This window comes from Crocodylus siamensis, chromosome 2 (assembly GCF_052110815.1).
Source record: "Crocodylus siamensis isolate JL-2025a chromosome 2, ASM5211081v1, whole genome shotgun sequence".
NCBI classification, from domain to species: domain Eukaryota; kingdom Metazoa; phylum Chordata; order Crocodylia; family Crocodylidae; genus Crocodylus; species Crocodylus siamensis.
Window position 1 is genome coordinate 168,750,076 of NC_143396.1, and position 72,089 is coordinate 168,822,164.

The 72,089-nt window shown below is 47.5% G+C and overlaps 1 protein-coding gene and 1 pseudogene across 6 annotated transcripts; one reads left to right on the forward strand and one right to left on the reverse strand.

Moving 5' to 3' along the window:
* Positions 1–8,006: 8,006 nt before the first annotated feature.
* LOC149871212 (mas-related G protein-coupled receptor member H-like) lies at positions 8,007–9,181 on the reverse strand (annotated as a pseudogene).
* A 16,310-nt stretch (positions 9,182–25,491) lies between these two features.
* On the forward strand, positions 25,492–49,513 carry LOC149871213 (mas-related G protein-coupled receptor member H-like). 6 transcript variants are annotated; one of them, XM_090032159.1, is made up of 3 exons: positions 25,492–29,677; positions 34,339–47,109; positions 47,737–49,513. In XM_090032159.1, the coding sequence occupies exon 3, from the start codon at positions 47,794–47,796 to the stop codon at positions 48,736–48,738; it is 945 nt and encodes a 314-aa protein (XP_089888285.1). In that variant the 5' UTR covers positions 25,492–29,677; positions 34,339–47,109; positions 47,737–47,793; the 3' UTR covers positions 48,739–49,513. The 6 variants fall into 6 exon arrangements, with proteins under 6 accessions (XP_089888285.1, XP_089888286.1, XP_089888287.1 ...); XM_090032160.1 differs by having other exon boundaries at positions 34,349–47,109; XM_090032161.1 differs by having other exon boundaries at positions 46,743–47,109.
* Positions 49,514–72,089: the final 22,576 nt, after the last annotated feature.

A 72,089-nucleotide genomic window follows, 5' to 3' on the forward strand; every position in this document is an offset into this window, starting at 1 on the left:
TATTGCCATCTGGGTATGTGCCAAAAATAGATTCTGACCAAGTTACAAGTATTATTCTCATCTGGTCACCAGACTTGTTTTATCAATATTCTCAAGAAGCATCAAGGCCTCTTTTTTGGGGTACTAATGAAGTCTTCTCCTATTCACACCTTTCTATAAATGGCTTTTGGATTGAGAAGGTGTTGATTTCAGATGTCCTGAACAATACAGACCAAAATTTTCTGAACTTGAGAGGATACTCCTCCATTCTGAGTTGTTCAGCAAAGGACAGATAATTGCACTATTTATACAAAAATAAAACAAAATAGTCTTGTTGTTATCTCCCCATGTACACCATTCTCTACTAATTTTACTTAGTTTGCTTACATAGAAAGTCATGAGGCTGCTGGAAGTCTCTGATAGTCACTGATAGCAGAACTTTAGATGGTTGTCAGCAATAGTAAGTGGGCTCAATAAACCAAACAAGTCAGATGATTCTGAAACACTTCCTGCTTCCATTAATTTCAATAGGACTTTCCTCACAGATTCCAGGAAGGAAGTATATGGCTGTGTGTAACTCAGCTGATTCTTTACACCTGTTCAAAACCCTGGGGATACACTAGAAGGAAAGGGGTGGATAAGAGCTTCTCAGAGGAAGGGTAAGAGAAATAAGGGACTGGACTACATCCTTTGCATTTCTGATTTCTCAGATTCTGTGATCATGAAAAGCCACTCCTCCCAGAGCTGCCTCTCCCAGCCTGGGCTTGATAGGATTTAACTGGATGCTTCCATTGCCTTAGCTTTGCAGGTCTGGCCTTCCTCTCTGAGATCTCCTTTCTTTACGAAAACACTCTAGAGGCCAACATTGACAGAGCCCCTGAACCATCACTTCTTAACAGGGATGATGCTGGTGCTTACTGATGGCATCAGGGGTCACATTTGAAATGTTAATTAAAATAACCAATTTGTAACAGGGACCCCCTACCCAAGTTACTAAGAAGACCTGAGAGGATAGGAAATCCCAGGCCGGGAAGGGCAGGAAGGAGTAGCAGCCCAGGTGGACTGAGCTAAGGGCTAAAAAGACCAGGTGGTTAATGAGACAATTAGCTGCTGCACCTGGTCCCTGGAAGGAGGCAGGGCTTGGGATATAAGACCAATCCCTGACTAGGCAAGGTATGGCTCTTGTATGCAGCAAGGAGAGGGGCTCCCAGAACAGACAGATGAGATGTTTCTGAAGGAGGTAGGGTAAACATTGACGGTAGGCCTTAAGTGAGGGAGACTATTTGTTTTGCAGAGAAGCTGGCTTGTGTTTCTGTTCCATTTTGAACTTGAGACTGGGTTGTGGTACAAGGGTGAAGGAGGCCATGAGTGGGGATGCCTATGTAGCTATCCCCTGATGTAGGTGGTGTCAGAAGCTAGCCTCAAGCTAGATGGGCTGAAACTGATGGTGTGAAACTGGAAACCCCAGGAAGAACTGCTGCCAAGGAAGAGCTCAATACCTGGGAACTGAGGTCTTAGACAGTGGATCAAGGCTGAGGATATATCCAAAGAAAAAGAAGGCCATGGATGCAACAGCTGAAGTCCTGCCAGGTATTCAGAAGCTTGCAGGGTTATTTTCGTAAAGGGGAAGACCTTGAAGAAAAGCACAGGCCCCCAGGTGGGGGGCTGGTCTAGCCAGGCAGGCAAGGTGACCTGTGAAGTTACCTGTGCCTCAGGGACTGCCCCTACCCCTCCCACCTCCCACCCCCTCCAACAACACGCAAGATAACATCAAAGTCATGGAAGGTGAGACACTGGAGGTGAGGTGGGGCCAGGAAAGAGACAGTAGATGAGTTGGACCACAGCAGGGGACCAGATGCTGGGGTGACAGACATCCCCAAATGTACAACATGGTCATGCTGAGGATGTTCAGGGAACTAGAGATTACACAGAGAAGTATAATGAATATGGTGAGCAGGCTGACATCGCTACATTGGATCCATGGACGGAATCAGGTTTGAAATAATAATTACAGAAGGCAAAATTGTATTCAAAATGAATACAACTTTAATGTCTCTTTTACAATTTTAAGTCTATGAAATAAACAGGGAAAATGTGTGTGACCGTCAGGCTGGAGAAGGGGGGGGGTGAACCCCCTTTGCAACAGCGGCTTACGGTGGACGGGTGCCGCTATTCACCCTGGGACGCTGTTGGTCCGGAGCAGATGTTGGATCAGCAGGTTCCCGCCCTGGTTCTCGCCCGCCACGACTTGCTGTTAGGTTCAGTAGGACGGCTCCTGGTTCTCCGTGGCCCGGGGTCCCCGGCAGTCACGTTGCGGGGCTCCGCCACCCCCTTTCACCCCAGCCTCACACCCCCTTGGGTCTCCTCATACTCGAGGCCCCGGCTCTCGCCCGGACCTTCCCGGTGATGCTTCTCACCGGATTCCTCGTCCAAGGTGAGAGACCTAGCTGGCTAGCACCAAGCCTTTGACCTGGGCCTTCCCGGGGATACTCCTCACCGGGTTCCTGGCCGCTGGTGTCTGGCACCAGTCTAGGTGCTTACTGTGCCTCGTCGGTGCCCTCCCGGGCCCCCGCCCTGACCCCCGACCTGTAAGTCTCGTGAGCTGGAGGTGCGCAGTCCCAGAACTCCCCGTCGCTGGAATCTTCGTCCTCCGGGCCGATCCACCACTCCCCGCTCGGGGTACGGGGTCCGGCTGCCACCGCTGTCCTTCCCTCCGCCTGGGCAGGCGGCCACTCCTCACCGGGGTCCGCACTCCCACCCGGTGCGGAGTCGTCTGCCGGCTCCCCTCCTGGAGCCCTCACCTCCGCGGCAGCGAGTCCCCTCTCCGGACTCCTGCTGCGTTCTTTCCAGCCGGCCATTTTTATTGCTGGCTCCCGGCCGCCGGCACGGGCGCTGGCTTCCGGTGCAAACAAGCGGCGGATGTCCCGCTCGGGCTCCACCGCCGCCGCGGGCAAGCTCCGCCCCGTTTCTCCTGGACAATGTGTTTATCAAGTAGAATGGAGGGTAAACACATGTTTTGAGTTGTGAAGTCAGTACCAACTAGAGCAGAAGATGGACAGACACCTCTTAGGACACACATGCTCATACTGTACATCAGCAGAGAGGTGGCAAAATAGTTTCAGAAAGCTAAATAATGGTGAATCTAGGTTTATATATTGTAGAATAAACCCCTAATTGTCATGATGAAACCAAATGTCCTTTGAAGATGTCTCCTTGATGGTGATGACACCTTCCTCTCCAAGGCCATCCTACTCTCCAGAGGCCCTCTGGAGAGCAACCTAGCATGACAAGCCATGCATATCCCAACTGTGCAGTAGCACACATGTAGATGCTGAATAGGAGTAATTTGCTTCCAGTCAGCCCAGGCTGCAGGGGGCCCACTACTGCCTGGCTAAGCCCTGATGTCAGGGGGAGCTGTTCCAGCTGTAGGGGCATCTCCATCCCTACTACATGGGGATCAGGACCATCCTGATCCACACATGGCTAGGAGAGCTGCATCCAAGCCACAGGGATCAGAACCTTCTTGATTCCCATTTGGCTGGGAGATGCATCCCTGCTTAGTGGGAATGCTGCCTGGCAGCCAGGTGGGAATCAGGAGGGTCCCAATCGCCACCTGGCTACCAGGCAGCATTCCCACTGACTGGGGATGCCTCTCTCAGCCCCATGGGGATCAGAAGGGTCCCAAATCCCCACCTGGTTGCCTAGCAATGTCTTTGCCAGGCAAGAATGCCTCTCCCAGCCTATGTAGGGATCTGGACCCTCCTAATCCCCACATGGCTGCCAGGCAGTGTTCCCACTGACTGGGGATGCCTCTCTTAGCCATGTGGAAATTGGGAGGGCCCAATCCCCACCTACTTTCCAGGTAGTGTCCCTGCCAAGTGGGGATGCCTCTCCTGGCCACCCAATTTCCACATCAGTCCCGGCTCTCCCTCCCCACTGCATGGAGATTGGACCAGCCCCATGGCCCCTGCTAGCCCTGGGCTGACACCTGGGGGAGCCTGGCACTCCCCCCTAGCTACTACAGCATGACAGATCAAGCCAGGGGAGCAGGAGCAAATTTGTTCCTAAGCAGGTGTGTGTGTAGACCCCTTCCTGGGTGCAGTTTACTGTGTTTTATTTTAATGCACAGTAACCTTCCCACCCACTCATTCCCATCCACCCTTCCCACCCATTAATAGCATATGTAGATGTTCCCAGCAAGCAATAAGGAACAGATAAAGGAGAGAAATTGTGAGACTGTGTTTCTTCATGGTACACTTGAGAGAACACTTCCCTATATGGATGGGAAACCGAAAGAGGAAGATAGCAAAAGATGTAACAGGAGAAAAAGAAAGAGAACAGGCACGTGCCACTAATAACTGCAAAGCACACAAGCACTCTTCAGTTAAATCTTACCCTCTTTTCATGTCACCACCTTGAGCATGGCCCGGTTGTGTAGCAGAACCAAAATGGAGCAGATTTTCTTCACAGTCCAAACATTTCGGTTCTGCTGTCTAGTATTTCCACTGAAACAATAACCTCATTAAAATGTTATGTTATACTCTTTTCTGCAGTCACAAAGCATTTTCCTGACAAATGCACAAAGCAGTTGCCATCCCTCTTCAGTACACAACTGATAATGTCCCTGCCAAGCCCCACAGATTCTCCATTTCTTGACTTTCTGATATTGGGTGTTATATAAGAGATACCAAAGATAATGGTGTTTTTCACTATGAAGTGTTCCTGATTCCTTTAATTAGAAAACCCAGCATGTAAATTATCATGAAAATTGGCACTTTACTTTATTCTTGTCTTATGTTCCCAGTCTGCATATCAGTCTGCTATTTCCTTAACGTCTTGCATATGCCTTTAAAATCTCCAGCACCTTGGAATCTAGGCCCATGACATGTGCTCCATAAACCAGAAAGGTAAACACCAATAAATTACAGGTTTTTTTGGGGGGGGGTTATAATAAATCTTTTTTAAAGAGATGTTTTATATATGCTACACTCCTAATAGAGTTGTTACTGTTTCACCATCCCATGCATCTAAGACTTCTATTGCCACAATTTTATTGGCTACCTGAGCAGGCTTGGGAACAAGGTCTTGGTTCTTCAGTGACAAGGATTTAATATAAATGGACATGTATACACATGACAATTTTCAGCATTTAACATGGTCTAAGCCATCATTTAATACACATAAGCAACTTTAGAGCACTTTTACAATGGCAGAAGTCACCTTCATTAAAGATGGTTGTGTATGTTTTAAATGTAAGGCGAACTGTGGTAACGTGTTGGAATATTTAGTTCACCTTTATTGCATGTACATTTAACTGGGGCTTTTAATCATACCAACCTGCAGAACAGCTAATGATGCTGTCCTACCAGTGCAACCCAGGGCTCTTATGAATCACGTTATTCCTGTGGCTTCCATACCTCCCAGAAGCACTCTAATATCCTTTCTATATCTCTTTTCTTACACATGTATATCAAATAAATGTGATATAAATGTCCATCCAACCAGACTTACTGAATTCAAACACATGATACTTGAATAAGATTCCAGCTAATTATATGCTAATCAAATTGCCTTATCCAGATGAAAACTTGTGTCCATCCTCCATTATATAAAGGTTGGAGTGAACTTTGGGTTACCTTGTAGACAAAGACTTGCAAGGCCAGATTCCATGTTCTTGCTAATGTAAATAAGAAAGCACTGACTTGGGTGTTTAACAATAGTCACACAAACAAAGCAACTGAAACCCACTACCATAAGGAACAGCAGATATTGTTAAGAGTCAAAAGCTAACTGATAATATCTGAGGTCATCCTAGTTGAACAGTTGTTAAGTATTTATCATAAATTCTTCACTTAGCTGTGAAGGATGGGGTTTTTCCCCCTCAGCCCCTTTCATAAACGTATACCCAAGCAGGTTGTGGATATATGCATGTCATAAATAATTGCAGATCTATGATTAAAAACCTGGAGGAAGTGGGGAATCACAGACCTGAACTGCTGAAAAAACCAAACAAGAGCTCAGATTTCCTGAGGTCCAGCCTCCACCCATCTTCCCAGGTATGTCTGTTTTGTTGGGGTTTTTTGGGGGGAAGTGTTTGTTTTGGTTTGATTGGGGTGGGGGTGTTATTATTATTTCCATTGCCTGATCTGAATCCAAATTAAACACCTGTATAACTGTCTAATAAAGTGATTTGCTTGAAGAGATAGAGGTACATCCTTTCTTTATTCCAAGGTCCAGTCCAATGAAGTGAATTCCCTTTGTCACATTTTGGGGATAGAGGGCTTCCCTTCACTAGGGCAACCTCCATTTCCTAAATCTTATTTATGTAGTTATGACCTTAACTAGCAGGTACTCCAATTCTGTGCCTTGCAGTCAGCATTGAACTACTACTTTGTTTAAAGAAAGCTAAATATTAGGTGTCAGGGGACCCTTGTAGTGTATTCACTGCAGGTACTTGGCAGAAGTGATAATGAAGGCCAACTCTGATGAGGCAGACAGAAGCTTAGATAGATGATACTTAATTCTTCCAGTATCTCCTATAAAGTGAACTGGAGCACAGGAAGAACATGCACAATTGCCTAAGGACAGGCATGCATGGCATTCTAATAGAGGAAGCACCTGACTGGAACCTGTCAGAAAACCCTTGACTTCCTAGCCATAAAGAGGCAGCAATAGACTAGCAATCACATCTCCATGGCAGGAAAAGAGTGAAGATGAAGAATGCAGAATCAGCAGTCCCGGGCATGCAATGAGTGGCAAAGCAAATATTCGTTTACATCCTAAGCCTGTTCCCAATGCACTGGACTCACCTGCCTCCACTACAGTACACCGTCCATTGTAAGGGATGCATAGCAGCAGTGACCCACAAGGAAAGATCTGGAGCTTCCTGGAGTTACTGACACACAATATTTGAGAGAAGTCAAGAACACAAGGCAAAAACACAAACTGGACGAAAAACATGGGGAGAAAGTTTGAAAAATCCTGAGCTTACATGTTGGCACAGTTTATCCAGCAAAATTCATCAAACTCTTTTAGACTTATTCTTGATTCCAGGAAGTCACCAGGCTTTTCCCACCTATTATGAACAGATAGATCCAGGCCTTCTGTGACTTGCTAGTTACTTAAAAACTAGAAGTAGCACTTGGAACAAAGAGTGTGCTACCCAAAATAAAATGTTAGCGCTTATCCTATATCTTAGGTTACTTATAGTTATCTATAGGTGTAACAGGGATAACTCACTGGATCCTTTCTGTTGGTGGCTCCGCCTTCCTGTCTTGGGTAACTGCCTGCCTACTTACCTGCCATGCCTTGATCTTAATTGTTTGAGTCATGTAATTAGCGGGAGGCTGCCCACTTTATATGCCCAATGTGAGAGGGCACTATCTGCGGCTCCTTTTCCCTCCCCTACACCGCAGCCCAAGCCTCGCAGATGGTACTTGACTTGGTTTGCCCTGTGCCTTGGCCCTCTTCTTTACTTCTGGGCCCCCCCCCACTGCCCCTCCCACTCTGGGGCGCCTCACTGCCCCCGCCCACTCCGAGGCTCCTCGCTGCCCCCTGGCTCTGGGGCTGGAGCCAATGTGCCCCCAAACAATGCTGTGCCCTCTCTGGCACCAGGAAACCCCATGCTACTGTGGCATCCCTATGAGGCCTCCTCCACCCCTAATAGCCTCACCCGGTCCTCCGGTAAAATAGTAAACACAAAACACAAAGCCCCTGGGCTATAACGTAAATGAAACCGTCCGGTCAAAAACCATGTTCTGTCCCTGCCGGGAAAATGCTCCAACTCAGCCACAACCAGGGGATGCTCCTGCAGTCTAGCTTCCCCTTTCTCTCCACACTGGCTGAGCTCCCCCCTCCTTGGCTCTCCTGGCCTTATGCTTGGGGCTAAGAAGGGGCCAAGCCCTCCCCCTTCCTGTCAACTGATCCCCTTGGTTCCCCTAGCAACCAGCACCTGTGCTGCCCTGGTGACTGGCAGTTGCGCCTCCCCCTTCTCACCACTAGGGGTCTCTCCTGAGCCATTTCTGCTTTTAGGCGCAGAACTCTCCGGTGCCCTGCAACAATAGGGAATAAAGAGGGAGAGAAAAGGTCAGAAATGGTTGGAGAAGGGGAGGGAATGCATTTTAAAAGAAAAGAAAAAAGAAAAACTGGGGGGTTGGTACACTGTGACTTGTTAGTTACTTAAAAACTGAAAACAGCACTTGGGAGAAGGATTGTGCTGAGGATGGTGGTAGTGAGTAATGTAGGAACCAACCTGTTAGATCATTCACATTTCTGATATCTTGGACTCTCTAAATAAAGGGAAAGCTTCATCCCCAGGACTTCCTCTTTCAGGCTACTTGTTTGGGAATTTAAGTGGCTGTCTGCAGTGCTTCAGCTATTCAGATTTCACCTACCTCCCCACAATCTTCTCTCTCATAAAAGGCTCTCTGGAGGGCAAGTTTGACAGAGTGCCTGAACCGCCATTTCCTATAGCTTCCAACAAGGAAATAGATAACAGGGTTGATGCTGCTATTGGCAGAGGCCAACAGGAGACCTGTGTCAATGTCCCACATACCGTGCATTCAAAAACACATAAAAGCGCTCAGGGAACAGCAAATAAGAGGAAGAATAGGACAGTGAGCAGGATAGCAATGTAGAGCCTTCCTGGCTGATGGTGCTGTGAGATGTATTGGATCCTAATGAACAAGATCAGATTGGAAACAACCATGATGGGAGTTATAATTGGGAAATTCAAAATTAAAAGTACATACCGTGTCATATAACGCCTTTCATGTGAACCATAAGAACAAAAAATAAACCTGAGTCCATTCATGAGGAATGAGAAGGTCCACAGCAGGGCACACAAACAACCAGACAAGTGTTTTGGATGGTGGATTTTGTGCCAGATAGGGCAGAGGACAGACAGACACCGCTCAGTGCTGATGGCTGCCAGGAGGTATATGCTAGTGCTATATGTGAACACAGCAAGTCAGATGAAATACTCTGAATCAAATTGTGAATCTTCACAAGTGAAACATTCAGCTGTAAGAATGATGAGAAAACCAGCAAGGCTGAGCAGGAAGCCAAGGTCAGTAACAGCCAAGTTTAGGATATAAACTGTAAAAGGATTCCTCTTAATGCGGCAGCCAAAGAACCATAGAACAATCCCATTCCCCATGAGCCCAAACAGGCAGATAAGCACAGCGACAATGTTCTTTGTCATTCTAGGTGAAAGAGGTTCACAGTGAGTCCCATTATGTGTATTGTTGTGCCCCAGGCTGGATTCTGTAGATGTTGTGTTCAGCTCTGTCATCATGAAAGCTCCAGTTCAGGATGGCAGACTGTCCTGGTTACTCTCTCTCAGAAGAACATATTATACCAAAAGAGACAGAGCATCATCAAGTGCCTTGACAATCCCAGCTAGGTATGGATGAGACAGGTCCCTCTGAGTGTGAATGATAAATGCTATCAGAGGTAATGACCTAGGGGGAATCTAGGGAGGTTCAAACAGACAGAGTCAAGTTAGGTGCATGGACACCAGTCACCAATAGAGAACAAATTACAGATGAAAGAAGACTGGAAGAGGGAGATGGGGAGAAAAATGAATTTTGAGGTGTCTCCAACCCTGTATGAACAAGACATGACACAGTGAAGGGTCTGGGGTTCAAAACTGAAGGAGATCTATAGGGGAAAAAGGCAGAGATCTGTCACATGTCTTCCTCAGTGGTAACAAAGAACACAAAGTCCTTCCAGAACATTTACCCTCCTGTTATCTCACACCTTGGTGTCCAGGGGACCCTGGGCTGAAGTAGATTATCTTCACAACCACAGTGTCTCATCATCACCAATTGTGATTCCCACTAAAGTATCCATGTATGAGAATCTCTTGTGGTATATTTGCTTATCCAGGAGCCAAGTATTTCCCTTCCAATCCCTGCACATTGTTTGACCCCTAGAGTCCTTTCAGATCTGATCAAAGGAAGGTCTTCTTCACCCTGTGCAAGGCTGGATGTAGAGATTATGGTATCAGGACTTCTCATGACTACTGAGCAGTTTTCTGAACTCCAGAAGCATAGTGCTCTGTTCATTGCTTCTTATCTCTTAACTACAAAGGAAATAACAAGCAGATATCTGCAAGAATAGATTTAAAGGGAAGACCTGCTCTTAACTGTGATGGTTTAAACAAATCTATCATTCCTTGTAGGATAAATTGTTTTTTTCCTGGACCAAATTGAAAGTGCACGTGCATCCATGGCTACCATCCTAAGGCAAGCTCCACTGATTTATGTGGAGCAAAATGTGGTGACACCTTATCCCAGGACATTGCAAAATGCATGTGTATGGCCTTGGGGAATCATTCTTGGTGATCTTCTAGGTATCCCACAATGTGCCACTCCCACCCCAGATGCTTTGAACTTGAAGTGGCAGCTCTAACATGGGGGGCAGAGCTGCCCAGAGGTGACAGATCAGAGGTTGCCTTGCCCACCCACTTAAAGCCCACTTTGGTGACTTGCCAGGCATTTTGTGCTCATCAGCCATGCACTTGAGGTCAGCATTGGAACTGGGTTTTGAACATGAGCCACCTCAAAGATGTTCCATGTCCACATGTCCACCAGAAGCCTTGACGCCACCAACCACTTCCATGTGTGAGCATAGCACAAACTGGTATTGGGATGAGGTAGTGGATATTATCACCCTCTGGGGAGAGGTAGAAAAAAAGGAAGTGCTCCAGTCCTCCACTGCAACCAGGTGGACTTTGAATGGATCACCACAGACATGGTAATCAACAGGTACAAGTATTACTGGCAACAATGCTGCTTGAAACACAACATGATGGGGCAGTGTTACATGAGGGACCGGCACCCCAACCTCATCTTCAGTACATGCAGGACTATATCTACCTACTGCAAACAGCTGTCCCACATCCTCAGAAGGCACAGCATGGTGAAGCCCTGCTATTTCATAGACATGACATGCATAACCAGGGACAGCAATGTGGACATTGATGCTATTATGGTAGAGATGAGAGACTGTAACAGGGTGGCCCGTTCCCTTAAGAGGAGGCAGCTAGCCTGCAGCTGTGTGAAAGCTAATGAGGGAGTGACTCCCTGGGAGTCAAAAACCCAGCAAGAAAAACCAGAGGGAGGTATGGAGGAGAAACACCAGAGACAGGAGACTTCCGGGCTATGAGGAGGGCAAGCCTGCTGTGAAAAGTCTGGAGCCACTCTGGACCCCTCCCAGTGTCCAGCACAGTAAAATATCTTTATTGTGTTTACTTGCTTTATTTGTTAAAATACTGCATATTACTGGTGCATGCTGAGAGTCACCCCAGCCCAGTGGCTTTAAAAGACTTGGTATTACTGAGGCTTGTTGAGAAACACTTAAAGGAGCAAAAGCCTGATTGAACAAGGCACAGAGGCAGCAAACCACTACAGTCACACAGCCATTTGAGCCCACCTGATAGAGCTTCCCTCTGGAGACAGGCAGTTCTTAGTGTGTCCATGTGTTTCAAGAGACAGCAAGAGAGATGCAGATGTTCAGCTGCTCGCTGTGTCTTCATCACAGCTGCCACCCCTCCTCCTGGGCAGTCTTTAATTTATATAGACCTTATGTCCTCACTCTGGGGTCCAATGGAGACCAGCTTAAGTTAGCTACAAGCCAATCAATTGGCAATACATCACTGATTGCTGGATAGAGGGACAGTGGCATTTGCCTCCCCTCCCAGTCGTGATATCATTGCTTAGAACAATGGGGAGTTTAGCCCCCACCACCCAGCTGTGTGAGGCCAGTCACACAGGCAAAGAAAGCAGGTTCCCCGTCCCTCAGGAATGCATCCAGCTCAGGTTTCAACTCAGGGTTACCTGAAGCAGATGGGGCCAGGGGTGCCTGCCCTCTACAGTGACCATGGTAAGTAAATTGTCAGATAGGTAATAAGCCTGATAGCAGAGTTTGGGGAGAGACTGAGATGGCATTCTGCCACAGATGCCATCTCTTCCCAGCAGTTGTTCTTCTTGAAAGAACATCCTCTAGTCAAAGAAAACAAAGCCCTGCTGACAACACCACCTATACAACCAGATGTTGATCTGCTTCTGCCTGGGTCCTTTCCCTTGACTGGAAGGATTGATGAGAACACAACCTGAGCCCAAGACCCCCTCACCCTTGCACCCAAAGCCCTGTAGTCACTTTTTATATGCTTGGGGTCTCCCCTGGCTGTATCATGGGTGCCCACACGGATGAGGAGCATGGGGTAGCAGTCAGAGGGCTGGATAAGCCTCTGTAGTTGCTTTGTGATATCCCAGATCCAGGCTCCAGGCAAGCAGTAAACCTCCAGAGACAACAGGTTGGGTCAGGTCAGCAGATGGCTCCATCCATCCCCCACAGAAGGGAGTCTCCAAACACTACCACCCATCACTTCTGCTTGGTAGCAGTCATCTCGATCCTTCCTACTTTCATGAGGCCTGGCCTGTCTTCCTCCACCAGTGGAGCATTCTCCTCCCTCTCTGCTGCTAGGACTTCATATCTGTTCTCCAGATGAACAACTGCAGGTGGAGGTGAAGATCTCTACTTGCTGCCAGAAGTCACAAGCCTCTGGCTTCCACCCTCTTGGGTATCCATGTCCTCTCTCTTCCCTTGCACTATGTCTGGCATTTCTTCCTCCACAGTCATGGAGGTCTCCTCCAGCATTGAACTGATAAACACTTCATGGCAGAGAATGCTTTGGAACCTAGCCACCTCCTCCTGTAGTTCTCTTTCCTGTTCCCTGAGAGACACCCCCAGGAGGCACCACTCACACCACAGGCATTCCCCAGTGTTGCTGGCACAAGGTGCCCAAGGGAGGCAACAATTGGGTTCATTGCCCGGTGTGCGTCGCACCAAATAAACACACTGGGGGGAGAAGTAGACAGAGTTTATTTGAGCTCAAGTAAAAGGTGCAAGGAGACTGTATTGTCTCAAATCCTGTGCACTTAGCTCTGCAACAGTGTAATTTTTATACTCTGGTTAGTTTTCTATCAGTGGTTTTCCACTAGCTGGCCCTCCTCTTCCTTTTCCTCCCCTTTCCCTTCTCTCTTCTCTCTCCGAGCGGTGTCCTTGCATTCCACAGATAACAGTTTTAGCTCGCCTGTTTTCCAGAAGGACAGGAGATTACAGGCGCCAGAGAAAGGGTTACAAAGGTTGGGCAAGGGGGGGTCCTGGCTCATTGAGCCCAGAGCAGAGGGGCTTCATCGACACTCGTGGTCTTCCATCCCTCTGAGTTACCTAGGGTTATGCCCAGTGACACCAACACCAGCATGGCCATTACTGGAAGAAACCTGCAAACCACAGTCTCCACAGCACCAAGTCTGCACCTGGGTGGAAGCATTGATGGTGAGTGGTCCTGCCTAGACAGAAGCCTCACAGGTGTAAGCAGAGGCAGCAGCAGTAGCACTGGCATTGTGACGTCCTCCAGCCATTTCCTGGGTCACTTAATCTGCCTTCTCACTCTTACTGCTCTTATGCCAAGCAGACCTTCCCTAGCAAACTCACGTGGAAGCTGTTATGTTTATTGCTCATAGCCCCAAAAAGTTCTTTTTTTTCCTGCTTCCTCATGTCATGACAAGCTGAAAGACTTGCCCCTCCAAAAGGCAGGGGGGGGCCCATAAACTGGCCTAGAAACTGATCTGTAAATTGGCTGAAAACTGCTTACCCTGTTTGCTGCCCCTGTTCTCAGGTTCCCTGGTCACTGACTCCCTGGTCACCTGGGGAGTCTCCTTTGATACTCTGCTGGGCCTGGACTGACTCTTCCCCCTCATTAGGGCTTCTGTCAGGCCCAAGCAGCAGTCATTCAGCAACCAACAATCACTCATCAGTCAGCAATCACTCCCAGCTTCTCAGAGCACACACCCCAAACATACACAGCCCACCGAACATATACTCAGCAAACCAAAGGCACAGGCAGCTGGTTCCATGTATCTTCCCTGGGCAGGATCTGGTGCCTGACTTCTCTCTCCCTTCTCCTGCTTGCCCCCAGCAACTTCCTGCAAACTTCTTACTCTGATTTCAGCTCCTGGTCACTGGTTCCCTGCTGACAGGCTTCTTGACCTCACCCTGACCCCGTTCAGGATTTTCGTTTCTCTTTTTCTCACATGTTTTTGGGACCACCAATGAAGGGATTTAGCTACATGCATGCTCAGATGCCAAATTAGTTAACCTCACATGCTTTAAAGTGAAGACCAAAGTGCAGATGGTTTTGATTCATGAGCTGCTGTTTCCTGATAGACCATAAAGACAACAACCTTCAAAGTTTCATCAGTCCCTTTGCTCATGCATTCCAAGAGTTTGGTCTTACAATCAGCATCAGGAAGACCAATGTTATGGGCCAGAACATTGATTCACCACCAGCAATCACAATAGGTGAAAATATATTGGATGTTGTAAGCACATTTAAGTACATTGGCTCCACTCTTACCAACAATGTATCGCTTGATGCTGAACTGCATACCCCTATCAGCAAAGCATCAGGTATCATGAACATTCTGAGCAAATAAATGTGGAACAACAGAAAATTTACTGTTTAGACCAAGGCCAATGTTTATCATGCTTGAGCCATCTACACTCTTTTTGTAAGGCAGTGAATCCTGGACCACATACTGTACTCAAGAAAAGTGTCTCAACAGCTTCACTTATTTTGCTTTCACCATAATCGAGGACTTTTCTGAAGGGACAAACATGCAAATCTGAGATCTTGGAATATGTCAACATTATGAACATCCATTCTCTTCTTAGTCAGTGTCAACTTTGATGGTTAGGTCACATGTGGAGAAGGGATAATGACCGTTTACCTAAGGATCTCTTGTCTGGGGAACTATTTACAGGAAACAAGAAAACAAATGTAGGCATCCTTCTGGTTCAGAGATGCTTGCAAGAGATATATGAAGGCAATGAACACTGAGCCACAAACAACTGGGAGAAGTTTGCTGAGGATCAGAGTGCTTGGAAATTCTCCATTAAGCATGGAAGAAAGGCTTTTGTGGAAAGAAGAGCCCAACGTGCAGAGGAAAGAAGAACTCTGCACCACATTCAGGCTCGTTTGATATGAACTTCAAATGTCATAACTGGAAGGGACTGCCACTCAAGAATTGGGCTCTATAGCCGCACTCACAGATGTTCAGCAAGCTGATGCCTCACTTGGCCCAATTCTATTGTCTTGTGAGACAAACAAATGCCTACTTCCATGTTTATACTAGTTTTTGAAGATTATCTTTATAGCAGATGGTGATATGGTATTTAGCTCAGTCATTTGAAGAACTCTGCTGAAGAAGGTGGGTCTCTTTCAAACCTGACTTCTCAAAAATACACACACACATATATACACATGCCTCTGAGCTAGAAGGAGATGAAGAATAGGATGGGAGCTAGGAGATGTGGAAAAAGGAGAAAGAGAGAGAAGAATTTTGACTTTTTAATAACTTTATTATACAAATTTTAAAAAGATATTATTAAAATGCAAAAGTATGTGGCTGAGCATAAAACACGTGCCAGCAACAAAAAACAACATTTCTCTAGAGACTGAAACTATGGGTTACACATGCTGGACCAGCTTTCCCTCTTCCAGCTTGCAGCATGCCCTATGCCCTATTGATGACCCAGTGCAGCACAAACTGATCCATGCTTTCTCGTAACTTGAAGTATCCAAATTCAAAGGGGACATCTACCCAGACCAAGAAGCAGAGGAGTTATAGGGTGTCATCAGATCTGACCCCTGCAAGCCTATTTCTTTAGTTTTTCAGAGTTGCTATCTTGACCTAACTGGGGGCATCTACACATGCCGTTGTTACTGTGCTGTCAGTGGCAACTAAATGATGGCACAGTAAGAGCCATTACTGCATTGTACCAGCAGCAAATGGTTATTTTTAGCCACTACATCACCATAGCAGTGCACTATAGTGAGGGAACATGTCACTATGGCAACATAGCTGTGGCATCATGGTTTTTGACCATCGATGCTATGTCACCATAGCATATATATACACACACACACACATATATATACATACACACACATATTTTATATGTATATACACGTATACATATATTATATATACACATATACATATACATCTATATATACACACACACATACACACACATGCACATATACATATAAATATACACATATACATACACACATATATATTATATACAATATATATGCACATATACATATATACACACACATATACATACATATATACACATGTACATATATGCACATACACACGCACATATATGTACACACACGCACATATATACACATACACACATATATAAGCATATACACATATAAACATATATATACATATATACACACACGCATATACATACATATTATATATACACATATACGCATATATATACACACATAAATATACATATGTATATATACACATGCATATACATATGCAGACAAACACTTGTATATATAAACATATACACACATCTATCTATATATACACATATATATTATATACATATACACATATATGTGTATATATATATATATACACACATATGTGTATATATATATACATACACATATGTATATATATACAAACACACACAAATATATATACACACGTTCATACACACACATATATATACACACATGTATATATACATATTTATACACACATAAATGCATATATCTACATATACACACACATACATATATATACACATATATGCACATTTATATTATATATATATACACACACACACACACACAAACATCTATATATACACACACATATACATATATACACATATATGCATATATGTATACACATATACATATACTATATATATACACACACATGCATACACATATACATATACATATACACATGTATACATACATACATACATATATATATATATATACACACACACACACACACCTATACATGTATACTTATATATATACATATATGTGTGTGTGTATATATTTATATATACATAGAGAGAGAGCGAGAGACACACACACACACACACTCTCACACTAGCAACTTAGATACACACACGTTCAAAATAACTAGTTTAGGTTCATGCACACCTATTACCAGTTTAAGCCCGTACACATTACACACACCAAATTTAGACAAAATCAGTTACCAGTTACCAACACCTGCACATCCAATACACATACATGGATTACTAATTCATATACCACACACACAATGATATCTATATATGTATATATACATGTGTATTCACTAATTTACACACATGCCACTCACCTACACATACACACAAGTGAGTCCCTAAGTTGGGTATTGTGATATGTATGTATGTATGTATGTATACATGTATGTGCTTGGTGTACTTGGAATACCTGGGGAAAGGTTAATGTAAGAAAGTAGAAGTGTAGGGAGTGAAAGTTGCTGAAAATGAAAGTCACTGGGACCAGGATTAGAACTGGTAGACTAGAGGGTCCTGAGCTGAAGAACTGAGAACCGGGGGTAACTTTAGGTTAATTGACCTTTGTAACTGCTGGGCCTCGAACAGTTGCTCTCGGGCAGCTTTCGCTCGAGTGATTGGTGTCAAGCGTCTCACAGGTTCACATCCTCGCCAGATGTCCTCCACCCAAGTCTTCAACCCCACGCTATCCTGCCAAGGCTTGTTGGACCTCAGTGTGCGGGTGTCACGATGTCCTCTGCCCCAGTCCTCAACCCCGCGCTATCCTACCAAGACTTGTTGGACCTCAGTGTGCGGGTGTCACGGAGCGGGGTCCAGGGAGCAGCCGTGATTTCTCTAGTGGGCCCCCTTTACTGTGCCAAGTAGGCAATTCAGCACCCTCGTTCTTGCCCGCCACGTCTTGCTGTTATATAATTTTATAAGGGAGGCTGCCCTTTTCCTCTTGGACATGGTGCTACGTTCGTCCTGACCCCTTATTCTGTAAGGAGTGACCTGGTGCACCCCCCCAGCTTTATGGGCTACGTGTCCCTCCAACCTCCCCTTTAGCATGCCCCAAGCCTCACAGATCTTCCGGACATTATTCCGCCAATATACCTTCCCTAGAGGCCCTCTCAAAAGGCCTCCACTCAACTGTTCACCCACACCGGGCCCTTTTCTCCCATAAGTGCCCTCTCATGGGGCTTCTCTCAGTACGCGCCCTCTCCTGGGGCTTCTCTCACACAGACAGTGCCCCACTGGGGCCCGTCTCTCTGCGTTTCTGTGCTCCTTGCCTTTACCGGGCTTCTCAATGGGCTTGCTCCCCTTTCCGGGGCTTTTCCCTTACAGGCAGTGCCCCACTGGGGCCTGCCTCCCATACGTCCCGCGATCACCCACATTCCAGCCTGCGCCTCATGCTTCCCGCGGTCTAACCCGCACTCGGGCCTTGTCTCCCGCTCTTCCCACGGTCACCCACACTCGGGCCAGTGCCTAGCGCTTCCCACGGTCTCGCGCGCACTCAGATCTCGGCTCCCGCACTTCCCACAGTCGGGGCTCAGGTGGCCATAGCCGTGCCTGGCCCCCTGACCCTCCGTTTGGGTCTTCCACCCTGCTCGGGTTTCTCCAGCTATCGCCCACCCAGGGCTGGGGTCAACACACCCCCAAACACTGCACCACCCCGGCGCCAACAGCTGTGCCTTCCCTGGCATCACTCGCTGTGCCCTTACAGGGCACCAGGAACCCCTCACGCTACTGGGAGCTCCCCTGAGGCCTCCTCCAACCTCTACAGCCTCACCCAGTCCTCCAGTATAACAATAACAAACCAGGGAACATAAAGCCATGAGCCAACTGGCTATAACTCAAAAATAAACCTCCTGGCTAGAACATAAATACTGTGCCACCATGGCTCACCTTCCACGCCTCCCTGTCAGGGTTCTCTCCACCCCGTACCATGCTGCAGCTGCTTGGGCAGTCAGGCTGCTCTGCTCTGCTCTGCAGCAGAGATGCTGCTCCTTAGGCTGCCAGAGGGGGACTGCCTCCTAGGCTTCTGCCTGGGCTTCCGCCTGCCCCCTTCTGGTCACCTGATCAGTGCGGTTGCCTCAGCAACCGGCACCTGAGCTGCCCTTATCCCTTCATAGGAACAGGGCACCTGAGTGCCTCTGTGACAGCGGGGTTGTCTTTTGGGTGCACTCATTGGCCCATGGCTTACCCAGCAGTTACTCACAGGGCTCCACCACCCCTACACCCCGGCCTCACACCTCCTGTGGAGGAATGTCCATCCAGCAGCCTCCTCCTCCTGAAGAGGGGGCACCCACAACGGGAACCTTGCATCCCTAACATGCCTAGCCATCACCCCTCCCTCGAGGAAAGAAAGAAAAAAAAGAAAAGCTATGGGCAAGACCAATCCTCTGGGGCTCTGACTTGGCCTCACTACTTGGGGACCCACTTCTCCTCCTATACCCTGTAGCCAGGGAAAATGACCAAAAAAAAATGCCTTAACAAAAATCACTGGGCAACCTGCCCCTCTGGCTTCCCTTCTACCCTTCCCAGGTCTCTAAGGGCAATGGGTTGTCATCTTCCTCCCATCGCTTCTACATCTGTCCTCTCGCCTGCTCAATGACCCATCTGGATCCAGCAGCAGTATCAGCCCTAACAGCAAGCCCTCTGGGGTTCTCCTGGGGTCCTCTTCTCCCTGATGTGTCTTCCTCGGCACCCCGTCGTCCCCACACTCCCACCTGCGGTCTGCTCCGTCTCTCCAGATCGCCCTGTCGATGTCCCCAGATGGCGCTCCGGTTCGTTCCCTCGCCGTCCTGTGCAGATCAACATCGAGGTGCTCCTCCTCATTCTGCCTGCATTCACTCCAGCTGGCTCCAACCCCTGGATCCTGTGGGGAGCGACTTCTCTGCTGCCGGCATCAGGATCAGCTCTCCTCCCTGACCCACCACTGCCTCCGCAGCATGCGTCGCCATTTTTATTCTCACTGGCCGGCATTTAGCACTGACGCCACTGGCCAGCCACAGCTGGATAAACAGGCAGCTGACGAGCTTTGCGGGCTCCTCCTTCCGCCCCTTGTGTGCTGCGCTCCAAACTGCTGGTGATTATTCTTTGTTACGGTGTTTCCCGGAACAACCTTAATTGATTAAAAGATAAGCCCAAAGCCTACAGAACAGGGGAGCGATGCCAGCACAGAGGCTGGGACTGGAGCCAGAGCTATGGGGGAGCTGAAAAGGTAAGTGGGGAAAGGGAAAATGGACTAAGGGAAGGTGTGGGTGTTAAAGAGGGACTCTGGATGTGGGGAACCAGAGGATTGCTCTAGGGCAGCTAGAGAAGTTGCAGGGAGTGGCAGTAGGTGCTGGGAGCTGGAGAAAGGCTCCAGCTGCTGGAGAAAACTGAAGGACAGCCACGAGGAGCTGGGAAGCTACGGTGGGAGGATGACTACAGAAGGTGCAGAGGAAGCCTGAAAACAGAGAGATGGACAGCAGAAAAATCACAGGAAAAGCAGCAGGAGAGACTGAAAGGTGGCAGGGGAAGTGGGAAAGCAGAGAAAGACAGCAGAAAGTCACAGGGGAAAGGCAGTAGGAGCATGGGAAGCAGGGGGACAGGAGAAAATCACAAGAAAAGCAGCAGGAGAGACTGAAAGGCAGCAGAGGAAACAGGAAAGCAGAGAAAGGCAGTAGAAAGTCACAAAGAAAAGGCAGTAAGAACTGAGAGGAGATTAGGAAACGAATGGAGAGGGGTGGGGGCTAGAGCTGAGAGAGAAAGAGAATGAGGCTGGAATTTAAGATAGGGAAGGGACTGGGATTCAGTAAAACATGACCCAACTCAGGGTTGCAAATGACAGTGGTTTTATTGAACACGGGAGATGGTGACACAATGCCGTATTGGTTCCCTTGCACCAACACACACACATACACACAATGGCAGCAGGGGTTATAGAGGCTTGGTGCAGGGGGAGTCCAGGAGGAGAGACAGAGACAGAGAGAGAAAGAGAGTCCAAATTGTAGGAGGAGGTGTGCAGGTAAAGCTACCTATCCCAGGCTGGAAAGGGGTCCTTGTCCAGTAGGTGTTGTCCAGCACGGGATTGCCGGCAGGGCCTCTGGGTGGATAGGTGGTGTGGCATGGTGTTGGTCCAGATGGAGAGGGCATCCCACTGGGTCTGTCTTCACTGCCCCTTTTTATAGGGGCAGACCTTGTGTGACCCTAGTGACAGGAAGCATGCCCAGGCAAGGGTCAGCCCCTGGCATACTGAGCATGTTTGCTTCATGCAGGGATGTGTAATTTGTAATGGTGAGAGCTGCAGGGTCTTTTGTCTTTCAAATGCTGGGTTCTTGTCTCTGTCCCTGGGTGAGGTCCATGGTTCCTGGATGAATCAATGTGAGGTGATGGCCCAGTTATTACAGGCCATTTAGTAGAGGCCTGCTACCATTGTAGTTCAATCATTCTTAATCATTCTCATTCTCATTCTCCCAGTTTACATGGGAGAGGTATTATGAAGCATATTGTTGCAACATGGGATGCCCAGGCAAAGGACAGAAGATGGAGGCTTGACATATAAAATGGAAACTTGACATGACTTTGGTTCACTTACAAACACAGGCCTAAACCATACAATATCCATATGAAACAATAAAAATCAATATGAAAATGATAATAATACAATATACAACAGTTAGAATCAATACAAACCTAATAATAATACAATATAAAACACTGGATATCCAAAAAGTTGCTACCAAAATAAAAATGTTTAAAGCTTATCCTAAGTCTGAGCTCACTTATACTTATCTACAGGGAATAGAGAGGGGGAGAAAAAGTCAGAAATGGTTGGGGAAGGGGAGGGAATGCATTTTAAAATAAATTTAAAAAAAAAAGAAAAACTGGGGGTTTTGCTACACTTGTAAAGAATCTCTTCTCCCTACAGCTTCCTGCCAGTCCATGAGCCTTCCTCAAAGATCCCACTATACCCTAAGTGTTCTCTGAACATATTCCTCACTCCAGAATTCTATCCTTTCCCGGGCATCGGGTCTTCCGCCAGGCCCTGTATACACTTTCACATAGGCTACTCCCCTGACTCTGGCTGCAACTAATTTCCTCAGGATCCACCATTTAACTTGCCCTGAGGGGTTACCAATATATACACAGGGTCTTCTGCCAAACACTTTTCCCCCATCTCACTTGGTTGGTTTTGGAGCTAAGGAACTTTCTGCTTTCTTACCTCAATCTGGAGTCTGGGTCTGGCAAGGTACTTGCTTCTGCACGGAGCTCAAGAGCTTGCCCTCCCAACTGGACTTGGGACCTAGCCCTGTTCTCCCTTGCACTTCCCAGGGTATCAGGTCCCTTCGCTTCATCTGAGGCTCTTTTGCCCACCTTCTACCAAGGGTGCCAGCCCCTCTTTCTCCACTGAGACATGTACCTGGTCCACTGTTTGTCTGGTTCTGGGTCATCTTTGGCGTTTGACCCTTTTGTTTTAAACATTGCCCCTGTTGAGTATAGCTTTGGCAGCTCTGATTGCTGGTCTCACTTCCTACACTGCATCGTTCCTGTTTCTGTGTAGTTGCCACATCTGCCTTATCAACTCCTTTCTGTTGTACCTGGTCTGGCACCATTAATATTTCAGTGGCAAGTTTGCTAATACGTCTGTCTAGCATTTCTCTTAGGCGGTTCACCTGCTGTGCATACTGGCTAACCCACCGACCCTATTTCCTCTCCATGTACTCTATGACTCTGGGGCTAATTTCTTCCACCCTCATCATAGGATCTGTCTCGGGAGGTCCCTCCATCATTGTACTCTTTTCTTGCTGTTCAACCATCCTCTCATTCTTGAAGCCTCCTGGGCCAGCATCTCCAGGTAGTTCTTGGTCTCCCTGGACCTTCAGAACTGTGTGCTATGCACTCTCTATCTGTTTCTCCATCTCTATTAAGAACTCTTTCAAGCCTTCAATCTGCTGTAAATGTTCCTGGCATTCTGCATTAACCCTGAATGCAAGTTCTCCCAACTGTCTGCCTATAGCAACCAAGCTGTCTTCTCATGGTTGAGGGGTCCGTAACACTCTTTGCTCTATCTCTGCCTGCAATGCCGTCTCCCTGGCTGCACCCTCCTCCAATAGGGTCTTCAGGCACTGCATTCCCCAAGTCAGTTCTTACCTGCCTCCACTCCCTGCAAGTGGGTCCGTAACTCGTCATCCTCCTTATTCTTGGCCTCTACCTCCTTTTCAAGGAACTGTTTTCCTCCACCTCATCCATCCACAACTGCCAGGTGAAGGCTTCTTGCCACATACCCTCCATATGCTCAGAAGGGACAGAATTGTGCAGTCCTGATATTACATGGAGATGATATGCATCGCAAAGAACAGAAATGTGGATGTTGATGCTACCATGGTAGAGGCAGCCTACCTGGTAGGGTGCCCTGTTCTCTTAAGTAAAGGCAGTTAGCCTACAGCTGTATGAAAGATAATGAGGGAATGGCTTCTTGGGAGTCAAAAACTGCAGCAAACAGAATGGGAGGGAGGTATGGAGGAGAAGAAACAAAGGCAGGAAACTTCTGGACTATGAGGAGGGCAAGCCTGTTGTGAGAAGGTTGGAGAGACATTGGACACCTCCTGGTGTCCAGGATAGTAAGGTATGTTTTTTTCACTTTCTTGCTTTATTTGTTAAAACACTACCTATTACTGGGGCATGCTGAGAATCACCCCAGGGTGCAAAGTCCAGTGAGTTTAAAAGATTTGGTATTACTGAGGCTTCCTGAGAAATACTCAGGGAGCAAAAGCCTAACTGAAGAGGGCCAGAAGCAGTAAACCACACCACTACAGACACACACCGCCATCTGAGCCCACCACTGCTCAGACTTAGTAAACAGCCATTGAGCTGTTACAGGTCAAGGACTCTGCATATCTTCAGGACATGACATGGGCAAGTAAACTGCACCTGTAGTCAGAGAGCAACCATCCCATGTCCTCTGTCCATTTCCCATCTGCAACATCCTGCCTGCCCCTATTGTCCTTCACTGGGATCCCTGACCCAATGGGCTCACAGTCCATACCTGCTGTGGCAGAAGGCCACCTCTGTTTCTCCCCAAAAACTCTGCTCGGTGACCATTTGGTTAGGATGGGCCCAGCAGAGGATACACACCTTACCCTATCTCTTTAGGTAAGCTGAGCTGGATACATTCCTGAGAAAGGGGGAAAACCTGTTCCCTCTGCCTACATGACTGGTATCAGCAGCCATGAGGGAGATTCAGAGAGAGAGAAGAGCTGAACCATCTGAAATTTGCTCTCTCTCTCAAAACTCATGATCAAGGAACTGCCTGCCTACTGAGGAAATCTTCACCTGCCTCTGGATGATACTTGTGAGTAAGCTACCTGAGATCTAATTAGATATATAACTGGAAGTAACTCAGATGTGTGATCAAAGGCTACCCAGCCATGGGAGTTTGCTCTATGGGATTTCTCTGATATCGCTCTACTCTGTACCCTATTCCAACCCTACCCCTTGTAACCAATAAAGTTCTCCTTTGTACCTAGTGTGGGAGACTTATTGGGAGTGGGTCTAGATTATGCCTTGGGGTCCTCTTGGTTTGGCTGACTAAGGGAGACCACTACTTGTGCTTCCAACTGAGTGAAGCATCCCAAGTTCTTGAAGTGAATCAAGTACCCTCGAGGGCTACTAGGCCTGTGTTTCCCAGGGTGCACAGAGCCAGAACCAAACCTAGCCCTGAGTGGTGGCAATGGAACCCCCAGGCTAGTGGGTGTGCTCCAGGAAGGGAGTCGGCCAGACATGAGGCGCCCCCAGGGAGGCACTCGGAGCCTAGAAAGTGGTTGGGCGCAGTGAGGTGGGTGGCTTACTGCAGGAGTGCCCCCTACTGGCCCATCACACCTGCCTGCACAAGCTTCCCTATTGCTGCCCACCTTTGCTCCCAGCAAAACAGCCTCCAGTCATCCCAGTCCCAGGGATCCAGCCAGCTTGAGGAAACACACAGATGCCTCTTTTGCCTGCACATGGTATGTTTGTGCATATCATAGAGGATATGTGTTCTGGGGGTGGGCCAGGTGTCTACCTCCTTACCAAGATTCATTCTATTGCAAGTGATTGTTCCCCCTCTCCATATTATACTCCATTGCAGGTGTGTGGAGAGAAAACTAGTGGTTTGTTACTCAAGATAAGTGCAAACTTACAGTGCAAGCCCAAGACCCTCTGTGTCAGTGAGAACACCCCTGGCCTTTCTCCCTATCAAACACAGTACCTAAACAAATTGGTGACATGTTTCTTGAGGCACAAAGATGAATACTTCAAGCTTTGGCTTCTCCCTCAGCTGGTTCTGGACTTTCTCCACACCACAGTCCCTGAACACCATCATTCATGATCACTTGTGGTGCGGTGAGGCAGTAAGATAGGTGAGCTAGTTGCTGGTTGTAGCACTCTCATATCCTGTGTTTTGAGCAGTTGTAGCTGCTCTACCATAACGTGAATGTGATGTGAATATGAAGTGTATGATAGCAGGGGGAGCAGTCCTGCAGGACTATGCTGACTGTAATTTAGACTACAACTCCCAGAAGCCCCAAGGGCCTGGGAACAAAGGAAGAGGAAGTGACAGAGTGGGGCAGGGAGTTGCCAGGTATGCAGTTTTCCTGCCAAATTGGGCTACTTTGAAAGTGTGGCTGTGGGGTTGTTTTTTTTCAGCTGCAGGCTTTTTTATTGACATAATTTGCAGGCTGGCAGACTTCCAGCCTCTGCAGGGAGCTGCTGGGAGGAAGCTGAAGGAAAGCAGTGTGCCAGGGGGTGCCACGCCACATACACAGACAATGCAGCCTTAAAGGCAGCTCCAGCAGGTAAGTGAGGAGAAGAGGGGGATTGAGGTCCCTATAGGGCAGGACAGGCCAGGGCAGCCATGGCAGATTCTACCGTGGCTCCTCCAGCTGTGCCTGCCTCTGCCCCGGGGGGCCATGGGAGAAACCCCCATAGCTGCCCTGCCGTACCCCATCCCCTGCCTGGTCCCAGCCTAGTCCTGGCATCTGCTGCCCAAGGTAATGAGGCAGGGGCAGGGGAAGGGGCAGGTCCTGGTTGTGGTCCTGGTCCTGAGCCCCAGTCCTGAGCCTCTTGCTCAGCTGCCCAAGACAATGAGGGAGGGGCAGTGTGGCTTGGTACCTGCCTGAAACAGGGAGGGTTGGAGGAGAGGGAGGAGCTCAGGAAGTGGAGCCCTCCCTGCTGCATCTGCAAAGTGGAGTAAGAAGGTGAGTGAGTGCACATTTCAGGCCTTGGCCAGCCCCAGCCCAGCCCTGAGGCTGACAGCAGGCTCCTCTCCTGGGCCGGGCAAGGCCAGGGCTGGCCCCCACTGCAGCAGGTAAGAGCGAAGCCAGGAGTGGAGCAAGCAGTGCTAGGATCCCCTGTGGGGCAGGCTTCCCCTGCCTCCCCTGGCAGCTCCACACTGGAACAGGACTGGGAGGGGAGGGGAGGAAAGGCTGCCCCCACCCCACCTCACACTTCCTGCCCCCTGCTGCTTGTACTGGGGCTAATGCCCAGCTGAGGGGTAGCTGTGTGGGGACAGCTCCACCCCACCCCACTGCATCACTTCTTCCAGGCTCTGGTGGCTTCCCCTGCGGCAGAGCCTGGGAGAGGGGGCCTGGAAGACTCCTGGTCTGCGCCTTCTGGGAGCATAAAGTGGGGACAGGTGCTGAGGTGAGCAAAGCCTGGTACTCCACAAATCCCCATCAACCACCTGGCTGAGTGAGAGGGGGGCATAATCCCCTCTATTCCTCCCACAAACTAGGTGGGGAGTCAGAGAATCACAGTCCCTGAAATGGGCAGCCCAGCCCTCTAGCTGATGTGAGCTTGTGTGCTGTAAACCCCAGGCTCACCCAGTTGAGTCCCTTGTGGACCTAAATGTCCAAACCAGAGCCCTGCTTGGAAGTGGGGTCAAAGCTTTCCATCTTGGTGTTGTCGCATTAGGTTGAAAATGCCCAGTTGTGACTAAGTCGGTGGGCTGATGCCAATGAGGATGCAGTTTATGATTAATATGCAATATTTATTTGGCTTTAACCTATAAAATATTGACAACTCAAGCAAATGATTTCCTATATAGTACTAATCTATGACAACACACAATAATCAAACAAAGCTTGGGAGTGATGTCCATTGGGTCATAAGGTTCGGGTCAAGTCCCCTTGCTTTCAAAACCACGAGTGGTTTTGGTGCAGCTGGCCAAGGCCCTAGTCTCAGACCTGGTCAATGGCTCATATTTCTTAAAAGGTCATTTAACAATTAAAACATAATCAATCAAAATAATTACAAAAAGCTAAATGGGAAATTACATCCGTTGAGTCACGGGGTCCAGGTCAAGGCCCCTTGCTTTCAAGGTCGCAAGCGACCTTGGTGTGGCTAGCCAAGACCCTAGACCCAGACTTGGTCAACGGCTCATGTCTCTTACAGGAAAGACAGACAAATACAAACATAAATAGCTACAGTCATACGTGCACGCTTACCACTGCAGCAAACAAAAGGAGCGGCTTCACGGCTGGGAACGCTAGTCTCTTCGTGGAGGCCTCAAGAACGACCCGAGTTAAGCTTGGGGGGCGACCCTGGCGGGTGATCAGTCCACGGGCCCTTTGACACTTGAAGTTACAATTCGAACTTCCCCCATCAGGGGCCTTGTGGCTCTACCCTTTTATACCCTCACTCTTTTTCACTTATTTTTACTGGCCAATTGTATTACCTTTCTGCCAGCATTATGTTTCCACTTGTCAATAGCTCTTTCCCCACTGCAGCCCCCTCATGGTTTTCTGCTTAGCCGGTTATGTTGCAATTTCCTTCCTACTTTGGCAGTTCAATGCGATTGACTTCCCTGCCTCGTGAGTGTGACAGGGGTCACCCGGCCAGAGGCCCATGTTACAGCCTAGCATTCTGCCATTTCGCTGCAGCCTGGCCATTCATCTGGGGAGATGCCTGCGACAGGTGTTGCCTGATGCACTGGCTAAACAACAAGCTATTCTCTCTGCTTGAGCAAACTTGGGACTTCTCCACTGCTGTTGGGGAAAGGTGCTTTTTTTGCAGCTGGAGGAGGAATTGAGCAGTAACACACACTCAGCTGTTCAAGTGGAGACATAGGCAGGCAGAGAGCAACATCAGGTGCTGCTCAAGCTTCTGATCCTTTCTGTACAAAGGTCTTATGCACCTTGTTTGGCAGTGAGAGAAGCCTCTTATGGAAATAAATTTAAAGCAAATCGGGGTGCTCAACAAAAAAAATAGTGGGGGGGAGTGGGAAATCTCCCAGTTTTAGAAAAGAATCTTACAGAGAAGTCTCTCTCTAAGAATGGCTACCTTGGCTTCTCTTTTCCTATCTTTTTGTGCCAGGCTTGGGTCATTTGACAGAGTTCTGCTTTTGGTTCATCAAGCCAATGCTAGTGATCAAGTAACCACAGTGGTTCAGGCTGACTTTATAGTTTATTGAAATAAGGTTATTATTCCAATGTTCTTTTAAACAGTGCTTCTGAGAACACTTGAGTACAGCTGTGAGCACAGCCACAGGGGCTGTGAGGGGCCTTTAATTGAGTATTTAAAGATATTTCCCTACCAAACCAGTACAGGCTGAGTGGCGGTTACAGTCTGGACTCTGGAGTTAATCAGAGGAAAGAAAATGTTGGTGAAGCTCCACTAAAAATCCTCCAAATTACTGATACAAGGTGGTTGTCTATTAGTGCATGCATAAATAGTGATCGAGCAATATGAAGAGCTGAAATTCCACTTCCAATTTGCAAAGGATAAAGAAAGAAACTACAGTGCTGAACTCCTCTATCAAATGTATGTTCACTGGGTTGGCAAATTGTACCTCCTTTTCCTTCAGCTTGTCCTGCAGGATGCAAACAGAATAAACAAGATGGTCAAACTTGAAAATGCAAACCCATTAAAGCTTCTCAATGACCTGCTGTCATTCTATCACAGTCTCCTCCAAAGAGTGATTAAAGTCAATGACATTGATTTAACAATGTAGTCATCTGTAGTCAACTTTGACTTCACAAATGAAAGCACCCACTTACCTCTTTCTGAAGTTGATCTTGGAGTCCAATTTCACATGGAGCTAGAAAATGTCAGTCTTCCATTATTGACAGTGGACAACATCAAAATCTGATGTAGGGATCACCTGCTTGAGTTTTCAAAACAAGTAAAGCAAAGGCTGCCTGCAAACGTCCAGCAACTTCAGTCTCTTTGTGCACTCAACGCGTCTGTTGTACTCAACCCTAAAAAAACATCACTTGCAACTCTGTCATTTTTACCATTATACAAAGAATAGTTTGGCAAACTCAATCAGCAGTGGAGAGTACTGAGCACTCCTCAGTAGGAGAAGACTGGCGATAGCCAAATTGAACTGTTTTAGATTGAGGTAAAAAAAACACTCAGCTGCTTCAGGCGACAAGGACTTTACAGAGCTGGGTTCATTTGCCCTCTCACTACTGTCCTTACCATTCAGCAACACAGCTGTGGAACATACATTTTCTGAAATGAACATGATAAAGACAAAACTGAGAAACAAAATGAAACACAACCTACTTGAAAACATGCTTCACATCAGAGCATGCAGGCACAGAAACAAAATCTGCTGCAACCAGTTTCAGCCATCTAAAGAGATGCTAGCTCTGTTCAACTTGGGCATATATGAATCATTCTCTAGCAAGTATGCAGACTCAGATGAAGATTTCTAAAGTAAATAAATAGCATCTGGAATGGACTTTTTCATTTATAAATAGTTGTTGAAAGATGAAACACTCTTCAGTCACCGCCAGCTGAGATCCCAACAAAAATTGAGGTGAGGATTAGTGTTGAAATGTTGTTTGATTATATTTAAATTTAATATTTTAATGTGGAAAAAATTTTGTGGAAGAGCACCCATTGCCCACCAGAGGGTATTGCCATACATCGAGGCCACACTGAAGGTAAGAGCCATTTCTTCTCTCTTTATTAAGTAGCTGCTCACTCCCGCAGGGTGGGGAACAAAGGGAGAGTACACAATGCACACAATAAACAAAAGAAAACCCATCTGCCCCACTGGGCCTACCTAAACAGTAAAAGTACAACAATATACTGCATAATGTCCCCAGCTGGTGTTAGCCTCTGGGGACAACCTGGTGGGGGATGTGCTAGTACAAGGGAGGCTAGGGGACAGGGATCATGAAATGATCCAGTTTGCTATTCAGAGGAAGGTGGGGAGGGTAACTAGCACAGTGCAAATGCTTGACTTTAGAAAAGCCGACTTTGATGTGCTCGGGGCAGTAGTCAGGGAGGCACTCGGAGTCCAGGGTGTAGCTATATGGGGGTCCAGGAGAGGTGGTCTTTCCTCAAGGAGGCTATTCTTGGGGCACAACAAGATGCAATTCCACTGCACAGGAAGGTGGGAAAAGGGTCCAAGAAGCCTTCATAGCTGAGCGCGGATATCCAGGCTGGCCTGAGGGCAAAGAAAAAAGTGTACTGGTGGTGGAAGCAAAGGAGGAGTACACCTCCCTGACCTGAGCTTGTAGGGATTCGGTAAGGGAGGCTAAAGCAGCACTGGAGCTTAGATTAGCTTCTGGGATTAAGGATAACAAAAAGTCCTTCTTCAAGTATATAGGTAGCAAGAAGAAGTCTCGGGGTAATATTGGACCCCTACGGGGCAGGGCAGGACAGTTGACGATGGACGCGCAAGAGAAGGCAGAACTCTTTAACAAGTTCTTTGCCTCCGTGTTCCTGTCTGCTGACAATGGGCTGCTCTAGGGTGATAACGTAGAGAGGCCCAGGAAGGATGCGAGTCCCCCAACTGTTAGTTGAGACCTAGTTAAGGATTACCTGGAGGGCTTAGATGTATCCAAGTCAGCGGGCCTGGATGACCTTCATCCGTGGGTGCTGAGGGAATTGGCTGGTGTCATTGCAGAACCATTGGCATGGCTGTTCAAGGACTCCTGGTGCTCAGGCCAAGTCCCTGAGGACTGGAAAAGGGCCAATGTGGTCCCTATTTTCAAGAAGGGGAGGAAGGAAGAGCCTGGCAACTACAGGCCAGTCAACCTCACTTCTATCCTGGGGAAGGTCTTTGAAAAAATTATCAAGGTCCACATTTGTGAGAGCCCTGCAGGGGAAGGGATGTTGAGGGGTAACCGACACGGGTTTGTGCCAGGCCAATCCTGCCTGACTAACCTGGTCTCTTTCTATGACCAGGTAACAAGAGTTTAGATGGGAAGGAGGAAGTCGATGTCATCTTCCTGGACATCCAGAAGGCCTTTGACATAGTGTCCCACCCAATTCTGGTGGGCAAGCTGAGGGACTGCAGCACTGATGAATGCACAGTCACATGGGTGGCAAACTGGCTCCAGGGGCACACCCAGAGGGTGGTGGTGGATGGGTCGATGTCAACCTGGGAGGGTGCGGGCAGCGGAGTCCTCCAGGGCTTGGCCCTTGGGCCAGTGCTGTTCAATATCTTCATTAGCGACCTGGACGAGGGTGTGGAGTGCACCCTGTTCAAGTTTGCTGATGACACCAAGCTGTGGGGTAAAGTGAATACACCAGCAGGCAGGGACTGCATCCAGGTAGACCTGGATAGGTTAGAGAAGTGGGCGGATCTGAACAGGATGCGGTTCAACAAGGAGAAGTGCAGGGTGCTGCACCTGGGGAGAGGGAACCAGCATTATGGTTATAGGTTAGGGGCTGACCCTCTCAGCAGCACAGAGGCAGAGAGGGATCTTGGAGTCATGATTGACTCCAGGATGAATATGAATCGCCAATGCAATGAAGCAATAGGCAGAGCCAACCACACCCTGTCATGCATCACTAACAGGTCCAGAGAGGTCTTGCTCCCCCTCTATGCAGTGCTGGTCAGGCCGCAGCTGGGGTACTGTGTCCAGTTCTGGGTGTCACACTTCAAGAGGGACCTGGAGAACCTGGAGAGGGTCCAGAGAAGGGCCACTCATATGGTTGGGGGCCTCCGTGGCCAGCCCTATGAGAAGAGGCTGAGGGACCTGAATCTCTTCAGTCTTCGCAAGAGGAGACTGAGGGGAGAACTTGTGGCTGCCTACAACCTTATCAGGGGACAGCAGCAGGGACTTGGGGAAAGTCTGTTCACCAGGGCCCCCTTTGGAGTCGCTAGAAACAATGGCCACAAGCTGAGGAAAGATAGGTTTAGGTTAGATATTGGGCAGAACTACTTCACTGTAAGGGTGGCCAGAGCCTGGAATAGGCTTCCCAGAGAGGTGGTGCTCTCACCTTCCCTGGAAATCTTCAAGAGGAGACTGGATGGGCACCTGGCTGTGGTCTTATGACCCCTGCCACCCCCAGTGCTCATTCCTGCCCATGGCAGGGGGTCGGACTCAATGATCTGTCTAGGTCTCTTCCAACTCATTGATTCTATTAATTAGATTATGAGCTACATTCATTACTGACACTAGTTAGGAAATTAAAGCAGGGACTAGTGTCCACAGCATTATTGCCTAGTGTGAAAATCAAAGTATTTATAAAAATTTTATTTTTTTTCCAGTTTTAAAAATTGGCTAGTTTTGGGCTAGTTTTGAAGTGACTTTGGGTTTTAAATTTAGCTGATGCCTGGCAACCCTGACAGGAACGTAAGTGAGGAGGAGATCCCAGCAGAATGGCAGCTCGGGGGAGCTGGGGACAGGACCCCACTGGCAGGAATTGGCCAGATCATGGACTGAAAGAGCGAGACTCAAACTTGAAAACACATGCCAGAGGCAGGGAGGTTAGGATTTAAGGTGCTAAGTATATGTACCACAGTGTTAGTGCCTATTACCTGTTATCTATTCCCTGAATGTATGTTACCACAATATTAATGTCTATTTACCTGTTACCCATTCTCCTTCTCTGGCCCATTAGTTTATGACTCTACCCACTAGGATTTTCTATATAAAGTGGGGAAAACTCCTTGGATTCTTGTGCCAGTTTCTGGGCCTGCAAGGTTCAGCACACAATGACTATTTGGCTGCTTCCCTCAGTCCCTGTCCATTTGTCATGTGCGGGTCAGGCCTATGGTGCCCTATCTTGCGACACAGTCTGCTGACAGTTATTGGTAGGAGAAAATCAAGTGCTTCATGGACTATTACTGCAGATTCCAGGGCATAATATTCCTGTGTCTTTTGAGAGCCATCAGAGATATCCTGCTTCTTCCATAAGTCAAAGTGATCTGTGGCCACCGTGTGCTCCAGTAAAAAGAAAGCAAAGACAGCTGGACTCCCTTCTGTGGCATCAAAAAGATCTTACCTCCGCTGCAGGCTCGACATTACTAGGATCTCATCAGCCGGGGTGAAGGTATCCTACAGTGACAGGCAATGGACATTAGGGTTACTGCCACCATAATTCCTGCCACTGGGAGTTAAAATGCACCCTTGTGCTAACTGAGGGTTTGTTTCTGCCCAGATGAAAGTGTTGTTTAAGAACCATAAGCCAACTTTATTCCTGGGGCCAATTTCTGCTTTTCCTATGTTACAGCCTTTCTGGACCATAAGTTTTCCCCTACAACCTCTTGGAGGCCCCTATGTGCAGCCACACCTCTATACCTAAGCACTAGGACATGGACTCCAGAGTGTGCATGTGAGCCTCAATACCAGTTGGCCATCTTTGGCATTTCCAGAGCTACATACCTCTTCAGACTGTCTCTGTATTCTCCTGGGCTCCATTCCATATACTTCTCCTCAGGGTACCAGCCCTGGGCTGGTTTCTGATGCATAGCTACTGTTTTTCCCAAGTATCCTCAGGTAGCACCAGCATTGGCTCTCCCAAGCTGCTGCCCTCACTCCCTCCATCCCAACAAGGACACATCTACTCTCTTATACACTGCATCCCTTTCCCAGCATTCTTTTCTTCATCTCAGTCACAGGCTACATCTTGTAATACCACCCAGAATTCTTGGTCTTCAAGGGCCTGAGTACACCACAGTGACTAGGGAAGGCCCAAGAACACCCTACTTATGCACCACCCATCCACAAGCATGCTCCACACTCAGAAGTACACCAATGGTACCACTCCAGACTCAGCCCCAGCAGATGTTCTCAAGTTCACCAGAACCCAAGAGCCTAAGAGCACCTCAGAAGCAATACTCAGTTGTCTTTCCAGGCAGCTCCACAGGGGCATACTTGAGCCCTTCCTGCTTGAAACAGGGCACATCTATACGAGATGCTAAAAGAGCAGTAGACTAACTCTACTGCACATTAGCATGTCACAGTGAAAGTCATGCTAATGAGCAGTATAATTAGTCTGCACATCAGTGTAACGTAAAAGTTGTGTGCTGTAGCACCAATTATGATGCACTAAGATAGTACCTGTTATTCCAGGTACTAAACTTAATGAACCGTAATTACAGCACAATAATGTACATGTAGATATGCCTATAGATGGTCACACATGAAACTTGGGTGAATTTCTATTGAATCAAGGACTCTGAGAATTCAGTTTATTAACATAACCATGTCACTGACTAATTATTTTTTGTTTGAGGTTCCAACAGCAGAGAACACAGTTGGCTGTACACCAAATATTCCAGAGATATTCAGACAACTGAATGAAAATCTAATTGAGCTTTTGCTGCCTTCACCTCTATCCAAACAAGAAGTAGTAGTAAAAGTAGTAGTAAAACAAATGTTTACTAAGAGGTCTGAGTTTTGTTCTCATCCAGTTCATCTGGCAGCAAACCTTTTGGATCTTCAACACAGAGGACATTTATCAGAAGATGAATTATCTACTGCTCTCAATACAATTATGGAAGTAGCTAAGAATGTCCTGAACATCAACAAAATAGCCATTGTGACAGACATTGCTGAGTACCACACAAAAGAAAAACCTTTTGGAGCAAAGATATCACTTGACAAGCAGCAGAGAATATGAGGGGTGATCAAAAAGTTCTAAGACTTAGCCTTTATTTTAAAGAATAGTGTACAAACAACATTTTTATAAGCTGTCCCCTTCAAAGTAATCTCCCCCAGATGATATGCACTTGACCCAACATTCCTGCCACTTTTGGAAGCAATGCTGGAAGTCTTCAGCTATGAGTTTTTTGAGTTCTGCTTTCACATTCTTATGGATGGTTGGAATGTCATCAAATCTCCTTCCTTTCAGCTTCATTTTGATTTATGGGAACAAAAAAAAAATCACATGGGGCAAGGTTAGGTGAATACGAAGGGTGTAGTATCACAGGAATGTTTTTTTTCAGCCAAAAATTCTTGAATGGAGACAGCAGTGTATGAAAGAGCATTGTCATGGTGTAGAAACCATTGACCATTTTCACACAGCTCATGGCAGTTTCTTCTAACTTTATCCCTCAGTCGAATCAAAACCTCTTTATAAAAGGCCTGATTGATTGTTTGACTACTCGGTACAAATTTCTGATGAACAATACTCCGAACGTCAAGTCTTAGAACTTTTTGATCAAACCACGTATGTCTCTTCTGACATGGTGAAAGGGATATTCTAACAGGCTGACCTGGACATGCTCAGCAAATGGGCAGATGAGAACCTGATGGTGTTTAACACCGAAAAATGCAAGATTCTCCACCCTGGGAGGAAAAACCTGCAGCAACCTTATAGGCTTGGCAGTGCGACGTTGGATAGCACTACAGAAGAGAGAGACTTGGGGGGTCATCACTGACCACAAGATGAACATGAGCCTGCAATGCGATGCTGCGGCTAATAAAGCAACCAAAACACTGACTTGCATCCATAGATGCTTCTCAAGCAAATCCCGGGACGTCATTCTCCCCTTGTACTCAGCCTTGGTGAGGCCGCAGCTGGAGTACTGCGTCCAGTTTTGGGCTCCACAATTCAAAAAGGATGTGGAGAAGCTTGAGAGAGTCCAGAGGAGAGCCATGCGCATGATCAGAGGTCAGGAAAACAGATCTTACGATGACAGGCTGAGAGACATGGGACTCTTTAGCCTGGAAAAGCGCAGGCTTGGGGGTGATCTGATGGCCACCTATAAGTTTATCAAGGGTAACCACCAGGATCTGGGGGAACATTTGTTTACCAGAGCACCCCAAGGGATGACTAGGTCGAACAGTCACAAACTCCTGCAAGACCGTTTCAGGCTGGACATAATGAAGAATTTCTTTACTGTCCGAGCCCCCAAGGTCTGGAACAGTCTGCCAGCGGAGGTGGTTCAAGCACCTACATTGAACACCTTCAAGAGTAAATTGGATGCTTATCTTGCTGGGATCCTATGATCCCAGCTGACTTCCTGCCCTTTGGGCAGGGGGCTGGACTCGATGATCTCCCGAGGTCCCTTCCAGCCCTGATGTCTATGAAATCTATTAAATAAGTGTATGACTGCACAGTGATTTGAAAGTGCCCAATCACATGACAAATTAACTCCGTTTACTTGGGGGGAACTTGGTCTGGGGTTTACCCAGCCTTCAGGGAAGGGGATGGGGAGGAGGGAAAGGAGGAGTGGAATGGATCCCACCTCCCTGCTCCTCACCCATGAGGAGTCTAAATCTGCTACTGACTTTGATGAGTTAATGCCCTTCCCTGGGAAGCCACATAACATTAGCATGGCTTGGTTATGTTTCTGTTTCTCTGGGAGCCTTTCTGGGATAAATTCACTTTCCCACAGGGGTCAGCCCTTGGGACTTGGTCTTTGGAATGCACATTTCTTCATACTTAACAAAAAAAAAACAGAGTAGGAGCAATTGGAGGAAGGGATCACAAGGATCCTGGTTTTCTCTGATTTAAAAGAAAAATCCCCAATTTTCAGTTTTTAAAAAAAAGTAACCCCAAATCCACATTTTTCCAGGATTAAAATGAAACAGCACTATATATGCATCTATATATTAACAGTGTTTCATTTCAATCCTGGAAAAATGTGGGTTTGGAATTACTTTTTTAACCAAAAATTGGGACTTTTTTTAAATCAGAGAAAACAAGGATCCAGAGGAATCAGGTACCTGTTTCTGCTTGGTGAAATAAAACTGCTCACCACGGATGATCTAATCCATCTCTCTCAGTCTGCCTAATGCTGAGAACATAGGGTGCTGACAGACATGCACACCCCATGGTAACTCATGGCACTTCTCAGTGACCCCCTGACCCAACAGACATTTCCTGTTTCATCTGGGGGGTTGGGGGATCAAACTCCAGTTTGGAGCAGCTGTGTGTCTGTAGCTCTTTCCTCTCCACCCCCAACTCTGGTGCTGTCTTCAGGAAGGGAGTGGATGGAGCTCAGTCTGTGGTTTGCGCAGTCTGTGCTGGAGAATGGGGTGGGTGGTTTGGAGCCCCACCCTCCGCCCATCCGGGACTACAAAGCGAACTCACTCCCACCCAGCTCCTGAAAACACTCAGCTCTGAACGAGTGTGTGGAAGGAAAGCAAGAGAAGTGTGTCCACTTGATCCGTTGTCTTCCGATGTTATTAATGAGGTATTACTGCTTCATCTCTCTCTATCTCACAAGTTTTTATCCTATCCCCTCTATCCATTTTCCCTGATTCTCACCATCCCTACATGGCTTAGATCCTCACAATTTCCTTCGATTATTTCTATTTCTCTTTCTATGTGTTTCTGTTTCTTCCCCCGTCTATCCATCCAGCTCCTTTATCTCACACATTTTTCTTCATGATTCTTGCTCAGTATCACCCCCATGGGATGACAGGCCCCTCCCAATTTCTTTTTTTCTCTCCAGTCCCTTCTCCTTTCCTCTCTCTGATTAACTCTCTCTCTCCCAGTTCTGGCTGGCAACCCACCTATGCTGTGTCCCTGTCCTAAGCCATCCCAGACAGACATCTGTCCAGGCTCCTCCTGAAACCTGTTAGGAAAAGAGATTCCACAAATCCCCCAGGAAGCTAACTCTATAGTTTTGCCACTCTTACAGTTAAGAAGTTTCTTTCTGAGATGTTATTTAAATCTGCTTTGCTGTTTTTTAAAACCACTGTCTTGTGCCCTGTCCTCTATGGCATGGGAAAACAATACAAATTAAATTAAAACCTGTTCTTCTGTCCTACCTTAACCTATTTTTTTTCTCCAAATTAAGCCAAGCGAGTTCCTTCAGCTTTCCCTCATTCAGCTTTCATTCCATCTTCTTTCTCATCTTCAGTGACTGCCTCTAGATCTTTTCTAGTTTCCAGCCTCAGGAAAAGAAGGCTGAGAGGGGACCTCGTAGCAGCTTACCGCTACACTAAGGGAGTGCATCAAGGGCTCGCTGAGCAACTATTCGCCAGGGCACCCTTGGGGAAAACCAAGAGTAATGGCCACAAACTCCTGAGAGACTGATTCAGGCTCAACATTAGGAAAAATTTCTTAACAGTCAGGGTGTCCAAACTGTGATATAAGCTCCCCCCAGAGATGGTGCAACCACCTCCCCTGGAAATCTTCAAGAGGAGATGAAACAGTCACCTTGCTGGGGTCACCTGACCCCCAGTTATCTTTCCTGATTGGTGCAGGGGGCTGGACCCGATGATCTTCCAAGGTCCCTTCCAACCTTACAAGCTATGAAAAAAAATGCTGATGGCTGTAAAGGGATATATAACATTCTGCTCTATGTGAAATAGCAGCAATAAGAAAGAGTAACTTGATTTAAAATAGAAAACAACATTCAGTCATAAAACTTAATGAAGTGTGTGATAGCCAGTTCAGGACATAGACAATGAAAGAGCTCTACTTAATGTGGAAGCCCAGGTATATTATTTTTATCAGCAAAGGAGAGCAGATGAGCAAAATGTCACTGTTACTGCCCATGCCAATTAAGTAGTCTATTTGGCATTTAGTTCAGTTTACCCCTGACTAGGTCCTAGGCTTATCTCTGCAGGGACAGCATTCTCAGGCCAGCCATTATGATAGCAAGGGGGTGGGGATGGTGAGCAGCGACTGACCAAAGGCGCCACTGGCAGCACTAGCAGCAGCCAGTCTCAGGGGGTGAACCCCCAATCTCAGGGGTGCACATGCACCCATGTTCACCCCCTACACATCACCAAGGAGGTAGACAAATAGGAAGCTTCCTGGACAGAGAGAGAAAGAGTTAAACAGAGAAACAGAGAGAGATCAAGAGGGGAATAAAGAAAAACATAGAAATTGGACAGGGCCACTAATCTCCTGGGGGGCTATGGAACAAGAGACACGTTGGGAAAAAACTGCTGGCAGGGAGCAGTCCAGAGCTGGACAGAGAGCTGGGAAGAAACAGACAAACACAGTGAGAGAAAGATGCAAAGGATAAAAATAAACTGAAAGGATCTCAACCATGTATGGATGGTGACAAGCAGGACAAATGGACAAAAATGATAAGATGAGAATTTGTGAGACAGAGCAAACAGTGATGTACCATTAGTAAGAGCATTGAGGTAAGAATCCAGCGGACACGCCATTGCTTTCTTTTCCTTCGACCACTTGGCTCAGAGCTGAGTGTTTTGCAGTAGCCTGGCTGGAGCAGAGCCACTTCAGTCTCACTGACTCTGTCACCATCTTGTATTTCTTCCAGTAAGATCTTTTTTGGGGGAGGAATCTGAGTAACAGCTCTCCCAGAATCCAGCAGTCTCTTGTCAGCTATGCCACCGCTTCTGAAATCCATTCCATCACAAGACTGTCTTACTGTCAGGGAAGCACAACACATGGATTTATAGCATCAGGCTGCATGAGGTGTCTGTCTTCTCCTTGTCTCCATTTACTTCCACTCCGTTTTTTTGTTTCGTTTTGGTTTTTGGTTTTTTGTTCTGTTTGGGATTTGTCTGTTTTTTTTGTTTTGTTGGGGTTGTTTGTTTGGGGTTTTTTTGGGCGGGGAGGAGGAGGGGTTGGTAAGTGAGAAATAAATTCCTTGCCAAATACCCAAACCCAAGAGCTGCCCCTTGCAGTAAGGTGCACTTGTCCCTGAAAGGCAGCAACAGTGTGCCCTTGTTGCAAAGGTGGCCAACAGCATACTGAGCTGCATTAGTAGGAGTGTTACCAGCAGATTGAGGAAGTGATGATTGCATGCTATTTGCCATTGATGAGGCCACATCTGGAGTATTGTGTCCAGTTTTGGGGCCTCCTCCACCTACAGAAAGGATGTGGACAAATTGGAGAGAGTCCAGCGGAGGGCAGTGAAAATGATTCGGCGGCTGAGGCACATGGCTTCTGAGGAGACACTGAGGGAACTGGGCTTATTTAGTCTGGAGAAGAGAAGACTGAGATGAGATTTAATAGCAGTTTTCAACTACTTGATGGGTGGTTCCAAAGATGGAGCCAGACTGTTCTCAGTGGTGACAGATGACTGAACAAGTAGTAATGGTCTCAAGTTGCAGCAAGGCAAGTTGAGGTTAGATGTGAGGAAAAAAACTTTCTCACTAGGAGGCCAGTAAAGCACTGGTAAAGGTTAACCAGAGAAGTTTGTAAAAGCTAAGACCTAGCTAGACAAAGCCTTGGCTGGGATGATCTAGTTGGGGATGGTTCACCTTTGAGGAAGCGGTTGGACTGGATCACCTGGTGATGTCCCTTCCAGCCCTAATGGTCTATGACGCTACGATTCTAAGACCATGTCCAAGTTACACTAATGTAAGGCAGCTTCCTGGGGTAGGACATTAACCTGTAGAAGGAAATCAGGAGCAGACTCACATACTTTGTGCTCCAGCCCCAATGGCAGGACAGGGCACTGCACTGTATGAGTAAGGGACTGCATTCTCTGAGTGGGCCAGGAAAACTGATCCCAAGTGGGAAGCCATATGACCCACAATTGTATTATGGTATGGCCCTCCATATGTCCTGGGAACCTGGTTGTGACAGCCTGGGAGCAGCAGGGCTGGAACTGCCGAAGGAATCTAGGGGTGGGGAGTTAGCCCCAAACTGATTCCCTGGAGAGAGGGAGCTGGCCTGGAGCCTAAGAGATCTTAGCAGCGGCCCAGGCAGGGAGAGACTGAGGGGGATGCAACCTTGGAAATGCCAAAGCAGGGTCAGTTGGGGCTAAGGCTAGATTTTATTTTTATTTTGTATCCAAGGCCAAAGTAGCCAGAACTAATTCAAAATCCAAGGGTCCAGAACCGTAAGTGACACTACTACTGGCAAACATCCTCCACCCACACCTGAGGCATCAGATGTTTCCAAAACCTTTGTCAGGCATCCTACTTGCAGGCCCAAACCTGGAGGCTTGAGATTCGGATGCCCCCAAGCTTTGCTTGCCCTTAACCATATGGCCCTCAGAGCAAGCAAGGCCAGGGGCTCCCGTTTCCATAAACTGAGATTAAAGCCGTTGCACCTTGGCGGGTCCTAAACCACGCCAGAGGAACAGTTCTCCTGCGAAGCGGTTCAGGACAACCGCCTTCTTTGACACGCATACGTGGTATTTCCTCTGCTAGGTTAAGAACCCACTATGCTTGATCTGAGCCTTCAAGAAGCCATTGTGTATCTAGCCTTAAGGGGCTCCTGTTACTTTAAGGGAGATCTGCAGCAGGTATGGCTTGAAGCAGGTGAAGAGCTGAGTCTGGGCTAGCTGCAGGGGAGTAGGCAGCCAGGGCCCCATAGGCTATTAGTGCCTATTGTGGCTAGCTGCCAAGCAGTAGGACAATAAGGCAGAGCCCTGGGTAGGCTGGAAGGAGACTACTGCCGTTTGGCCAGAAAACCAGGAGTAGGCTGCTCTGGAGGCTCAGGGGACATACCTGCAGCTGATAAGGAAAACACCTGAGCAGGTGGGGTGCAGCCCAGGGGATTTAAGCCTGGGTCCCTAAGGCACAGGGCAGTGCAGCCCTGGACTCTGTAAGAGAAAGAGTTCCTGCCAACTCAGGCTGACAAGGCATGGGAGCAGCAGGCCATGTCAGGTATTCCCAGGGCTGGGAGAGCCAGCAAGTGGGGAGGAGGCTTCTGCAATGGCACTGTGATCTAGAGACAGCTTTCAATATTAGATTTTTACAGTGATTGCTTGTATTCATGTTGCTTACATTCTTGTTTTAGTTTATTCTGAAGGACTGGGTACCAGAGGACTGGGTGTTGTTGGCTGTAAGGGTAGAAGAAGCCATAGGGGTGCCTGAAGGGCACACTAGATTTTGAGCCCTGCCATGGGCATGAGACAGAAAAAAGCTGAGGCCAAAAGGGTCAGCACCTGAGCCAAGAGGGGGCAACAGCGGTGCTGAGAGCACCAGAGCCTGAGCCCAGAACCAGGCAATACAGGCAGCTGGAGGCTGACAAGGGGCTTGGACTGCAAGTAGATCAGAGCAAGCGGGCCCAGGTTATCAGTCAACACCCAGAGTAACCTGTAGGCTAAGGCTAAGGAGGCCAAAGCCTATAAAAGAAGGTACGTGACATCCCAACTGGAGATTGACCAGCGAAGCAGCAAGTCTGCAGAAAAGGACCTGGGGGTTACAGTGGACAATATACTGAATGAAAGACAGCAGAGTGCCTTGTTGCCAAGAAGGCTAATGGCATACTGGGCTGCATTAGTAAGAGCGTAGCCAACAGATTGAGGGGAGTGATTCTTCCCTTCTGTTCAGCACTGGTGAGGCCATATCTGGAGTACTGTGCCCAGTTTGGGATGCCCACTACAGAAAGGATGTGGACAAATTAGAGAAAGTCCAGTGGAGGGTGACAGAAATGATTAGGGACTAGGACACATGACTTCTGAGTAGAGGCTGAGGGAACTGGGCTTATTTAGTCTGGAGAAGAGAAGACTGAGTGGGGATTTAAAAGCAGCCTTCAACTACCCCTTTGAGCAGGGGTTCAACTACATGACCTCCTGAGGCCCCTTCCAATCCTCCTTTTCTATGTGGCTATGATTCCAGCAAACCTTTCTTTATAAGGCAGACCTCCAAGAGGAAGGCAAGACTTCTAGTGCTGAAGCACTGGAGACTAGCATTTGAAATTCCTACAGGATCCAGCCTGGGACATATTCTGAGGATGGACATTTTCCCTTGGTCAGAGAGACAAAGAAATGAAAAATGTAAGATAATTGGAAACAGAAGTGAAACAAAAATTAACAGGGTGAGAAATTCATGGACAGTAACAGATGCAAATGTCTTCAAAAGTGACATAAGGATAAAAAGAAAGCGGAAGTGGCACCTGTCATTGTGTGAACTGCATTTGGCATAGTCCTAGTTGCCACGGGATTTCCCTGGATCAAAAACATCACAGCAGCATTATGTACACCTTTCTGTTGCATTGTTCCTTTTCTGCCAGTAGGTGGTCAGCAAGAGCACATATTCCAGCATGCCCTGCAGTTATCTGGGGTGCTTGCACACATTATGCCATTAACATGTCCATGTGACAAAAAATGTCACTTTGTGTGGCTTAATGTAATCACACTGTACACATTCTGGGGTTTTACAGGACTTTGCATTGTTGTAAACTAAACTACATCTGGATATAGTTTAATTTGTAATGATGCATTGCAGATGTCAGCTTGACCCTCCTGGTGCCTGCTAAAGGCAGAAGCAATGAGGGGTCTGATTTTTTTTTTCTGTGGAGACTGCCTGCCTCTCCCACAGTCAGGGAGCGAGCTGCTGGTGAGCTGAGGGGCCCCTGAGCTGCGGGACCCCCAGTCCTTCCCTTTGCGGTGGTGGTGCCCCCCGGGGCTGGGCAGGCAGCTTGCAGTCCAGGTGCTGGCCCAGCTTGGAGGTAGCACCCAGCCCGATCCAACTCCTCCCCAAACCCAAGCTGGCCAGGGCAGCACCCGGCTTACTGGCAGCCCACCCAGGCAGTCCCGTGGGGTTGCCACCGCTGCAGAGGCAAGGACAGGGCCCCCCACACCTCAGGGGCCACTAGGCCCACCACCAGCTCACCCCCCAGCCATGGGCAAGCTCCGACCAAAAAAAAGGATTGGGCCCCTTGCCGTAATATAACAGAAAAATTGAAATGGTGGGATACAGTTAAAAACCCACCATTTCCATTTAGGGGGCATAGAAAGCAACCTTGGGGATTAAACCCCAATCTCATGTACAAGCACCTAGTGTACAGAGCTACCCAGGGGGTCTCCAGTGCAGTGGAAAGCACCCAGTGGGTTGAGGTAGAGGGAGCACTTGCACCCCACTGTTAACTGAGGATCCTATGTGCTACACATATGGGAGATGAAGGCATTCATGGGCTGGCGAGATGCCTGTAAGGAACTGTTCAACTACAACAACAGCCTCAGCAGTAGCTCAATAGCCACAGGGTGCGCATTTGAATGCCTAAAGGCTCCCTGGAGGTGTCTCGGGACATGTCTGGGTGCCAGTGACTTCCCTATATTCCCTACTTTTCTGTCTCTGCCTGTGCCCTGTGTAATATCTGCAAGATGAGGAGGGAGTCCATTCCCAAGGCACAGACTGTGGAAGCAGAGTATCCCATGCCACCCATGGGTGCCAAGGTGCTTGAGCACCCCTTGAAGACTGATATCTAGGCACTGCATGCATAAGCCACTTGTAGATGACTTTTTAAATCAGAGGCGGGCAACTATTTCCAGCAGAGGGCCACTTACTGGGTTTTGGCAAGCTATCAAGCACCGCATGACAGGCAGCCAGGGGCAGATATATATTAATTTTCTTAATTTCTTAGGGGACCCACAGGCCAGATAGAATGACCTAGCGGGCTGCATTTTGCCCACCCCTGTTTTAAGGCAGTGAGAGGAAAGACAGAGCAGTGCCATGAAGGGAGGGAAGACAGATGCATGGACATTCCCTAGCATAATTTTTCCTTATCATATGCTTCCTATTAACTTTTTGTCAAAACCGAACTCTCCTATGACCAGTACCAGTGTGGGCGATGGCAGAATATCAGGGACGGGGAGGACAATGAAAAGAGAGGTCTCCCTTGTGGACACTGGGATTGCGGGGATAGCAGATTGTGGGCTCCAGGCTGCCTGTTTATTAGGGATTACGAAATTACTGCTTCTACAGGGGCCCAGCCGAAGAGGCTTTCCTTGCCTCTCTTCTAATGTGTTCTTGCCTATGTATCGAAAGAAAATCAGGGTTTCATAGATTTCATAGACATTAGAGCTGGAAGGGAACTTGGGAGATCATCGAGTCCAGCCCCATGCCCCAGGGGCAGGAAGTAGGCTAGCATCAAAGGAGACCAGCAAGATTGGACTCTTTTAAGAAATATTTGGATGCCTGAGTAGGTACTTGCACTATCGCTGGCGGCAGTCTATTCCAGACCTTGGGGGCTCAGACAGTAAAGAAGTTCTTCTTTATGTCCAGCCTAAAACAGTCTTGGAGGAGTTTGGGACCCCAGAAACTAGCTGGCCCCAGAAACTTGCACCTTGGAGGCGCACTTCTCCCCTCCTGTGGCAGAGTCCATGACGGTCTCTGTTCTTTTCTGGACCATCGGATCCTGCCCAGAGATTACCAGTGCAGTTCCTACAGGCTTTCAGGGGTCATGTGTGGTGTATTCCCAGCTGACACTGCCACACACTGAGATGGAAGCAGGTCTTCAGTCACTACCCAGTGCTGCTGGCAGTGTGGAAAGCTGCAGTGTGAACATGGCCAAAGGTTGGAGGATGTTGCCACTCTGCATTCTCCATCTGGGTGCGGGCTGAGGGAGCTGGTAGACTTGCGGACGCACATTTCCCCAGAGGCCAGTGTGCTCTGGTGGCATATGGTACTGTGAGGTCACGCAGAGAGCACCAAGGACTCTGTCTGCAGGTTTAACACAGACATGATGCACTCCATAGACACCCGGTCTTTCCTCACAGACACTGACAGGGCAGCTGTTGCCTGCTGTGCAACAATCCAGGAATAGACATGGACCTCAGCAGCCTGTCTGGCCATTCACGTGGCAAGCCACAAGGACTCTTTGAGGTCATGCTGGACCATGGCAAGGCACTACTCTTGATACTGTTTCTGCCTCTCAGGATAGACCTCCATCAGAGCTGCCTGCATCTCCATCTTCATCCTAGTAAGAGTCCCCCACTGCTGGGGAGTTCTCTGTGCCCTAGTCTCACACTGCAGCCTAAAGCCAGAGATGTTGGACTCACCGGCCATTGGTATATGTCCTGAAAATAGAAGAGCAAAATAGGTTGTCATTGTTCAGTTTTCCTACCATCCAGATAAGATGAACTCCCTAACAAGTGTGGCAGGTTACACAGCCATCTGCCTGCAGGACTGCTCATTCCACCTACAGGCTCTTGCCTTGGTAAGAACACCCTCCCATCTGTTCCTGTTACACCCAGAGAAGGCAGTAAAAGGTCCCAATCGGCTGCAATGGTCATTGCTGGGTCAAGACAGCACCCTAAGTATCCCCCTGCCTTCACCCAAATTATCATGTGGCCCAAGGATTTCACCAGTAGCAGCCATTGGGCAAAGGGGCGGGGGAGGCCTAGTGGCATGGACAGGCCGAGGATGCATCATTATGTTTGCTAATGATGGCTAGATCCCTGGGACTGGTATGACTGGAAGCTGCTTTGCTGGGAGCAAAGTGAACAGCAACGAGGGAGCTTACACAGGCAGGAATGAACTGTGAGCCCATTGGGTCAGGGATACCAGTTAGGGACAATGGGGACAGCCAGGATTTTGCAGATGGGGAATGAACAGGGGACATGGGACAGTCGCTCTCTGACTATAGAGTCAGTTTAGCTTGCCCATGTCATGTCCTCAAGATATGCAGAGTCCTTGACCTGCAACAGATAGTTTTTACTAGGTCTGAGCAGGGGTGAGCTCAGATGGTTGTGTGTGGCCACCTCTGGGCTTCTTCAGCCAGGCTTTTGCTCCCCAAGCATTTCTCAGCAAGCCTCTTGCTTTTTAAAGCCATGGAGCTTTGCTCCCTGGGGTGACTCTCAGCATACCCCACTAATATGTCCAAAAACCATACAATTGCACTTTAAAATGTCCTGGGATAAAGTCTTACCACATTTTCCCCTGCATACATCAGTGGAGGTTGCCTGGGGATGGCAGCCCTGAATGCATGTGCGCTTTCAGTATGGTCCAAGTTTCTCCTGCAAGGAATTAAAGATCTGTTCCAACCCTCACAGTTCTGAATAGCTCTTTTCTTTTAATCAGTTCTTGCAGACATCTTCTTCACTTGTCATTTCCTTCGTGGTTAGGAGATAAGAAGCAGTGAACAGAGAACTGATGCTTCTGGAGGTCAGGAAACATCCAGTAGTCACAAAAATTGCTAACAGTGTAAATCCTACATCCAGCCCTGCATAGAGTGGACCAGATCTGGAAGGACTCCAGCACTCAAACGATGTGCAGGGACTGGCAAGGGAACACTTGACTCCTAGATAAGCAATTACACCGCAAGAAATGTTCAGACATGCATCTTTTATTGGGAACCACAGTTGGTGATGATGAAACACTGAGGCTGTGAAGATAATCTACTTCAGCCCATGGTCCCACGGACACCAAGGTGTGAGAGGCCAGGAGGGTAAGTGTTCTGGAAGGACTTTGTCACCACTGAGGATGACACATGATGACTCTCTCCCTTTTTCTGCTCCAGATCTCTGTCAGCCTTGTACCCCAGATACTTCAATGTGCCTTGCTTTTTTCATACAGGACTGATGACACCTTACATTTTCTCTTTCTCCACATCTCCCTCTTCCAGTCTACCTTCATGTGTAATTCTTTCTTTATTGATGGCTGGTGCCCATGTACCTGATTTGTCTCTGTCTGTTTGAACCTCAGTTCTCCTTGTACCTCTTGTAGTGTTTCTCAGTCACACTCAGAGGGCAAGTCTACATGTTCATTAATGCGCTGTAATTACAGCACGTTTAGTACCGGTAATAACAGGTTCTAATTTAATGTGCCATAATCAGAGTTACGGTGCAGTAGTGCTGGCACACATTTTTTATGTGACGCTAATGCTCAGTTGACTAATCCTACTACACATTAGCATGTTACCATGGCTTTCTCTGTGATACACTAATGTGCAGTAGAATTAGTCTAGTGCACTTCTAGCATCTCGTGTGGATGTGCCCAAAGGGGCCTGCCTCATCCAGACACACTTAGAAATCTCAAGGCACCTGATGATGCTCCGTCTCGTCTGGTATAACAGGTTCGTCTGAGAGAGAGTAACCAGGAGAGTCTGCCATCCTGAACTGGAGCTTTCATAATGATAGAGCTGAACACAACATCTGCAGAATCTAGCCTGGAGCACAACAATACACATGACGGGACTCAGTGTCAACCTTTTTCACCTGAATTGATAAAGAACATTGTCACTGTGCTTATCTGCTTGCTCGGGCTGGTGGGGAATGGGATTGTTCTGTGGTTTCTTGGCTGCCGCATTAAGAAAAACACTTTCACAGTTTATATCCTGAACTTGGCTGTCACTGACTTGGGTTTCCTGCTTAGCCTAGCTGCATTTCTCATAATTTATCTACTTGGACATTTCTTTTGTAAACTTTTACGTGATGTTTTACGCATTTTACTCCTACTGGGTCAGTTCACGTACACCACTAGCATATGTCTCCTGACAGCCATCAGCATTGAGAGGTGTCTGTCTGTTCTCTGCCCCATCTGGTACAAAATCCACCGTCCAAAGCATTTGTCTGCCTGTTTGTGTGCCCTGCTGTGGACCTTCTCATTCCTCATGAATGGACTCAGCTTCATTTCTTGGCTTTATGGTTCCCATAAAATCAATAGTATGACAAACCAAGTACTTTTAATTTTGATTTTCCCAGTTATAACTCCCATCATAGTTATTTCCAATCTGATCTTGTTTGTTAGGATTCGATGTATTTTGCAGCACCATCAGCCAGGAAGGCTCTATATCGTTATCCTGCTCACTGTCCTATTCTTCCTCCTATTTGCTGTCCCCGTGACTGCTTTTATGTTTTTTGAAATGCATGGTAAGTGGGACATTGACATATGTCTCCTGTTGGCCTCTGCCAATAGCAGCATCAACCCTGTTATCTATTTCCTTGTTGGAAGCTATAGGAAACAGCGATTCAGGTGCTCTGTCAAACTCGCCCTCCAGAGAGCCTTTTATGAGAAAGGAGATTGTGGGGAGGTAGGTGAAGTCCGCACAGCTGAGGCACTGCAGACAGCCACTTAAATTCCCAAACAACCAGCCTGCAAGAGGTAGTCCGGGGGATGAAGCTTTCCCTTTATTTAGAGAGTCCAAGATATCAGAAATGTGAACAATCTAACAGGTTGGTCCCTACTTTACTCCCCACCACCATCCTCAGCACAATCCTTCTCCCAAGTGCTATTTTCAGTTTTTAAGTAACTAAAAAGTCACAGAAAGCCTAAACCTATTTGTCTGGAATTGGTGGGGAAAGCCTGTTGACTTTCTGGGATCAAAAATAAGTCTAAAGAAGCCTGATGGACTTTGTTGAATAAAGTATGCCAACATGTAAGCTTACAATTTATATGGACTTTCTCCCCATGTAGACCTTATTTGTTTTCTTGTCTCTTCTCTAAAATATGTTGTGTTAGTAACTGCAGGAAGTTCTGGATTTTTCCCTTTGGGTAGGGTGACCATACATCCTGTTTAGCCAGGACAGTCCTGGATGTTAGACGCTGGTCCTGGCCAGCTGGTGACAATTAAAATGAGCATCCTGTAAATGCAGGTATGTGGGATGCAGCCCAGTGAAGAGGCAGAGCATTACAGAGCAGCATAACACACCAAACAGGAAAGTGGGCAAGCACTGCTGCTGTCCATCTGCCCAGTATCTGCTATCCCACCCACCCTGCCTGCAGGGAGGGAGTGGCTAAAGTGTCCTAAATTTCTCATTCTCCCATATGGTCACTCTACATTTTGGTCATTGCTGTCATGAGTCCCTTACAATGGAGAGTGACTGTGCTGTAGTAGAGGCAATTGAGTATTATTTTTAAGGAAATCTGGGATAGGGGTGAAGGTAGGGGTGGGGGGGTGTGCACACCCATGTGCACACACACAGAGACATGCACACACACGTGCTTGCTTCCTCCTCCAGCCCAGCATACAGCATACAAACGGGAAGCTGCTGTGCTGCTAGGTTGTAGGCCCGCCCCCTGCCCCCCATGCATGGCACCGCTGAGCATAATTCCTGCTTTCCTTTGCCCCCACGATGGTCACTGCCCTTTGACGCCCCCTTCCACTCCACAGCAAGGAAACCTCTGGGTGCTGCAGTGGCATCTGCCCCTGCAGCCAGCAGCCGGCTCTGCCCACTGACTCCTGCCCAAGTTTGCAAGGAAGGGCTCAGCCAGCTGGCACCCTGAAAGCGCTGAGCTGGGGAGGTAGGGGTGGACACATACACACACCTGTGCTTCTGCCCTGCCATTCCTCATGCAGACGAGCATACATGCACCCACGCACAGAGGGCAACAGCCAGGGTCCTGTCCAGCACATTTGCACACAAGGGTGCTGAATTCTTCCAGCCCCGACCACACAGCTCCCAGGAACCATGATGGCAGAGAGGACTAGAACAAGACAGTGCAGAGGCCCACAGCTGGGATCCATCCCCTGTGTGCAGAGGCTGGCCCTGCCTGGGAGTGACCACTGCTTGGTGCTCCCCAGGGTCCACCAGCCCATGCTGTGTCGCCACATGCCACCTCCACACCACTACCAGCAGCTGCCCAGAACCACCACATGCAGCACAGACCTCAGCAGCAAGTGCAGCAGCAGGGCACCAGGCTGCCAGCAGCGGGTGGCCAGGATGGCTCATCCTGTGCAGCTGCACCAGCCCCAGCCCACTCCCTCAACCTACCCCACCCCAGAAGGTCCCCACCCCAGACAGGAGGAGCAGTGCTCAGACCAGCCCACCCCGCCAGCCACCAGCTGCTGCTTATGAGAAGCCCATTTGGGCACGTGGGGTTGAGGTGGCGCCACCCATCTGGGACTTCAATTTCAGCCAATAGGCTGGGATGCTGGGAAGGACTACGAAATCCAGGACTGTCCTGGCCAAACCGGGATTATATGGTCTCCCTACAGTTGATTCAGGTGCATTCGGTACAGGCCTAGGAAGCAAACAAGCATTAGCTCTGCTACTCACTACTTGCCCTGGACTGCTGCTGCTGCATTCTTCATCTTCACACTTTTCCTTCCAGGGAGATGTGACTGCCAGTCTATGCTGTCTCTTTACGGCTGCCACTCTGTGCTGCTCTTTGCTCCCTGCTATAGCTGCCCTGGGAGCAGCTCAATATCTCTTGCCTGCTGCCACTGGGCTTTGCTGCACCCTGCCTGCCTGGCGGCGGGACGCACATGGCATCTCACAGCTTAGAGGCAGCAGCAGCAAGAAGCAAAGTGCAGCACTCAGTGGCCGCAGCAGCTGCCTCCACCCTGTGTGCAGATCCCGGGCATGTGCCCTGCACCCCTGGATGAGCCACTCAGGCTCCGACTCTCCCACCGCCCAGCCCAGCCAGGGCCCCATTCACCCCTGAGCCTGCACCTCTGCCTTCCTGTGCCCCACTCCCTCCTTCAGCACTGGGACCTTGATCTGCCCCGCCCCCACCATGGCCTTTCCCCCTCCCCTCACCTCTCCCGCCACAGACTTACAGGGTATGTGCAATGCATGTGTACATGCATTGAGCACCCCCCAAGTCATTTGTTCTCCCTCTGTCTATGGGCTTAGAGGTCAATTTTCTGACAGGTTCCAGTCAGCTGTCTCCTCCATTAGGGTGGCCTGCATGCCTGTCCTTAGGCAATTGCACATGTTCTTTCTGTGCTCCAGTTTACTTCATTGGAGATACTAGAGGCTTTAAGTACCATCTCTCTGAGCTTGTATCTGCCTCATCAGAGCTGGCTTTCATTATCACTGCTGCCAAGTACCTGCAGTCAGTACACTGCAAATGTTTGTGATTGGTGAACCTCTCATGCAGACTCACCCAGAGTAGAGCATGAAGGTGCCTCAGAAGGATCTTCCCTAGCTGGTTGTCATGCCTTCAGCAGAGTTTCAAACCCTCAAGCCCATACAGCACTGTGGTAAACTAATCAGCTTTGTACACATTTAACTTGGTAGAGCACTTTTTCCACTGCTCACAGCTTAGTCATTGTGTAACCTTAGTCATTGTGTAACCTGGTGAAAACCTTTCATGATTCTTCAAAATGCTTTGAAAACAAGGTCATCCTTGCATGGTCACAAACTGTGTTCCCACAATGAGAGAGGAAGAGAGGTCCTCCCTGGGACTCCCTGGCACTTAATTTTTGGCTTTCCTTATACCAAGCAGTAGTTCAATGCTGATTTCAAGGCACAGAATCAGACCACCTGCTAGTGAAGGTCATAACCAGGGATTCTGGTTTCCTCTGTTTAAAAATCGCAAATTCTCTGACAAAAAAATTATTGAAGATTTTCTGACTAAAATCCCCAAAATCTGTCACTTCCCACCTATAGCCCCTCACCCCTGCTGGTGCCCCTCATTCCCCAAATACAGCCCTCTGTCCCTGCTGGTGCCTCTCACTCCCCACCCACAGCCCCCTGGACCCTACCAGTGCCCCTCACTTGCCATCCACAGTTCCCAACTCTGCCAGAGGGGGCCCTCAACTGCCAGGGCTACAGGAATAGGGACCTGGGTCCACAACCCCTTCCCCCCCCACAGAAGTGCCCAACCCCGGGTGCCACCCACAGGAAGCAGTGGTTGCTGTGGCTGATCAGAGCCCAGTTCTCTCTCCCCCGTGGGTGGAAGAGCTGGAGCAGAGCCCATGGGTAGGAGTAAGATGCCTACTGCGTGCAGTAGGGACTGGCTCCCCGCTGCTGCATGCATGTGCCCCCAGATTTGTGTGTGGGGTGTGTGTGGGCTGCCTGCTGAAGGCTCGGGCTCCCCGCCCTGCTACCCTCTGCCCAGGACCTCCACAGCCCAGAAGGTGGGACCTGGCATGGCAGGGCAGAGTGGGACAGGATGCTGCTGCCATAAGCCCCACACCATAATGATGAGGTGCCCTCTGCACTGCAGCCCCCACTGCTACCAGGCTGGCAGGGGGTACCACACCATGACAGCATGAGGCACTCGGCAGTGTTGAGCAGATTCTTTTTGGTATTGGGTGGTGGAACCGGAGCGTGCTCCATCCACTCCATGCATTGACCTGGTATTAGAGTGCTTCCAGGACCGGTGCAAAAAAACAGAAAAAAAAACAAAAAAAAAACCAGATTTGCTCATTACTTTGGGGTGTGCTTATTTATTTGGGATCCGTTTCTAGGGTCTTGGTAATTCTATTAATGTGCTGCTTGTGTTACTGCTGTTTCTATATGGAGCTGTATCTCTCCCTTCTGCAAGCCCTCACCCCCAATGGAGCTATCTTGCAGGACTCAGTTTCAGTGGGGCTGGGTTCCTCCAGTCCCCAAATCAGTCATACACACAAACACACAGATTAACGTGACATACCTGACCTGGCCGGGTTGATTGGCATGGACAGGCTGACACCCTCATATGCCAAGAATCAGTTCATGAGAGCAACAATAACTACAGTCAGACACAAGCATACAGTTAAACTCCTCCTACCCTGGGGTAAACAGGCTCCTACCCTGGGGGTCTTTAAGAAGAGGCTAGATGAATACCTTGCTGGGGTCGTTTGACCCCAGTACTCTTTCCTGCCATGGCAGGGGGTTGGACTAGATGATCTACTCAGGTCCCTTCCAACCCTAGAAACTATGAAACTATGAAACAGAATACCTCTGAATCCAGCTGGGTGTCCAGATGACACCCTCATGGGCCAGCAGTCAGTTCATTAGGGCACGTCTGAGCCAAACTGGGTCAATCAGCCTGTACAAGCTGATCCCCTTATGTGTTTCAAACTCAGCCTGTCCCAATCTTTTAGCCTCTTGATGAGCAGTCCCCACAGTATTTTTGGGCTTCACAGGGATCTTTAGCTTAGGTAAAAGAAGCGTTGTTGCAGAGCAAGTGTGGAAGGAGAAGTCAAGATGGAAAAATATACCCAGTTACCACCAGTTTGACTATAAAAGTTGTTTATTGCTAAGTATATGCAATATACAACAGCACTAGCAGTAATAGATATGCAAAGGAAAAACAAACAAACAATCACAGTATTACCCTGGTTTCACTAAGTATTTGGGGAAACTTAGCTCAAGCTTAACTAATACTGTTCAGGTTCAGAAATCTATATTTAGAGAGAGAATAGAAGAGAGAGAGAGAGAGCTGGGATCTCACCAGTCCAAAGCACTCGGGTTGCAAAGCTGACACGTTAAAGTTCTCAGCACAATCCTTGAAGGGAGATGATGTGCCTCCTTCAACCTCTCAAAAAGAAAGCAGGTGGTGTCAGCACACACACTACTGCTTTTTACAGATTTTTATACCCTCAGTTCAGCTTCTTTCAAGCATTCTCAATAGTGTAAATCAAATTGGCTTTTCTATTGACAAGGGGTTATCTGGTTTGGAACATCTCAGGAAACTGATTGATACTCAGGAAACACATAAGGTTAGGGAGTAACCAGATACTTAGGAGCCAGCTTGACATTCCTATGGATAGCAGATATACTGATTGGATATCTCCTGGTGTCTTCAGAAACAATAGATAGCTTGCAGCATCAGGGTTTGGGATTTTTACTTGTGAACAAGCCTCAGCTTAGCATGACTTTTTCAGATCTTACTATAGTCTTTTAACAGACTTAAGGCAATTATTGGAGTGTTCATAACCTTTTGTGGAGAGGACTTCCACCAGTCGTCCTAGGAAAAGTATGACAACACTTGTGGTCAGGGCTCCAACGGGCTGGACACTGTGATGAACCCTGTACCATTGTTCAAATGTTGCCCATACCCCTGACTCAGTGTCTTGCCTCAGCATTCCCTAACCCAGCAACCGAGTTTTAGCCAATTAAGTTTAAATAGGCCTCCCATAGTGGGACCGGGGAGTGTACGGCCCGAGATGCCTTTTAAACTTTACTTCTGCTTAGAGGTGTGTTGTGTGTGGGGGGGGGAGTCCTTTGTTAATCCAGATTAGAACTGGTCTGATAAATGCTGAGCTGGGTGTGTGGGTTGAATAGCATTTGGAGCACAGATTCCCCATCATGCAGTGCTCCCCTGCTTCTTTGATCCCAGAATTCACTGCAGTCTCTGCTTCAGGCTTTCTGTTCTCCATCTCTCATGTAAATGAATGGTCATCTGGTTCCATCTCAGATGCAAATGAGACCTAGGGCAGTTGTTTCACTCTTGTCACCCTTACCTGAAGGGTTTTAGGTGTGTCTCTCACTGCATCTTAATCAGTTTCAGTTTATGTGGGGGGGGAATTCTTTGTGAGTCATAGAGTCTGCATCCTGTGTCAGGGTTCCCCAAGAGCATGAAGCTAAGAGGTAACAAGTGTCATCGAGCTTCCCTACCTGTCCCTGTTCTGCCCTGCTGTGCTGGGTCCCACCCACTAGACTGCGAAGGCCCTGGATGGAGGGCAGCAGTGCAAGAAGTCCAGGCCTGCCCTGGGCAACTTGCCCCATACCCTACGCACAAATCTGGAGGGCACATGTCCCTCATGCCTGCCTAGGACTGCACACACTGGCAGGGAGCCAGTCCCCCTCAACCACCCACATGTGCCCTGCGGCTGCACATTCCACACCCCAAATACTATGCACCACCCAGGCTGGGCAGCACCCCCAACTCCAGCCATGCCCAACTCCCTCCCTCACTATGGGGGCCCTCAATACCACCCCCTCTAACATACCTGCAGGCCACATGCATGTGTGCACGCGCAGATGCACATGGCACCCCCTGCTGATCATCCTCCTCCCATTCCCCCAGCCCCTTGCAGGCTGGAACTCTGCCAGCCTACAAGGGGAAACCCACCATGTCCCAGGTTTTTCTCCTTTAAAGGAGAAAGTGCAGGCTTTTGTCCTAAAAATGAGAAAATCCAGGTTTTTTCCTTAAAATGAGAAGATCTGTGTTTTACTGCATTTTTCCATGGTGAACAGAAAACCCAGATCCCTGGTCAAAAAATCCATAAATCAGATTAAGGAAATGGAGGTTATCCTAGTGAAGGGAATCCTTCTATCCCCAAATTGAGATAAAAGGAATTTATATCAGTGGACTGGGCCCTGGAATAAAGAGCGGACCTGTCTTTTTTCAAGAGAATCACTTTCTTGGAAAGTTATACAGACGTTTAGCTAGGATTCAGATCAGGCAATGCAAATGCAAAGAAAACAGACTCATACCTGGGGGATGGGTGTAGGTCAGACCCCAGGAACTCTGAGCTTTGGTTCAGTTCTTCCAGAAGTTCAGGTCCATCATTCCCCACTTCCCCCAAGGTTTTAACCATACATATCCAATTATTAATGACATACATCTATGTACAATTTGACTGGGTATATGTTAATGAAAGGAAATGATCAGAAAGACTGCCCCTCACCTCAGGTACATGAAGAATTTATGATAAATATTTAACAACTGTTTAACTAGGATGGCCTCCAATATTATAAGTTAGGTTTCAACTCCTAACAATATGTGCTATTTCTTATGGTAATGAGTTTCAATTGCTTTGTTTATGTGACTGTAGTCAAACACCTAAGTCAGTGCTTTCTTTTTTACATCAGCAAAAATATGGAGTCTGGCCTTGCAAGCCTGCCTCTCTACAAAGTTGCCTGACGTTCACTCCAACCTTTGTATAATTGGTGATGCATACAAGATAGATCCACTTATATCAAGGCCACTAATGTGTTCCTTACACCCAGAAGACTTATGTAATGCTGTGGCTTCTGCAGACTGAAGCAGAAAATGGAAGAAATGCAACTGTACTAACTAAAGAAATGATCCCTGGCTACAAGGCTCTCTCAGATTCTCCTTAGACATATTTAGTAGCATGTGTCAGTAGGTTAAGCTTCCAGAATGGCAGTGCTATTGTTGATAAACTGTGGGAGACTTGAAGTTATTTTTTTACTGCTCAGCATATGCAGGAAAAGCACAAGGAAAGAATCTCCATCTCTATGGGGATTTAATCTAGGTGAGAACAGCCTTTGAGCTTCTGGATGCCTTATGAAAAAACTAAGCTGTGTGCCCAAGGAAGTCTTTGCTGGTCTTGAGACAGCTCTTCAACTGCATGTACAGCAGGGCAAAGGTTAACTGCATCCTATCTTGCCCATTAAGAGGCTTCAGCCCCATTCTGCCCACACCTGCTAAGAGTTCCTGAGAAAGCAAAATTTCCAGAAACTTCAGAGTAGTAATAGTAATAGTACCCTTGGTAGTGAAAGCCACTAATATTAAACAAGATGGTGAGATGGTGGTTGCTTTCTGGGAACTTTTAATGATAGTTACTGTTAAGGTGACAATATTTGAATCTTGGGGAGCACTAGATTTGCAGCTGAATAAAGGCTTTAAGCTGTGGCTTCAGCAAAGCTGCTGACCACAAGGTAGAATGATATATTAAAAGTAACACTGCAAGATGCTTAGGCAACCAGTTTTCTAACAATGGCATAGTGTTGTAAGACATATATGACTTATTGTGTAAGAAGAACAAGATGCAGGCCACTGGCTATCGTCAGGAGATAGAGCAAGACCTTGGAGATGAAAAAGGAGTCAGCAAGAAATGGCAATTGACCAGGAGAAGCAAGGTTCATGGTCTTACGCATGCACTCATAGCAAAAAGACATGTAAATGAAAGAAATGCAGAGGTAATTCCATGCTAATTAAGTAAAAACAGAGGTGGAGCTTGAGAGAGGAGGAGATATGCGTGGAACAATGGAGGGGCAAAGGTGGAGTAAATGTTAATGAGCATGAACCAAGGTGTATATTTGTGGAAAAAAACTAATGTTCACTGCAGCTCTCTCAGCATCATTGCTGGAGCTGGCCCGAAGCTGTCCCCATTCTGAATAAAGCTGTTGTGAGCAACATGTGCTGGTGCTTGCTTCCTGCTTGCTCCCTAAGCAATGGGATCCAAAAGCAATTAGATCATCATCTCCCCAGACATTGGACACTGCATGGAATCGGGGTCTAACAGTCGCATGTCCAGTTTTCTTTTGGATAAGAACAATTTAATGTGTAATCAGCTATAATGTTGTTAAAGTATAGCATGTTTGAATTATTTCAGTGTGATTGGATGGACATTTATGTCACATTTATTTGATATAAATATGCAAGAAAGGATCTATAGAAAGGAAATTAAAGCGCTTCTGGGAAGTATGGAAACCACAAGAATAATATAATGTACAAGCACTCTGGTTTGCATCAATGCATCACTAGCTGTGCTCCTGGTTGGAATGGTGGCAGCTAATCTGGCAGAACAGCCACTTCTGTTTTATAACCCCTTTGTTATATTATGGATGAAAACCAATGGAGTAAAGGATCCACAGAAGAATGAATGATATTCTTACCAGGCCTCCCAGTGGGAGGTTAGAGTGATTACTTTATTGGCTGTCCTCTGTGGCCTAATGATGTATTGTATAATGTATGTGTTGTGTAATGTAATGCATTGTGTGCATTGGAAATGTGATATGAATGTGTAACAGAAGGGGAACAACTCTGTGGAGCCCCGCTGGCTGTGACTGTGGACTACAAATCCCAGAGGCACCTGGAAGCCCAAATAGAAAGTGATAAGTAAGGATCCTAGTTTTCTCTGATTAAAAAAAGTCCCAAATTTGATTTTAAAAAATCACCCAAAATCCACATATCTCCTTCGTTAAAATGAAAATCCACAATATGTATATAATCATGATGAGCAAACCTGCAGAATCCTGCTGCTGAGATTCTGGATTGCAAATCCCAGAGACCTCAGGGGAGCAGGAATTGGAAACAAACACACAGTACCGGGCTGGCTACATGCCAGAGAGCCTAGGTTGGAGAGAGAGAGAGAGAAAGCCTAGGACAAATGGAGCAACAAGGAAGCCTCTGTACAGCACAGATGAACCAGACTGACTACACATGACCCCTTCCTGGAGACCTGTACAGAGTGACTCTGGACTAGAGGTTGGTTCTTGGGAAAAGCTCCAGAGGTGCAGGGTGAGGGTGAAACTGTATGTGTTGAACGTATGTATTTAAGCAGTGCTGACCACTACCTGTTTACTTGCCCTGTAAGTCTATGTTGTTATACTTTGAATTTACCTGTATTTGTCCCTTCCCTTTGGCCTTTTGGCCTGTGACCCTAATACCTGGTACACTCTATATAAAAGTGAGTAAGCCCCTTGGCTGTTGTGATTGTGACACTGCAGAGGTTTGCCACATACAGTTGCTTCACTGCTTAAAATCTATCACTGTGTTTTCTAATAAATGTTTAAGTTCACCAGATAATCTTAACTCTGTCCCTCCTCTGCTTTCAAACTTTGGGGTGAAGCAGAAAAACGATACTCTCTCTTCCCAAGGGATGGGTGTTGCCAAACATATATGTGTCTTAGTGACAATCCTGCTTGCACTGTTGTATGCAGCAATGTTACATGGGCTGACCTCGGATGTTAAAGGGGCCAACAGGATTTGTTTTCAAAATGCTGCAGGATTGTTTAATGACTCCCAGTCTGCCCACTACATTGAAAGTTCCCAACCAAACTATGCTGTGCCTCATGTGCTAATATTTATATGCCTGGTGCCTACACTGTAGAAGACATTTCCTGGCAAATAAGCCAAGTAATAACTATACTGGTGAAATAAAACTGAAGCTAGTCAATGGAATCGGAAGGCTGAATTATACCTCTTCAAATCATTCAGTGTCCAACAAGGAACACATGCCAGTCTAGAAATATATTACTGAAGAGCATTGATTTCCATTAACACTGAAGATGTTACAAGAGAAAAAAAGACTTTGGATAGATGAACCTCAGGCATTTCAGTAGCTATTTCAGCTGATAATTGGGAAACTTTAGTGCTAGGTTAGATTGATTTCACCAAGCAAAGTATAGTAATGTTGCATTTTGTTTCCCTTTGAAATATTGAGGAATATTTTGTTTACAACCTGTGTTCCTTGTCGCTTTCCCTACATGGACATCCTGAGTGCCTCCAGTACTTTTCCATTCCTTTCAACCACCCTGGCATTCTCAAGAATTATTTTTCTCAGTGAGCCAGTGAAGGAAGGATGCTCAGGCTGGAAGCAGTGGTGGAGGTTGAACAAAGGAGCAAAAAGTTACAAGGGTGGGGGCAGGTTTAAAACAAGAGTTAATATTTGGTTTGGGATGTCTGAGGCTTATGCAGGCCCAGTCTGTTTTCGAGCCTGGTTTTGATGTTCCAGATTAGGCAAAGGACAAGGCTAAATCAGGGCACATGAATTAAGTCTGTTGCTTTACAATATTACTTTGGTCCATCCAGAGATAGGATCAGATGCCCTGAACATTGCCCTGCCATTGGATAAGAAATTTGCCAGTCACACAAGGGATTTCAGGCTTGGAGGGGTCAGTACATAAATTAACTGATAAAAGATTGAGGTAGGTATAGTTAAAGACACATATCCCAAGCTGGCTCTTGTCCTTTCCCTGGATGGGCTCCTCTCCTCTGTACTCTTCAGTAAAGTGTCTCATGTAAATATGCCCACTTGATACAAGTTCAATAAAGTAAACAGTAACACAAAAGCTGGGAGCCTCATGCTCCTCTTCTCCTCCCTTTGGGTTTGCAGCATCTGGGAACTTCCATTTCCTCTTCACCCTCTTCTAGTAGATAACAGTTTATCATTATCCTTACACCAGTTCACGGGCTGCCAATCAACATGTTTATAATCCAGCTGCCAGATATCACAACATCCCTGTTGTGCAGTTTATCAATGTTCTGCAGGGTTCCCGTGTTGCTAGGTTATTTCATAGATTTCATAGATATTTGGGCTGGAAGGGACCCTAGAGGATCATCAAGTCCAGCCCCCCACCCCAGGGGCAGGAAGTCAGCAGGAATCGTAGGATCCCAGCAAGATTAGCATCTAAATGTGTCTTGAAGGCGATCAAAGTGGGTGCTTGATCCACCTCTGGCAGCAGTCTGTTCCAAACCTTGGGTGCTTGGACAGTGAAGAAGTTCTTCCTTCTGTCCAGCCTGAACCAGTCACAGTGCAGTTTGTGACCATTCGATCTTGTCATCCCTTGGGGTGCTCAGGTGAACAGTCATTCCCCCAGATCCTAATGAGCACCCCTGATAAACTTATAGGTGGCCATCAGATCACCCCTGAGCCTGCGCTTTTCCAGGCTGAAGAGTCCCATGGCTCTCAGCCTCTCATCATAAGGTCTGTTTTCCTGACCTCTGATCATGCACGTGGCTCTTCTCTGCACCCTCTCAAGCTTCTCCACATCCTTTTGGAATTGTGGAGCCCAAAACTGGACACAGTACTCCAGCTGCAGCCTCACCAAGGCCGAGTACAAGGGGAGAATGACATCCCAGGATTTGTTTAAGAAGCCTCTATGGATACAAGCCAGTGTTTTGCTCACTTTACTAGCCACAGCAACACACTGAAGGCTCATGTTCATCTTGTGGTCAATCATGACCCCAAGTCCCTTTCATCTGTAGTGCTAACCAGCGTAACACTGCCAAGCCTATAAGCATGGTGCAGGTTTTTCCTCCCAACGTGGAGAACCTTGTATTTATCAGTGTTGAGCACCATCAGGTTCTCATCCACCCATTTCATAAGCCTGTCAAGATCTGCCTGGATCACCCTCCTGTCCTCAGGTGTGGATGCTTTACCCCAGAGTTTGGTGTCATCAGCAAATTTGGCCAGTCTGCTTCTGACTCCAATGTCCACATAATTGATGAAGATGTTAAACAGTATAGGCCCTAGGACAGAGCCTTGAGGGACCCCACTGGTGACCGCGCACCAAGGCGATTGGCTTCCATCAATCACCACTCTCTGGGTCCTAACATGGAGCCAGTTCTCCAGCCAGCAGATCATGGCAAGGTCGAGGATGCAGTTAGCCAGTTTTGCCAAGAGGTGATCATGGGATACCAGATCGCAGGCCTTTTTAAAATCAGGATATATGACAGCAATCTCTTCCCTCTTGTCCAGGTGATAGGTCACCTGGTCGTAAAAGGAAATAAGTTTGGTCAAGCAAGACCTAACCCGCAACAAACCCGTGCTGGGTATCTCTCAGGATATTGCTGTCAGCTAGTCTGTTAAGGATGGCCCCTTTGATAATCTTTTCCAAGACCTTCCCCAGGATAGATGTCAGGCTGATGGGCCTGTAGTTTGCCAGATCTACTTTATTCCCTTTCTTGAAGATAGGCATGACATTGGCCTTCTTCCAATCTTTGGGCACTTCACCAGAGCACCAAGAATTCTCAAAGATCCGTGCCAGGGGCTGATCTGTGATGCTTGCCAGCTCCTTGAGTACCCTTGGGTGTAAACTGTCAGGGCCGGCTGACTTGAAGGTATCCAGCCTGTAACGGTGTTCCTTCATGAGGTCAGCTTCAACAGAGGGCAAGGAATCTCCCTCACCCAGGCCTCCCTGACCTCCAGTGGGCAGGGCTGTCTCATGGGACTGGTGAAAAACTGACACAAAGTACCCGTTTAGCAAGTTTGCTTTTTTATGGGCACTGGTTGCCAGTTGTCCCACCTGGTTTAGCAGGGGTCCAATGTTGCCCTTGCTTTTCCTCCAGCTCCTCACATATCTAAGAAAGGACTTTTTATTGTCCTTGATACTTGTAGCTAGCTGGAGTTCCATCGCAGCCTTGCCTTTCCTGGTTTGCTCTCTGCAGGTCCAGACCAGAGCAGAGTATTCCTCCCTCAGTGGTGGTTCCAGCCATCCATCCTTTGTAGGTCTTCCTTTTAAGATGCAGGAGCCACTTGTCCTAAACTCTCCTCCCCTTTGGGTTGTGGCACTTTAGGGCCTCACTGACAAGCCTTCTTAGCTTGTCAAAGTCAGCTTTCCTGAAGTCGAGGACTTCTGTATTACTGGGTGACTTGCCAGCTTTACAGCAGATAGTGAAGGTGATCAGCTTGTGGTCATTGTCACCCATCTTCCCTTCAATTGCTAGGTCACTGATTAGGTCATCCCCAGTAGCCAGCACGAGGTTGAGCAGTGCTTTACCTCTCTTCGGCCTGTAGACTTCCTGCATCAGATAGAGGTCATCCATGCACAAGAAAAAGCTTTGCAACTGTTCAGATTTGGCTGGGTGCTTCTCCCACGAGAAGTCTGGGTAGTTAAAGTCTCCTGTGACAACCATACACTAGGAGCGTGTGGCCTCAGCCAATTCCCTGGCAAGCTCCTGGTCAAGGTCTTGACCCTGGATAGGTGGTCTGTAGTAGACTCCTACCATAGTATCCCCTGTGCTGTGTTCCCCATGGATTTTAACCCAGAGGGTCTTCAGTAGTCCACTGTGGGTGCCAATGTCGACTTGCAGGGACATGTAGCTTGACATAGACAGCTATGCCCCTGCCCCTTTTGTCCACTCGATCCCTTCTGTACAGGGTATAACCATCTATACCTGTGGCCCAGTCATGGGTGGAGTCCCACCAGGTCTCTGTTATCCCTATGACATCATAGTTATTTGCATTTAGCAGGAGGACAGTTTCCTCCTGTTTATTCCCCAGGCTTCCCAAAATAGGAGCTACATTACCAGCATCAGCAAACAGACAACAAAATTGCAGAAGAAAGTCTAGCTTCATTAGTGGAACATCAAGAGAGGCTCATTAACACCTGTGGAATGAAGCGTTTAGCAGGAATCAGGTAGCTTACAATAAGCCACGAAATCAACTGACTCCCTCACTGTTGCCTGAGGAGAAATGCTGCTGCCATTGCCAGGCAGTTGGTTTTAAATTTTGGGTGGCCGCAGGTGTGGGCAGGTGTTACAGGATCTTTCTCTAGTCGGGCTTACGGCAGACCATGATCTGACGATATTACGGGTGGTCAGGCTTAACTTTATTGATGAAACGTTAAACAAAACAGAATCAATGGTGTTATGTCCACCAGTGAGCACACACTCACCGACGTCTCATGCGCCCTAGCAACGCGTGAGACTGCTGTTGTGTTCTGGCGAGGTGTTTCCGGGGTTGGTCACCGGGATCAGGCGGGTCTGGCGTCCTCCCCTCCGGCTGGCCGGGCCGAAGGTCACTCCGAGTTCGAACCGATCCGTGACTACGTTCCATCAGGCGCACAAAGACCCCAAAGTTCGTAGTGCAATGTCTTTTATACCCTCAGTGATGCAGGGCGGTCTAATCGCATGTGCCACTTCTTCATTGGCTCGGAGTGGTGACTGTCACATTACTGACAGATGCTGGACTTTCCCTTGGGAAACCCCGTGTGGAAAATCCCAACCTCGAGTTTCTTCTGTAATTGCAACCTTAGAGTCTCTTATTTACTTAGCGCCTGTTACATAAACACTATGCAAGCCTCTAGTTGGCATATGCGAACATGGCCACCTATTACAAAAGGTTATAACACATAACAAGTGCAAAATAATTACAACAGCAGGTAGCATAAACAAGCCTCCTGATTTAGCTAAAGCTTGAGCAGTGCCCAGGATGCAAAACTTAAGTTAGTGCTGTCACCCTCTCTCTCATGGGTGATTCCTCCCCCATCACCTTATATCTTCTATGCCCCATCTCTCCTTTTGCATCTGTCTACAAAGAGTCTGGCTGAACTAACAAGACTGCTGCACATTTACAGCAGTGCTGTGAGTCTGTGTGTGACTAGAAAGGCAACCAAAAGCAGCCTCTTAGGGTCTCTTACACCTTATGCTGTAAGCTTAGTTTGTTCAGCCAGCCCCCTAGCAGCAGGGTAGACCCAGCACTAAAGTTAGTGCTAGGTCACATCTACGCATGCATTACTGCACATGAAGTAACTGTGACTAAATTTGATACCTGCATTTGCAGATACCAAATTTAATCATGATAAGCTATTTTTACTGTGCAGTAAGGAAGCTCACATGTAGACACTTGCCCGTACTGTGCAGTAAATTAGGGTAATACACAGTAATGCATCTCACGTAGACATGTCTTAAAGTTGTTAGAACAGGGGTGGGCAATTATTTTGGGCGGAGGGCCACTTACCCAGTTTTGGCAAGCTGTCGAGGGCCACATGGGTAGCCCCGCCCCTTGACAGGTGCCCCGCTCCCTGGTCATCATCTTGGGATCAATGTCCCAATGTCTTGGGACCAATGTCCCAGGGCCAGCACTGGTGGGGCCCAGAGCAGGGTACAGGCTGGCAGGTGTCTGTGGAGCCAGGCTGGGCTGCACCAGCTGACCCAGCTCCATACAGCCTCTGCCGGCTGGGACCCTGTACACCTGCTGCCCTGCTCTGGGCCCTGCTGGTGCTAGCCCTGTGCTCCCATGCCTGCTCGCTCCCACTGTCCCTGCAGCCCCGCGGTACAGACGGGGGGCAGCACACAGCCCTGACCCTCTGTTCACCAGCAGAGAAGGAGCTGGTGCCGAGTGCGGGGCAAAAGCGGCCCCTTACCCACCCTGTGGCTGGTGCTCCCTGCTGCAGCTGCTCGCAGGCCATGCGTGGCTGGCCTGAGCAGGCACAGGCAGCCCCATGAGAGCTGCAAGCAACTGCAGCGTGAGGCAGTGGCCACGGGGTGGGGGCGTGGCCATTTTTCACCTGCTCAGCACCAACTTGTAACCCACCCTCACTGCCAGCCTAGGCCCCACACCAGCTCCAGGCTTGCCCATTGGGGCTGCACATGGCAGCAGCAGCTGTGGCCTCGCCACTTGCTGCATCATGCAGTGTTTGTTGCTGCTGCCCACCTGGAGCTCACGCCACAGTAGACTGCAATGACGCTGCTACCGCTGCCTCTGGGCTGCCCAGCACGCGAGCTCCAGGTGGGCAGCGGCAGCAAATGCTGCCCAGCATGGCAAGTGGGGGAGCCACAGCTGCTGCCACTGCCACAGCACAACCCAGACAGGCGAGCCCAGAGCCAGTGCAGAGCAGGATTACAATCTGGTGCTGGGCAAAGGAAAAGAAAGTTGATCCCTGCTTTATTTTCTATTCAAATAGAGAAAAATACATGCTTTCCAGTATAAATGAATAGATGACTGTCTACCACTAAAGGGGTAAGAAACAGCTAGTGAAAGTCTGACAATACCTTCCATTTCAAATGCTTTGTTTTTCCTTTTTTTCCTTTGCTTTTATTCTGAGGCTAAACAGGTCTGTAATCATGGCTATAACCACAGGAGGCAGCAGCAATAACTTGGCAGACAGCCCTGGATCAGAATCACCTGTTAAAGGTTAAAACAAAGCTTTCCTCCTCACCTTGGCCTGTGTCTGGCTTTCTCAGTGCACCAGAGCTTATCCTGTGTGGAAGAAATCAAACTTCGCATTGGGTTTGGTATTAGAATTCACAGACTCAGTCTGAGTTTATTGGTGACTACCATACGATCGTAGGGAGGAGATCAAACAGAACTCCTCCCCTCTACAAGTTAACATACCTTTTTATACCTAAAATTGTTTAAACAAAGCATCCTTGAAAAGAAAGTCAGGGTAAATCATAACAGTTGCTTGCTCAGCAGCACATTTTGTTTTGAAAACTGTTATCACCTTTTTAGGAAAGGAAGAACATTTGTTTCAAAAGAACTGTGCATGGGGTCAAAATAAGCAGAAGAGTTTTTCTTATCTTAAAACATTTTAAAATACGAAGCAAGACCATTTTTTTTTCTTCACTCTTTTTCCTTAGTTAAGTTAGAGGCTTGGATAAATTTATAGTCAAGTTAGAGGGGCCTGGATAAATCTACTTCAACATTCCCTACTTTTTCTTTTTTGTATGGGAGGCCCAACATACTAGATATTTATAGCCATTAATCTTTTGACTTCTAACTCTTCTTCTTCTTTACTGTTAGCTATTTCAACATACATGTTATGCACTTCGTTTCTTTGCATAAATGTTGCAAGCTATCTTGCATTTGCTTAGCAGCACAATTTAAGCAGCAACGCATGAGCATAAGCACTAGGCATATTCCAATAAAAATAACAAACAATATTAACAATCCATGAATGATAGTTGAAGAAAAACATTTTAATGAACCAGCCAGGGAGGGAGTGATTTGCTTAACCTGTTTTGAAGCACAGTCTGATTTATAAAGTTCTTTTTAGCTGATGAGTCTTTTAGTTCATATAAGATGATCCAACTGGAAAAACTGAGAATCACCCAAGTCACGACTAACCAACCCCACTTCGGGAGCCAGGAACTAGGTAGAGGCTTTTTTCCTGTCCCAAAGGACATAGTGGTGTTGTTGGGGCACATCCTCTTCGCTCTGTAGTAGCAAAACCTCTTCGCCAGTAGGCGCTTGGCTCACTACTGGTCTTGTGCTCTCCTGCTGGCAGGCGCTAGGCTCACTACCAGCCTGTGGAGGCTGATTACAAAATTGAAATGGAGGAGACTGGGTCTAATGGGGCTGATGTTTGCTTACTGTGTGAAGCATGAATCCATGTGGGGAGTCCTTGACACTTTATTGCAGTGTTGGTGGTCAAGAGTACCTGGAATGGGCCTTTCCAGCGAGGTTCCAGTGATGATTTTCATTGATGGACTTTTATATGGACCCAATCTCCAGGCAGGATAGAATGGCACGGCTCATCAGGTTCTCTGGGGAGAGCTGCCTGTACCTATGAATCAAAAGTCTTAACACACTTCATTAGTGCCTTAAAATAGTCCAGAATAGTATCATCAAGTAAATGTATATCACAAAGGTGGGAGGCAACAGGTGGTGAGGCGGGGAGCCATCATGGGCCTTCCCATCAAGATTTCATGTGGGCTAAGCCCAGTCTTTCGGTTGACAGTAGAGCTCATACTCATAAGGCCTATGGGAAGTGCATCTGGCCATTACAGGTGAGTCTCAGCACAAATTTTGGCTAGTTTATTTTTCAGAATGCCATTTTGGCGTTCCACTTGGCCTGAGGCCTGTGGATGGTATGGGCAATGAAAGTTTTGTTGAATCTGCAGGATCTTTGCAGACTTCTTTCATTATTTCCCCAGTAAAATGAGTTCCTCTATCGGAGTTTATGGATAAAGGAATACCAAACCTTGGAATAAAATCTCTGAGCAATCTTTTTCTTACAGTGGTGGTGTCGGCATTGCACCTGGGTAGACTTCTACCCGTCCAGAGAACATACACACAATAACAAGAACATATTCATAAGAGCAACATTTATGCATTTGAATAAAATCTATTTGTAAATTCACAAACGGTCCACAAGGTGGGGGATGCGCTGCCTGTTTTGTCTTTACAGATTTTTCCACATGATGGGCTTGACAAAGAGGGCAGGCATAACAGTACTGCTGAGCTACAGATGGAAAGATTGGAGCAAACCAATTGAGCTTAACAGCTTTTGTCATCCCCCCCTTTGCTCATATGTGCCATGCCATGGTATAGGTGAGAGAGGTAGAAAAGGAAGACCATTGGGGCAACCAGGTGGCCATCCCGGAAGCACCACAAATGGTCAGGGTGTAACAAACACCCAGCCAGTCTCCATGAACATTTTTCTGGTTCTGGAGCCTGATCTTGGAGGAGGGCAATGTCATGAAGACTTGCCAATGGAGACTGGGCAGTTGGAATGGACAAAAACGCAGGCATGGCCTGAAGAGTGGAAATAGTCACAGCTTTGGCAGCGGAGTCTGCCAGAGCATTCCCACGTGTAACATCATCATCAGGCTTGTGGTGGGCTTGGCATTTAATAATAGCAGCAGCAGAAGGTAATTGGACCATTACTGATTTTGGTACCTCCCGACATGAGGAAGCCTCTTTGCTTCCAAAGTTGACCATAATCATGTACAATGCCAAAAGCATAGCGAGAATCAGTAAGAATATTAACAGAAGCACCAGAAGCTAAGGTACAAGCCCTCGTGAGGGCCACAAGCTCAGCAACTTGAGCTGAATGCACATCAGGCGGGGGATGGCTTTCTGTGACATCATATTGGGCACATACTGCATATCCTGCAGCAAGGGAAGCTTTTGGGCTTCTGTGACATGATCCGTCAACATAGAATACTAGCTCTGGGTTTTGCAGGGGGGTATCTTTTAGATCAGTGCGGGGCATTGTTAGGTGAGCAGTGACAGTAATGCAATCATGGGGTTCACCATCTGAAGGGGTAGGTAACAAAGGAGCGGGGTTTAAAACAGGGCACCTAATTAGCGTGACAATTTCAGCAGAGAGGAGCAAGATCTCGTATTTAGTTAATCTGGCATTTGAAAGGTGTTGGGTTTTAGTCTTTTGCAAAAGGGCTGCCACAGCGTGTGGGACAGCAACAGTGAGCAGAGAGCCTAATACAAGGGTACAGGAAAGTTCAGCAGTGATAGCCGCTGCTGCTACAACACGAAGGCAGGGAGGAAAACCAGGGGCAACTGTGTCAAGAGAGGAACTATAATAAGCAACGGGACGATGTTTGTCTCCATGCTTTTGTGTGAGCACAGCAAGTGCAAATCCATCTTTTTCATGACAAAACAGGAAAAAAAGGCTTAGTGTTATCAGGAAGGCCTGGCCATGTGAGCCAAGTGGCTTACAACAAATAAGTAAACAAGCCGCTACTATAGTGATGATAGATAGGTTAACACAAACATTTCAAGGTAAGTATTACCATTAAATTTAACTAGTCAAACAAAAACGGAACTTGGCTATTGAACTAGCTTTATAATGTGCTTCGCCTCATTTCCTGGGGTTAGCATTCGTCTGGGGAAGGTGCTTGTGATGTGTAATGAGCATAACAGATGTAACCTGACGTCGGATACAATGCACAACTAAGCCAACACAGCAAGACCCGATTAAAACAACAATCAAGACTGTAAACCTCTGGGCTGCCCAGCACGCGAGCTCCAGGTGGGCAGCGGCAGCAAATGCTGCCCAGCGTGGCAAGTGGGGGAGCCACAGCTGCTGCCGCTGCTGCTGCCGCTGCCACAGCACAACCCAGAGCCAGTGCAGAGCAGGATTACAATCTGGTGCTGGGCAAAGGAAAAAAAGGCTTAGTGTTATCAGGAAGGCCTGAGGCAGGAGCTTGTGACAGAGCTAGTTTAATAGAAACAAGAGTGGCTTCAGCCTCTGAGGTCCAGGGTAAAGGTTCAGGGGTATTAACAAGAGTCAGGTTTTGTGGTGGCTTGACTATAGAAGCATAGCCCAGTATCCACTGGTGGCAGTAGCCGACCATACCTAGAAAGGTCCGCATTTGAGACACAGTGGTTGGCTTACGGACTTTAAGAATGGCTTCTAGTCCGGAGGAAGAAAGCAGTCACTCTCCACAGAAATATCATGACCCAAATAGTGGACACGGGGAAGACAAAGTTGTAGCTTTTCTTTAGATGCCTTATGGCCTTTTAGGGCAAGAGAGGTGAGGAGAGTTAAGGAATCAGCTTCAAGGGAGGTAGATGCTAAAAGCAAATCATCTATGTACTGCAAAAGCACAGAACCCCCTTAAATACTATGTTATCTAAGTCTTTCTTTAGTATTTGAGAAAATAGAGAAGGGGGTATCCTATCTTTGGCTTCTGGGCATAAATGGAATTGAGCAACCTTAGGTAAAGGTTTAGCTGGGTTTAATTTGATTGTTATAGGCTGGGCAGTATGGATTTGCCCTACCTCATTAGCATGCTGAGGCCAGAGAGACGGAGGGAATGATTTCTTCTTGCAACACAGAAAGATCAGAAAACTCCGGTGCAGAGGGAGAGTTATCTAAAACAGCGAGTACTGCCAGCTCATTAATACAGGGAACTTCTAGATAAACCCCATTAGGACAACAGTAAATAGTATAGCCAAGTTTACAAACCAAATCTCTTCCTAACAAATTAACAGGAGAACAGGGACTTAGAAGAAAGGCATGTTGATCTGAAATAGGACCTAGAGAAACCTGTAGTGGTTAGGACACAGGATGTGGAACTATTTGATTTGAAATTCCTACAGCATTATAACATGAGAGGAGAGGGGAGTTGTAGAAAATTCTTCAGCTCGGAGAGTACAGCGGCTTGCACCTGTGTCTACTAAACATTTTGTAGAGATGCCATTTATCATGTAGGAAATGAAGGGGTCTTCTTGAGTAAGCAGGAGAAGTGGGGCTGTGATGACGTTACTATTCCTTAGGCTGTCCTAACAGGAGGCTTTTTGATTCGGGACAGAGAATTGAGTGGGAGGAGGTGGTGGCAAGTTAAGTGTCATCTCCGGCTGGCTAGGCCGATGAGGACAGTGGGCCTTTCAGTGTCCTGGTTGACCACAATAGTGACAACTGTCACTAATTTGGGATTGAAACCCTCCTTGTCCCATCCCACGACCACATCCCCTTCCCCTAAATTGTCCCCGAAGGAACTCTTTGCCTCTGCCCCTAAAAGTATGCATTTGTAATGACATTAACTTAGTTTCTGTGATTTCCTTTTTCTTTTCTTGACAGGTTGTACAAGGATTAGCAATGGTGACCAGTTCTGTCAGCGTCTTAATTTGCTAGCCTACAGCAATTGTGCGCAGTTGTTCCTGGACTTTAGAAAGGAGTCTTTGAATGAAACCAGCAGTAACTGCTTCTGGGGCAGTTTCAGCTGCCTTCTCAATACCTGAATGTCTTTTGAATACTAGTTTTAAGCGATCCGTGTAATCCGCTGGGGATTCTCCTTTATTTTGCTTGCAATTATTTATTTTTGCTCAGTCAGTTTTTCTAGGGCAAATCTTAAGTATGGCCTCAAGAAGACGTTCTCAGGCACTCACTAAGTGACCACCTCCTCCGGGATCTTGAGCAGGCCATTTAGCCTGCTTGGTGAGGCGATCACGAACTTCAGAGGGCAGAATATTTCTCATTAATTGGTTTAAATCTGCCCAGGTCAGATCATAACAATTGATTACAGTTTCTAATTCATCTTTAAACTTCTGGGGGTTTTCCTGGATGTTGGGGAACTGCTTAACAAGGTTTAAGAGATCTCCTGGAGTCCAGGGGGCATGAACTGTAACTGTAGATTCCCCATTTGGACCCTGCCCTGGGAGTTGACGTAAGGGCATTTGAAAAGGTTTTTTAGGGTTTGAAGAAGGGACTGGACCATACTGGGTGCCAGATCTTAAATAAGAGGAGGTCGAGGCTTCAGGAACCAGCCACCCGGATTACAGTGGGCATGCCCAGGGGGGAGAAGATGATTGTTGGGTGATAGGTTCCTGGGGTGAGCTTTTCCCACTAGAAGAGGCTATTTGGTCACTCTGGATTTCTTTGGATTTAGGTTGTGCCTGGGACTGGTATGGGGTTGGCACACTAATGAAATCAATTATGTCTTCTACAGATTCATTCTCAGTCAATTGTGGATAAAACAGTGCTGGTGCTGATGGTGCTGTTGTTATTGATGGGGGATTCCCTGCTGGTGCACTTTTCTGTTTTAATTCTTTTATCTGAGATTTCAGTTTGTCTTGGGAGTCCTTAAGGCTCCGAACTTGAGATTCTTGACGTCATTTAGAAGCTTCCTCATACCAATCAAAAATTGAATCCCACTGAGTCTGTGGCGTTTTACTACCTTTTGACTCAAGGGCTCTGTGGAGATGAATGATTTTACTTAAATCAAATGTTCCCTCCAGGGGAAAGTGCAAACTAGAGTCATCTTTGGTATACCTATTTCATTTGTCTAAAAACTTACAACTCTTATGGCCATAGCGTGTGTACATGTACAATGCTGGAGTCCCTTTTGGCAGAGCCAGTACATCTTTAGATCCTCCGCTCCCCA

Coding starts and splice junctions, on each gene's coding strand:
- LOC149871213 (XM_090032159.1), top strand. CDS start 47,794: ATGATAGAGCTGAACACAACATCTGCAGAATCTAGCCTGGAGCACAAC.